The sequence below is a fragment of the Hypanus sabinus genome, unplaced genomic scaffold, assembly GCF_030144855.1.
Source record: "Hypanus sabinus isolate sHypSab1 unplaced genomic scaffold, sHypSab1.hap1 scaffold_898, whole genome shotgun sequence".
NCBI classification, from domain to species: domain Eukaryota; kingdom Metazoa; phylum Chordata; class Chondrichthyes; order Myliobatiformes; family Dasyatidae; genus Hypanus; species Hypanus sabinus.
In genome coordinates, this window is record NW_026781751.1 from 30527 (window position 1) to 102615 (window position 72089).

Consider the following 72089-nt stretch of genomic DNA (forward strand, 5'->3'; position numbering starts at 1 on the left):
GTCTGGTTCACCGTTAGCTTTACGTTTGATCGGTTTGTCGCCATCTGTTGTCAGAATCAGAAAGCAAAATATTGCACCGGGAAAACTGCCGCTGTGGTTCTGACAACAACCGGCGTTCTGCTCTGTTTAAAGGATGTGCCCTACTTCTTTCGATATCGTCCTTTGAAAGTGATCGGCAATATACCCTGGGACTGTATTACAAAGCCGGGCTACTATAAGGACCCCGGGTGGGTGGGATTTAGATGCTTTTCTATCGTTCTGACGCCGTTACTCCCATTCGTGTTAACACTATTGTTCAACGCGCTGACAGTCAGACACATTTTAGTGACCAGTCGCGTCCGTAAGGGGCTGAGGGGTCAGAACAAGGCGGAGAACCGCAGTGACCCGGAGATGGAGAGCAGGAGGAGGTCTGTGATCTTACTTCTCACCATCTCCGGGAGCTTCATCATCCTGTGGTCGGTGAACGTTGCCGAATTCCTTTATTACACCATCGCCGGATTGGATCAGAATAATTACAATGATTCGGAATACATATTTGAACACTCTGGACACATACTGCTGGTGTTCAGTTGCTGCACAAACACTTTTATTTATGGAATAACTCAGAACAAGTTTAGAGAGCAGTTCATCAGCGCTGCGAAACATCCGCTCATGTCAATTATTCAACTAATTAATAAACAAGCTATTTAAGTTCCTCTCAGAGGCAATCACAGTGTTTTCCATCTGCACACTGTAGAACGGGCCGTCACAGGAAAGTGGGGTTGCAGGGAGCATAAAACCGGTTTCGTGCCCGAGAGACACAGCACGGGAAAAGACCCACAGCCAGCGACGCCAACCCCCTACCAGTTATTAAACTCATTAAATTTATTTTCCTCATTTTCCCCATGTTCCCGTTTTCCTTACAGCCATCCTTCTTTTAATAATGTATCCCTCATCACAGCGTAAATACGCAACGCTCATCTGACCTACAAAGCCGTTGCATCTCGGCGACGGAAAGGAAACGATTCTCTGAGCGGAAATACTGCCGTCATCCGGAGATGGGGCGGAATTCACTGAGCGCCCGGAGATCAGATCGGGACCGGCTCGGATTGCGCAGATTGAGCAGGCAGCACCGCAGAGAGAGTTAGCTGATGGTATCCAACATCAGCACGTCTCTCAGTTCTCAGTCAGCTGGCAATATCCACGTCTACCGATATCCTAACTTCAACTGTCGAGTTTACCTGTGTTCAGTGCGATGGTATGAAATTTTAGATGTGTTCTACTCACAATATTCTGCTCAAAGTCGAATTATCATCTGAAGCGAGTCAATTTCTAAAGGTTATTGCCTGAATTTATGAGGAAGGAACCTGTCTTCTTTGTTTCCCTGGGTGTACTTTACTCAATAACAAAGAGGTGTAATGACCGCAATGTAGCAGAAGCCACCGATAGGCAATTTAGTAAGGCTGTGTGTGGCCCGATGGTTGATTCAGACAATCTATTGACTTGGGATAAAACAATTAAACCACAGGATATCGGAATAGAAGTAGGCCATTCGTTCCATCGAATTATTTCACCAATCCTTTAGTGGGTGATCTGTTCCTCAAACCCAATCTCCTTCCTGCCATAAACCGTTAGCACGCTCTCCAATCAAAATATTTAAACCCCTTTCTTCACTGGACTCAGTGACTTGGTCTCCACACATTCCGAGGCAGCAAATTCGAGTCCCCTGGAAATGAGTTCCCGCATTGCATTTGCCTTCATAACTCCGAAATAACCTGCAAGTTAGCCTTCAGGGAATCTAGAACAAAGACCCAAAAATCCTTATGTATTTATCACTCCTGAATTTTCTTCAGTTAGAAACGTTTCGACACATTAACCTTTCATTCCGAAGTGTATCCCTCATACCTCCATACACTGAATTCCACCTGCACTTGGCTCACTGTGTCAAACTCACTGCATGTCAGCGATACTACTTCTCTCTGCAGGTAAATCCTGCCCATCCGAATCCCATCCATTAGCCGACTCTCTACTGCTGTAAAGCTGTCCAACCAGTAGTTCCCTGGCTTGTATCTTGCTTCCCTTATATAAGGACACAACATTAGCTGTCTCCCGCACTTTCAATACATTAGGTTCTAATAAGGATTGGACAAGGATGGACCTCCACGGGAGGATTGTGGGGATAGATGGCAGGAATGTTATACCAGGGCACACAAATCCCTGAAATACCCGGCAAGGAGAATTGATTCCAAACAATTTCTTTATTGTTTATTACAGAATATCAGTCTGGTGCTTCCGCTCCTTCCCCACGCCCATCCGTTTTTTCCCTGTAATCTCCTCTCACCCTGTCCCCCTCCCCACTCTCAGACTACAATTGAAATCAATGTATGAAACAGGTTTATCATCACACACATATGCCATGATTTATTTTCGGCAGCAGTACAGTGCGAATATAAAATTACTACAGTACAGTGCAAACGTCGGTGGCACCCTATGTACATATGCTCAAGAATTTTGTACAGTATTTTAAAGGCAGTATTTCACGTTTCTCTTCTATAATTTTAAAAAAAGAATATTCATGGATCTACTAAAGTGCTGCCATGACCCTTTGACGTCACAAGCACCTGTTTTGATCCAAGCTGTCTGTATCTGGAAATATCTGTTTATTTCTTCCATGACCATTGCCAAATGAACTGCCCTAATTTTGTCATCACTGCCCTTGACTCGAACACGAACATTCTTCCACTGTTTTCCTAAAGGCTGCACACTTTCCCGGTGTCATTTGCGATTTCCTTCCCCATGCCACCTAAACTACGGTCCGCGCATTTAAGGTCTCGGACTTCAATGTCTGCGTATCAGTTCTATCTGTTCTCTCTAAACACCTGTAAACCAGCAGAGTGATGGCCATCGGTCCCAAGCAACTTCCACGCTAACACATCAGCCAATCGAACAAACTCATTCCTTCAACGGTGATCGAATTCAACCATTTGACTTTTAGTATCATTTTTTATTTAACCTCTCAAAGCATTCCTGGGAACAATTAACGCACTTCAGCGAATCGAAGTTGTTGACGCTTGGGCAGTCCCTCGCAGTATTTCGGAGGACAAATTCATCAAGTATTACACCCTATTATTTTTAATGTATCCCTCCCTTACCCTATATACATCTATCTCTACTTCCTGCTAATGATTGGGCGTCCTGTTGCTTTTTTTTTTGTACCTTAGGCCATTACATGTAAAGAAACAGTATGTTCGTAATGTTGAGATTCACAGCAATATTCATGAGGAGACGGTTCTCGGGATCCAGGTTCACACTGCACTGAAAACGACTACACATGTTGGTAGGGTGGTAGAGAAGGCGCTGTGGGATGATTGCATTTATCAGTCGATGAATTGACTATTAGGTAATCGACAAATTTCTGACGATTCTTTATAAAATTATCATTAGGCTGCATGTGGAATTTTGCATTGAGGTCTGGCCTCTGTATTTCAGACAGGATATGGAGAGTCTGATAACGGCGCAGGTGATGTTTTCCAGATGATGCCTGAATTAGAAAACATGCGCTTTCGATGATTTTGGACAAAATTAGGTTTCATTTTTTTGCATAACCGAGTGGATTTATTGATTTATCAGATTCAGAGTCATAGTTAGACCAGAAAGTCAGTATCAGTCTGACAGGTTTGAAATGACTATCACCAGTGTGCATGCATTGAGGGTTGTAGGAGGAAATTTCACAGATAATTTATGTCTCTCAATCCTCGGTGCCCTCGTCTGTTTTTCATGGATGTCTACAAACAGTAAGAATTTCAGATTGTATACTGTATACATTCTCTGATATTTAACCAGAACCCCTTGAAGCATTTTGTTAAACATTCTGGATTGTGTTCTGCATTTATTTATTTATACTTTCCCGACTGGGATTCTCGTTTCCCTTGACGCAATTCCGAGATCAGCGCGCATGAAACTATTGATACAAAACATTGCAGACATTTTAGCCATACCGAGTTCCTGTGCAGGAAGGATAAATGTTAAAATCCATCAGTGGGTCATCAGTGGTTGGGTTAATTGTTAACTGCACTGCAGGAACAACTTTACCAATTGCCAGTTCATTCACTAACAGCAAAGTAACATCTTGCTCTGGTAAACTGGAGCATAACGATCTCAACAGGTCCTGAAACCAACCCTGACAGTAAAGTTACCTTGTGCAATGGCACGGAAACCATGTCGCCCCCAATAACTTTAATAAGATTTACCTCACCAGTGTCAGTCTCATCACCAAACATTAGAGCACTGTCTGATATAAGTGGCTGAGAAGCCCCAGTAACTCGAAGAATTTTCACTGCTACCGGGGTGACCCTTCCTTTACTAATGCAAACCCATCAGACATAAAATGATCGAATCCCTTCATAACACGGTCAGATCTCTCAAACATTAACTGAGCCTGAAACAGAATGTTCAGAACTCTGTGGGTTGATAGCTGCTTCAACATACTGAACACAGACATTTGGGACTGCCTCCTTTTCCTTTTTCTTCTTCAGGATGGAACAATTAGCCACCGTATGACCAGCTTTCTTACAATAGTAACAAGTAAGACCAGAATATTTCTCCTTCATCCTTACACTTGTCACTAGTCCCAGCTTTAATTTCTGGTTTACCCTGGTGATCCCTGCTACTCTTTTGGAAGCTCTTATTCCAGATAATCTTAACCGTATGAGTAAAAACAAACTCATCTACTACTCTATCAGACTCCGGAAAAGTGGCAGCATCCTTTTCATCTAAATAGGTCTTTATGTCATCAGGAAAGCACCTTTTGAATTCTTCAATTAATAGCAAAACTTTCAATCTGTCACAATCATCATTTATATTTTTACATGTGCACTACCGGTCAAAACACACAAATTTCTCATAAGCAAGTTCCATATGACTGTTTCACAGATTTCCTCAAATTTCCAAACTTTTGCCTGTATGATTCTGGGACCAACTCGTAAGCGTTCAGCACAGACTGTTTCACGATGTCATAGTCAGCTGCTTCAACAACTGTCAAAGCAGAATAGTCTTGCTGAGCTTTCCTCTTAATTATACTTCATAAGAGAAAAGGCCAACCCTCTTTCAGCCACTTTAAACTTTCAGGAACATTCTCAAAATGCTGAAAGTATATATCAACCTCGGTCTCGTCAAATGGAGGTACCAATTTAACTTCTTGACTGGCCTTAAACTTTTCACTAGAGTCTAACGCTAGACCCCTTTGCTGCAATATCTCTATCTTTTACAGCTCAAACAGCCTCTGTCTTTCTGCTTCGTCCCTCTGTTTTTCTGCCTCCCTAGCCTCAAACTGCCTCTGCCTTCCGCAGCCTTTATCTTTCATTTTTCTCAGTTGTACTGGAGTACAAGCTCACGAGGTTTACTTTCAGGAAACACCTCCAACTCCTCCACTTTAAACACTCCTTCAGATACATAATGTTCAGCTATTATCCTCTGTATCTGTGCCCTGCTTATTGTCGATTTCCCCTTAGCAAGATTTAACCTTCTAGCAAGACTCAACAACTCAGTCCTTCTGGTGTCCCCTAATATCTCAGAGGTTGGCGCTTCCTGACATCTATCAACATTCTTTGCTGCTGATTTTCCACACACAAATAAATCAAATGGACTTCCTCAATTAAGTCAATAATTAATGTCAATGCTCCGAAAAATGTTAATATCTTGGATACGGGCCCAATTTTGTTATGAATCATAACGCTTTAGAAATGAACCAGCAGCAATAGACTACACCTGGAGTCTTTTTGAAGTTAAAACTACCTTTATTAGAATCTACTTATAATATAGTAACAAGCAAGATAAACAAAAGTTAACATTTTTATGTGTATACATATATGTGTAAATATAACTCCAAAACTATTTAACTTGGGAGAAACAAGGTTTGGAGTCTTGAGATGGCAAAGTATGAAAGTTCAGTTCAACCATGGAATAGGTGATGAGAGAGATATTTGTAATCCAGCGTAAAAGTTCAGAGAAGGCAATTATGTCGAATTCCACAGGTTTCATGGTGGTAAAACCAGACAACAGTTGCTATAGATTTTATCCCTCTTCGTTCCAAATCCACATATGAATTATCACCGAAAGGGACTTGTCACAAAGAGTACTGTCTTCAAGTGAATTACCACACCACACCCAGGGAAGAGTTAACACATCAGTAGTCTTCACAGGTTACCCCAAATCAGTTCCACTCCTACGGATCAAACGAGGTGACATCCAAACATTCGATGTATGCTGAATCGTTAATTAACCCACCCTTATGGGCATAGGAAAGTTGCAATCAGTTACCCTTGGCCACTAGTTCCCTGGTTTCGATCCTTCCATTTTTCCTCCTTCTTCTCCGTCTAACTCTGAGTGTCGGTGTCCTCGGTTAAAACTAAACAAGCTGCAAGTCAGACTGATTAGCCTTCTTAATTTCTCTCTCTTAAAATGACAGTCCACGGCAAACAAAACCTAGGGATTCATAACAACGGCCACTCCCCAATGTGAACTGACTGGTGTGCCAGTACTTGGGGTGACTGAGTGAATCCTTTCCCACATTCTGAGCAGGTGAATGGCCTCTCTCCAGTGTGAACTTGATGATGCCTCTGTAGATGGGATGACTGAGTGAATCTCTTCCCACAGTCTGAGCAAGTGAACGGCCTGTCTCCTGCATGAACTTGCTGATGTACCTTCAGATGCAATGATTTAGTGAATCCCTTCCCACAGACTGAGCAGATAACTGGCCTCTCCCCAGTGTGAACTGATTGGTGTCTCTGTAGGTGGGATGCCAGTGAGAATTCCTTCCCACATTCTGAGCAGGTGAATGGCTTTTCCCCACTGTGAACTTGCTGGTGACTCTGCAGGGTGGATGATTCAGTAAATCCTTTCCCACATTCTGAGCAGGTGAACTGCTTTTCCCCAGTGTGAACTGACTGGTGTGCCAGTAATTGGGATGACCGAGTGAATCCCTTCCCACAGACTGAGCAGGTGAAAGGCTTCTCCCCATTGTAAACTCGCTAGTGTGCCATTAGGTCAGATGACTGAGTGAATCCTTTCCCAGTAATTCAGCAGATGACAGCCTCCGCCCGGTGTGAACTGACTGGTGTGTCCACAGGTGGAAAGACTGACTGAATCCTTTCTCACACACAGAACAGGTGAATGGCCTTGTCCAGTGTGAACTTACCTTCAGTTGAGATGACCGAGTGATTCCATTCCCACTGTCTGAGCAGGTGAATGGCCTTTCTGCTGTGTAAAATGACGTGCGTGCCAGTTGGTCAAATGCCCGAGTGAATCCCTCTCCACAGTCTGAGTAGGAAGGATGGTCGATTGAACCCCTTGCTCCACTTCTTAAACATCTAGACAGAGACAGCAAAACTGGTATGCTGTGTTTGAGATTCCTGGAGACAAATTCCTTCTCATTTGTGACCTGTAAATAGATTTACAAAATACATCAATGGGTGTCGGACAACATTTCAGGTGAGATCACTTGAATTGCCAAGGTTTGATCATCCAATTTGCTATCTCATCGTGAATGCTGAATGACTGAACATTCTTGACGAAACTCCTTGCTAAAGTCCATGTAGAGAACATCCACTGCCTTGACCTCCCCATCTATTTTTATTCCTCATATGGATTACCATTCTGATCTTGCAGAGGATTAATTTTTTCCCATGTAATCTTTTTTACTCTGAACATATCTGCAGATTCCCCGAGAATTCTACTTCAACTTGTCTCCTGGGACAACCTCATGCCTTCATTTATTTCATTCATAAGTGTTCTCTTGAATTTCCTGTAATTCTTAAGTACCCCATTTGTTCCTATCTGCCTGTACCTGGTATGCGTCTCCTTTTTTTTTTGATCTGGGAGGAGAAAGCCAAAGGGGTGATAGAGCGGCATGCTGAGAAGTTGGGGTAACGGGGGGGGGGGGTAAAATGAAAGTTGCAGGGGGAATGGGAGCCTGAATAACTGAACAGAGAGTGGAGTGTTTGTGCAGATAGTTGTTGTTCAGTCCTCAATTGTCAGGAATGAAAAAGTTGAGCATGATGCAGTGAATATGCTGAGCTCTGTATATTTCAATACAAGGAGCATTTTAGGAAAGGCAGATGTGTTCAGGGCATGGGTCAACACCTGGAATTGAGATACTAGGATCTGGCAACTGTGGATTGGGACAGGCTGTTTTATGTCAAAGGTATAGGCAGGCAGAATCTTATGGAGTTTAAGAAATGCAAGAGAACACATAAGAAATGAACCAGGATGGCTAAAAGAAGGCATAAGGTTGCCCTCACAGAAACGACGAAGGATAATTCTCTGAGATTCTAGAGATAGATTAAGAGCAAAAGGATTGCAAGGCACAAAGTTGGTCCTCTGGAAGACCGGAATGGCAATCCACGTGTGGGACCAAAGCAGATGGTGGATATCTTAAATCTTAAATAGTTTTCCAACTCCGGTTACTCAGGAGATGGACAAAGAGTCTATGGGAGTGTGGAAAAGTGGCATTCAAATTGTGGACCCTATACAGATTAAAGAAGAGTAGTTACTTCACTGTTCAAAATAGAAGGTAGCAATCTCCAGCATATTCCAGGCCATTCAGCCTAAAATGTTGTGCCAACCATGTAACCTACTCTAGAAACTGCCTAGAATTTCCCTCGCACACAGCCCTCTGTTTTTCTATGCTCCATGTACCTATCTAAGAGGCTGTTAAAAGACCCTATTGTATGGGCCTGGACCACCACTGCTGACAGTGCATTCCACACACGCACCAATCTCTGTGTAAAAATCTTACCCCTGACATCCCTCAGTATCTATTTCCAAGCACCTTAAAACAATGCCCCCTCGTGTTAACCATTTCAACCCTGGAAAAAAACCTCTGGCTGTCAACACGCTCTATGCCCCTTTTCATTTTATACACCTAACAGAGGCTCTAAACATAAAGAAGGAAATTATACATTAGATTGGGGATTTGTTAGAAGTATAGAAAATTATGAGAGTATAGATAGGTTAAATGCAAGCAGCTTTTTCCACGGAGGTTCGGTGGGACTAAAGCCAGAGTTCATGGGTAAGTGGGGAAGGTGAATATTTAATGGAAACATGTGGAAAAGCTCTTTACTGAAATGGTTGTGAGAGCGTGGAATGAGATGCCAGCACAAGTGGTGAATATGAGCTCGGTTTTACCATATAAAAGAAGTTTGGATGGGACCCTGGATGGTAGGGGTATGAAGGGTGATGGTCCCAGTGCAGGTAGTTGCATTAGACAGTTTAAATGTTTTTTTTCAGCATTGACTAGATGGGCCAAATAGCCCAATTGCATACTGAACTTCTCCATGTTTCTATGACAGAGAAGCTGGCCAAACTTGTTTGGGAGGGAAAGATAGGAATGACAACGGAGCAACAATGGCTGGAGTTTCTGGGAGTAATTCGGGAGCTGAGTGATTCCACAGAAGTGGAAATATTAGAAAGACAGGAGGACACAACCATGGGTAAGGTGAGAAGCCAAAGCCAACATAAAGCCAGAGAGAGGGCACATAATAGAGCAAAAACGTTTAGAAACCAAAAGCAGACAACTAAAAAAAACTCAGATGAGCTCAGTGCGTGGAATCCTGATATTGTTGTCATTAATGGGTCTTGGTAGCTCCCAACAGTCTGAGAGATTTAGAGGAACAAAATATCTGGGGCCTCATTATCTCTTGAAAAACAAGTTTCCCTGCACCAATTATCTCTCAACTTTTATCTTGGCAGTCACATACAGACTCTGCACCCTCAAAATTTCACTTCTGCACAAGTCCCACTTACAAATGCACTGTTGCCAGGAAACAGTCTGTCCCAAACCACACTTGTCAGATGTTTCTGATACCATCAAAATTGACCTTTCTCCAATTTAGACTCTCAACCCGTGGTCCAGACCTCTCTTTTTCCATCATGGCATTATGATCACTAAATTTTGTCTCCAGGCTTGGATCATTTCATAACAGCTTATTGCACACTTCTACGTCGGGAATTTTACGTACTGATTAAGGGCACATTTGACAAACTTTACTCCATCTAGTCCTTTTACAGTGTGGGAGTCCCAGTCAATATGTGTAAAGTTAAAATCACTTACTGAATCAAACTATGTTTATTGACATGGTTTACAATCTCTCAACAGATTTGTTCCTCTCAATCCCTCTGACTGTTTGGTGTAAGGAAGTCCCAATAATGGCTTCAATATCATAATTCTCTGTCGTGAGCTCAGCTGGCTTTCCAACGATGCTTCTTGCATTGTGATATACACAGCTCAGCACACTCATCACACCATGCTCCATGTGATTGCTGACTCTGTCTGAGGTTTGAACAAAATCTGACTGGTGTCAAGATAACAACCTCTTCCTCAATGTCACAAAAACAAAGGAGCCGGTTGTGGATGACAGGAGGAATGGAGACAGGCTAACCTCTATTGACATTAAACAATCTGTGTTTAAGAAGGTGAAGAGCTTTAAGTTCCTTGGCATAAACACCTCCGAGGATATCACATGGTGCCCTGATGAAGGGTCTCGGCCAGAAACGTCGACAGTGCTTCTTCCTATAGATGCTACCTGGCCTGCTGTGTTCACCAGCATTTTATGTGTGTTTCTTTAATTTCCAGCATCTGCAGATTTCCTCGTGTGTACGTACCAGCTGTGTTGTGAAAAAAAAAACACAACAGCACCTCTGTCACCTCAGACGACTGAAGAAGTTTGGGTTGGGGCCCCAAATACCAAGAACGTTCTACAGGAACACAATTGAGAGCTGCATCACTGCCTGGTATGGAAACTGTACTTCCCTTAATTGCAGGAACCTGCAGAGAGTGGTGCGGACAGCCCAGCACATCTGCAGATGTGAACTTCCCACTATTCAATCCATTTACAGAGACAGGTGTGTAAACATGCCCTAAGGATATTGGGGACCCAGTTCACCACAACCACAAACTGTTCCTGGTGCTACCATCCAGGAAACGGTACCACAGCGAAAGGACCAACAGACTCTGGCACGTTTGTTATGTGAAAGCTACTTGTTGCCCAGGACCAAGGTTTCTGATGTCATTATCTTCCCAGAGAGAATGGGTCAAAACATGTCGTCATGGGTAAAAAAGTCGAGAACAAAATGAGGTAGCTCAAGCAACACACACAAAATGCTGGAGGAACTCAGCAGGCCAGGCAGCATCTATGGAAAAGAGAACTAATGCTGAATTCCTCCAGCATTTTGTGTGTGTTGCTTGGATTTCCAGCATCTGCAGAGTTTGTGATTGGAAGTGAAACAAAGGTGATTTTCTCAACTGGTGATGTAAAAGATTTTGTTCCCTTTCTCCGAGCTCCTAATCCTTGCATTTAGATAGCTGGAGCTCAGCTCCGTCTGAGAGATCCATCGGTTCCCATTCCCTCATCAGCCGGAAGCACCTCAGGGCCCGTGCACGGATCGTGGGGCTGAGAGAGAGGGAGGTGAGCAGGGCTGTCCCGGGATTGCGGGGTACGGTGTGGGATGCTCACAGCAGTTGCCCCTCAGTCGGAGTTTAGGATAGTCGCCCGCAGATAACCGCTTACCTGCGTCCGATCCAGCAGCCGTGCTCCCGTGGCCTTTTGAGAACTGCGCGCATGCGTGAAATTTGCCATCGGCACAACCTTCACGCCTGCGCATATGATCAATGCTTCAGCGCAGGCGAAATTTTTAATGCTGAGCATTATGGGTAACCACGGTGCCATTAAAAGTTTCTGCAAGCGCCAATTCCATGTCCAAACCTCAGTTTTTTTTTGGTATATGGAAAACTCAGCAGCTGCTTTAACGGAGAAAGCGGCCCCCATACTCAATATCAAAGGGTATCTAATGCAAATCGTCTTACAAAGGCAGATATAAAACACAAAAGATTCTGCAGTTGATGGAAATACAGAGACGCACACACATAAAATGCTGGAGGAACTCTGCAGTTCAGGCAGCAAATGAGCAGAGGATTAGAAAAACAGCAAAGGGAAAAACAGAGAGCTGAGAATGCTCTACCGCCGACCCAAGGGTGCGACAAATCCCGTCCCTCCTTGGACGGCATCTGACGCCCAGTAGAGTCCGGAGTGTCCTCTGGAATTCTGAATAAAGGACCGGATTCAAAATATCCCTGGTTCCTACGGACCATATCCCTCCTATACTAGTGAAATGATCCCCAGTGGTGAGGGGCGGAAGGAGAGCCATGTGTGGCTTCTGATTCGGGGCCAAGTAGGGACAACGTACAAGTTTAAATCCCGATACATGTAAGGCGGGATGAATTTTTAGAGAACGGGGAAGATGTGATGTGTATGTTGCCGGGGCAGTTTCCCTCACGACTTTAGAGAGACGGATAAAGCGAGGGGTTTGTTTCCGCCATTCCAGTTTGAGTGGACGATCTTTACTTGAACAGAGACCCGCTTGCCAATATTGAAAGAGGGGCCAAGCCGCCTGTGTCTGTTGGCCTTGGCCTGCAGCCCGACTGAATTTCCTTTCCGAGTTTCTGTACTTGAGACACCTTTGAACAAATTACTGGGCGGAGGGAACTCCGACATCTAATTCCTGATCAGGAGACAGAGCGGGCAGAAACTTAATTTGACATGCGAATGGGGTCATACCCAGCGGTGAATGCTGAAGGGTATTGTGGGCGAACTCGGCCCGGAGTAAATGGTCACTCCAAGAGGACAGATTCCCGGACAGAAGGCAGAGAAGGGCTCGTTCCAGGTCCGTGTCCGTCCTCTCAGCCTGCCCATTAGTCTGAGCGTAGAACACCCACTGGCACAAGCTGATGGGGAGGATCAGAGACATTGCTGGGTGTCGGTGGCGAGGAGGAAGATTCAGAAGGAGGGTTCAGTGAGGTGGCGTGTGGTCTTTGGATGTGTGTAAAACGTGTGGGGTGGGTGTCGGTGATTTCAATGTGAAGGGTCTGTGCTGATGGACTGGACTCAGGGGGTTTCCGTGTTGGAGGACTGGGCTGATTCGGACAGGTCATTGGGGAGTCGTGTGTTTATTGGGAGGTGTGTTTAATGAGCGGGCGAGCTGTGGGGGAACGGTCTCTGCTGGAGAGATGTGGGTACAGCCCGCCCGGAAGGCGCTGGATGATTGGAAGAGGTTAGAGGAGGAGTTGTGGTGTCTGTGGGGGCTGAGAGACTCCGAAGGTCCGTATCTGTAGTTACTTGGAGACACGCGTAGTCAGTGTGAGAGGGTCGTGCGAGAGGCGTGTTTTATTATCGAGAGTCACGATCTTCAGTATTTTATTTCACCTGCTATATTTCCCATTAACCTTCCTCTATATCACGGTTATGTTCTCCCAAAGTTTTCCCGCTCTCCATTAGTGATTATAAAAATTTGCAAATGCTACTGACATCTGAGGAAGTCCAGTGTGAATCCTTCACTGTCCGGAAAAGCAGCAACATTTCAGGGCTTGATTCTGCGGAGTAGCGCTCCCCGTTATTGCACGATATCAAATCTCCATGGCAACCCGATTACCCAGCAGCTTTTGGGAGTCAGTAACTGCCCCATTGCATGAGCTTACGCATCCTCTGCTTCACTGAAGGGTTCCCCCGTGTAACTAAGAAGCGATTTTTTAAACAACCTTGTTCTAATATATCGCAATTGTCCCAGTTAATGCAAATTGAGCCCCTTCCCCGCATCCCCATCCTCTGTGTGGAATGTCTTTTGATTCCCGGTTAGATTCTTCGAGACACATTCAGTGTATTCTTCCGGTACCGACCGTCCACAGTCCTTACACCTACTGTGACTCTGCCTTCGCAATTCTTATATCATCCTGGCAGACTCCCCACATCTTCTCTCTTCTAGGCATAATTTAACTACCTTCTCCACATTTTCCATATAACTGAAAGCCAACGTTCTTAGCATTTGACTGTCCTACAAACCGCGATATCATCCTGGCAGATTCCATCACAGTCTCCCATCTTCCAAGGATGATCTAACCCCTCTCTCCAAATCACCCGTATCACTGATAGTGAACGCTTTTAGCAATTATGCTGCAATTTTACCGTTTGAATGTCACGATAAGAAGACAACATAAATAATAAAAATCAATACTGTGATTGATATTTCTGAAGCAAACTTGCCGGGCACACATTAGTCCTACCGAAAATATTAATTCTGAAGTTATACAACTTAACATTATTGAAAGTATAAAACGTAAATTCTTTTAACTTGTTTCTCGCTTTCCTCATGTTCGACATCATTGTTGTAAAGGGCCTGTGCTGCAAACGTGTTATAGCAAGGGTAAGTTGTATTTACTGTATGAAAATACTCTCAGTCCAATAGGAAATGTGTCCCGATATGTTATCAAATTAGAGCGAAGTTGGGCCGGTGAAGAATTACATCTCATCCGGACTGTAGGATTCGACTCTTGCTGAAACTAGAAAGCTTCATCCGGACAGAGAAGATGCAATTATTCTCCCAGCTACATACAGGTATAGCAGACAGACCGGAAGTTTAAATAAAAGGGAGAATTCGGAACAAGAGGGAAGGAGAAGGGACGTCGGGATTGGCAGACACGGCCAGGTCACTAGCAAGATTTTGAAAATGGACACTTCGACAATGGATCTGCGTGTTTTCAATCCCGGATATCAGGGTGATTTAATGTGCAAGGTAAAATACATTTTTCCGAACAGAAACGACAAGCAATCTAATCTGTAACAGAAAAATAAATGATTTTACTTCTGAAATAATGGAAAGGCAGAAATGCTGCGAACAGTAACTTTTTCAGGCAGTTCAATTCATTAATGTACTTGCAGAGCGGTATCTTATTTCGAAATTTGTAAATTATTTGACCCTTTCATCTGAGCGGTACAGACCTAAAATATTTCAAAACTAAAGTAGCCGGCGAGAGCAGAATGATTTTCACCTGCTCTCTGAATCTGGTCTGGGTCACTCCGTAGATAAATGTATTCGTGCAGCTGCTGAAATTCTGAATCACTGAACCCCAAACTGTGCCTGAAAAAGCCGAATAGACGTTTCCCGGTCTGTGTAGAGGCATCGCATGAGAATGAAGACCAGAGTGGTTGTCGCCCAACATAGAAGGAAACTCGCCGACAGACTGAAGAGCAGAATGATGGATTGTCTCGGACTCTCCATCTCCGGATCTCGCTGTTTCCCACAATTTCCCCGTCCCTTCAGTCCCCTGCGGACTCAGTTCGCCGCCAGTATCTGTCTGACGGTCAGAGCATTGAGGGTCAAAATGAGGAAGAAAGGAAGTAGCGGATTCAACAGACGGTCCGTTTGCTTGACCCATCTGGTAGAACGGGACTTCTATAATCACCATCATTAGATCCGCCGCAGCCATCGCCACCAGGTACCGCGTGACGGATGTGGAGAGACCGCAGTTTCCTCGGCTGAGAATGATGATCGCCACAAGGTTAACTGCAGTGAAAAAATAGACCAAAAATAAGAATAAAGAAATGCAAACGCATTTTTGGCAGAAATGCAGCCGTCAATTGTTCTCTTGAAATTAAACCTCTGCTGGACATTATCAGTGGAAGTAAAAAGATATTTTGTTTGTTTGAACACGTGACCGCAGCATAAAGCGTTTTACAGTAGCGCATGCTCACATTAATCGCTTCACGTTCACGGATGCAACAGCGATGAGCAGAGTCCAGGAATGATGGAGCACAGAAACGGGTCCTTCGGCCCAATATCTCCATGCCGACCGACATGGCCACCTGATACAGTTGTTCGTGATTGGGTCACATTCGTCAAACTGTCCATGTGTACTTCAAATATTGTTAACGACTCTGTACGCCCATTTCCTTTTTCAGGCTGTTCAATACACAGAGCAACTTCTATGTGAGGAAACGTCGCTCGTGATCCAGCTACATTTCTGCCCTCAATAAAATGCCACTCGGCCGAACCTCTCCCTGTAACTCAATCCAGCGAGTCCCTGCAAATCTTTGTAAATACTGACTGCACTCTTTTCAGCGGACTTCTGCCTTTCCTATAACAGGGCGTCCAAGACTGTTCACAGAACTCCAAGCGCGGTATCTCCAAGGAGAGGAGTAGTGTAATTGACTTCTTTCCGAAAGTCTGAGTTACTATTCGATTGCAAGGTCAGATTCTGAAAACAAGATATTGCACCGCAGTAACCTTCCCTCTGTTTTATTTTACTGCTTCGGAGACAAACCATTGCTCAGAGCAGAAGATTGTTACCCGGACTTAAAAGTGCTCGGCACTTGTAATGTTGTTTAAATCTGTAATATGCAATTCAAACGATGACAAAACATAACACACAAGACACGTAGACACTGTCAGGCAGTCACAATTGACAGGGAGGATGCAACAGTGAAATTTTCTGACGGGACGACGTTGGTGGTTTCTTAACAGTAAGACTTCTATTCTGTCTTTATTGTGACCATTTGTGACAGTGTTGTAACTTGAAAACAATGACAATGCACATACGTTGAAGCTGAAATTTTTCATTGTAAATGTGATACGTTTAGTGTTTAACACATTTATGGATTATATTCATTAATGCACTTAAATTCAGAGTATTTCATTATAATATTACTAAAGATGTCGAAAGATTTTAGCATAATTTTAAAATGATGTTAACATGGCATAAAGGAAATTTCAGCTGCTTGTCCACAAATGCCACGTTCGCGGGGGAATTTCAATCATGGCGAGGCTGTGGTATGGAATTGATGATGGGCGCTGTAAAAGTCCTGATCCTTCGAGCCGGAATCGAACCAGCGACCTAAGGATGACTCCATTTCCTCTACAGTCCTCCGCTCTACCAACTGAGCTATCGAAGGAAAAGCGACACCAAGTTTCTCCACGTTGGCTCCTACCGACAATCATTATGCAGATTTCAGCCCGGCATCTGTCGACCGATGGCAAAAGCCTGCCTGTGGCAACTATGTCGTCCTTCCAGCACTGGGAGCCACAGGCCACGGGATGACGCCGATCACCGCGCTTCTGACAATTCTAGGGACACTACGATTCCAACACAGCTCTTTGATCGCCCTCGCCCGTTCAAATCAAAGGTTACTCAGCTTTCACTTTTCACCCAGTAACCAGGGCAATGTCCTTCTAACCACTCACCTGATTTATGCCTGAATCGTCGCCTGCAGCTCATGCATTACTGAAACACCAGCTGCCAGCCGGCTTTTCCTCCTATCTGCTTTCAACGCAGCAAACCTACGACGTTTTCTCCCGACCCTTTGACAGAGACACGTTCCGCACAACCACATCTTTTGTGCATTCCAAGTTCAGGGATTTGATGCGACGAATCCTCTGAATACAAAATGTCGATGGAGAATGCGAGCATCGATCTCGCTACCTCTCGCATGCTAAGCGAGCGCTCTACCATTTGAGCTAATTCCCCAGCACGTCACGCTAACCTCCTATAATTTGCTCCTTTGGACAAACATCATTGCATGCCTGCCACTGTTCACAGATGCACAATCAGCAGCTCACAGACAGGCACACACACTCACTCACTCATCAGTAGCTGAGCGCGGCGTGAGGTCTCTGCTTCCGTATAAGTAATCGAAAGGTACTTACCCGGGATACCGACAATTACAATGAAGGTGTAACAAATCTCCCTGCCTGGAAACATTGTTGATCCAAGGCTGTTCTGTTTGGAATGTTGTCAATTTCTAAACATCATAAAAGTTGAAAATAGCCAGTAAATGAACTCAAACAGTTATAACAAAGCCCAGAGAGCAAATTTCATTCGCGCCTGCAGGGTAAAACTCTTCACCGATTACACGTTGTTGAGAGTCTACCGCGTCTGGATGTTTCCGTCCTCAATGTAACTGAAGCTCAAAATGTCGTATTTTATGGGAAAATCGGTCACCAATAATGAAAACAACTTGTACAGTGACTGGTGCTAATTACCGCTAATTAGCAAAAGTATCTGTGCTCTAACGAACCGTAATGCCAGTGGGGAAATAATACGCCTTATTTCATTGAACTGAACGCAACACCTGTCATGAAGCCTCAAGAGACGGCCGATGCTGGGATCGCAACACTTGATGCGAGGTTTTCAAACTACTCCGTGTAATTATCTGCGCATCGCTGGTGACGACAGTAGTCTGTAATCCTGTGGGTGAGTCCACCTCATCAGCGCTGATTCCACTCTCACATTGCGAGTGGAGTCTCTGTCTCGTTAATTCCCCGTGATGACGCACCTTTCATGTGATTCACTGTCACTTTGCTTGCGGTGATTTATTCTTTACTGGACATTAACATGAATGATTTCTGGCGCAAACCCTCACAGTTTGCACTGTTAGCGGAGTCAGTCGCAAACACAGAGGTTGGCAAGTATGCAGCGCGAAATGCAAACCAATGACCCCAGCATTACAGACATTGTCAACTGCTGTAGCAGACAGAGAAAACAGAATATATTGTATCAAAACCGGTTTTAATGCAAATAAATAGCAGTAATGATATTAAATATGTTACAGAGTCACGAGATGATTTTCGAAGTTGAACTTGAGAAAGAAATTGATTCGGGGAAAAAGTGCGGATTAAAAGCTAAACAGAGATGAACTGCGTAATGGGGCATAAATACACGGACACAGCAAAGCATCGGCATAATTAAACCGAGCTATTCCTGAAGCACGCTGTTCTCGCGTTTAGATAGAGAAACATGGAGAATCAGGAGGCCGGGGTTCCTTGGCATTTCATGAAATATGATTTACAACGGGCCAATTGCGTCACTTCCGCTACAGCACATCAGGAACGGAGTGACGGTCCAAGGAGAGACGCATTGGAAAGAACGCAGCATTATGAACCAGCATCAAGAACTGAGCTTCCGGGCGTGCACTGGCTTCAGATTAGAGCCGCGCAACTATCTGAGTGCCGGGGAAAGCGGATTGATGGTAAATCAGGAAGGATTTTGGCACTAATTGTCGAACCCTTTTCTATGTGCATGAGAATAAAATGGCTAATTGTGCGCAGCGATCCCCTCCCCGAAGATCTGTATGCCATGGATTTTGTGAAGAGTCGAGATAAAGTGTCCGGACCCGAAAAGGCAACTGTCCTTATTCCTCTCCTGATGCTGCCTACATGATAAGTTCTTTCACCATCGCGCCGGTCGCTCAGTGATTCAGTCACCAGAGTTTCTGAGCTTACTCAAGGCCAAATCAAGAGTCGCCAAATTCAGAGGATAAATCCAAGATGCTTTGTGGAATATTATATGTTGTTTTGCCAAATCACTGCTTAACTCAGTGAGTAGAATTGCTCAAAAATGCGGTAATTATTTCTGGCTACAACAGACTCTGAGAGAAATGGTCAGCGGTCCCATATTGATGCCCCGCCACACCCAGCCTGACGGGAGTACCCTTACCCCGCTGGGGAACATCCCGCAGTGGCATTTGGTCACAGAGTCATCGAGCAGTACGGCACTGAAACAGGCTCTTCTGTTCATCCTGCAGCGCCGAACTGATCCTCTCCCTAGTCCCGTGGACACTGCACCTGGACCATGTCGTCCACAACCCTCCCATTCATGTCGGATAAAATCTCCTCTTCAATGTTGAAATCGTTCACGCATCCGCCATTTCCTTTGGAAGCCCGTTCCACACTTTCGCTGCCTCAACAAGATGTCCCACCGAATATTAACCATATAACTATATAAACATTATAACACGGAAACAGACCATCTCGGCCCTTCTAGTTTGTGCCAGACGCATACTCTAACCTAGTCCCACTGACCTGCAGTCAGACTATAACCTTCCATCCCTTTTCTGTCCATGTACCTATCCAATTTTATCTTAATTGACATTACCGAACCTGCCTCTACCACTTCTACTGGAAGCTCGTTCTACACAGCTACCATTCCCTGATTAATGATATTCCCCCTCGTGTTACCATTAAACGTTTGCCCCCTAACTCTCAACTCATGTCCTCTTGTTTGAATCTCCCCTACCCTAAATGGAAAAAAGCCTATCCACGTCAACTCTGTCTATCCCCCTCATAATTTTAAATATCTCTATCAAGTCCCCCCTCAGCCTTCTGCACTCCAAAGCATAAAGACCTAACTTGTTCAACCTTTCCCTGTAACTTAGTTGCTGAGACCCAGGTAACATTCTAGTATCTTCTCTGGATTCTCTCTATTTCGTTGATATCTTTCCTATAATTCGGTGACCAGAACTGCACACAATACTCCAAATTCGGCCTTACCAGTGCCATGTACAGTTTTAACATTATAACCCAACTCCTATACTCAATACTCTGATTTATAAAGGCCAGCATACCAAAAGATTTCTTCACCACCCTATCCACATGAGATTCCGCCTTTAGTGAACTATGCACCATTATCCCTAGATCACTGTTCTACTGCATTCTTCAATGCCCTACCATTTACCATGCATTTCCTATTTGGATTATTCCTACCAAAATGTAGCACCTCACACTTATCAGCATTAATCTCCATCTGCCATCGTTCAACCCACTCTTCTAACTGGCCTAAATAACTCTGCAAGCGTTGCAAAAAAATACTTACGTAAGAAATCAGGAGGGCTGAAAGAAGACATGAGGTAACGTTGGCATTCAAGGTGATGGATAGTAAAAGCATCCACAGGTATATTAATAGCAAAAGGATAGTTAAGGGATAAAATTGGTCCTCTTGAAGATCAGAGTGGTCGACTATGCATGGAACCAAAAGAAATTGGGGAGATGTTAAATGTTTTTTTTGTGTCTGAATTTACTAAGAAAAATGGCTTGGAATCAATGGAAATAAGGCAAACAAGTATTGAGGTCATGGAACCTATACAGATAGAAGAGGAGGAGGTGCTTGCTACCTTGAGGCGAGTAGATAAATCTCCAGGACCTGACAGGGTATTCCCTCGGACCCTGAAGGAGACTAATGTTGAAATTGCAGGGACCCTAACAGATATATTTAAATGTCATGTTGTTCTGTTGTTTAAAGCATGCTCTAAAAGTAAACTGGGAAATTATAGGCTGGTAAGTTTGATGTCAGTCATGGGTAAATTATTGGAAGGAGTGCTAAGAGATAGGATCGACAATTATTTACATAGACAGGGACGTATTAGAGAGAGTCAACACGGCTTTGTGCATGGTAGGTCTACTTTAACAAATATATTAGAGGTTTTCGAGGCGGTTACAAGGAAAGTGGATGAAGGGAAGGCAGTGGATGTTGTCTTCATGGACCTCAGTAAGGCCTTTGACAAGGTCCCGCATGGGAGGTTAGTTAGGAAGATTCAGCCACGAGATATACATGGTGAGGTAGTAAATTTGAATGGGAATTGAGAATGGGAGAAGTCAGAGAGTGGTAGTAGAGGATTGCTACTCTGAGTGGAGGCCTGTGACTGATGATGTGCCACAGGGATCAGTGCTGGGTCCATTGTTATTTGTCATCTGTATCAATGATCTGGATAATAATTTGGTAAATTGGATCAGCAAATTTGTTGATGATACAAAGTTTGGAGGTGTAGTGCACAGTGAGGAATGTTTTCAAAGCATGCAGAGGGATCTGAACCAGCTGGAAAAATGGTAGATGGAGTTTAATACAGACAAGTGTGAGGTATTGCACTTCGGAAGGTCAAACCAAGGCAGAACATACAAGATAAATGGTAGGGCACTGAGGAGTGCACTAGAACAGAGGGATCTAGGAATACTGATACAAAATTCCCTAAAAGTGGCATCACATGTAGATAGGGTAGTAAAGAGAACTTTTGGTATATTAGCCTTTATAAATCAAAGTACTGAGTATATGAGTTGGGCTGTAATAGTGATGTTGTATATTGCATTAGTGAGGGGGAATTTGGAGTATTGTGTGTAGTTTTGGTCACCGAATTACAGGAATAATATTAATAAGGTCGAAAGAGTGCAGAGAAGGTTTACAAGGATGTTGCCGGGACTTGGGAAACTGAGATACAGAGAAAGGTTGAATAGTTTAGGACTTTATACCCTGCAGCGTAGGGGAATGAGGGGTGATTTGATAAAGGTGTATAAAATTATGATGGATATAGATAGAGTGAATGTAAGCAGGCTTTTTCCACTGAGGCTAGGGGAGAAAAAAACCCAGACGACATGGGTTAAGGATGAAGGGAGAAAAGTTTAAAGGGAATATTGGGGGGGGGGGCCTTCTTCACAACTGGGTCTGACTGGTACTGGCATAACTGGTTCTTCTGGGCACATTCTGTCTCACTCCCAACTATTTAAATTTCAGTGAGTTTTGTTCCTAGTAACATTAAGCAGATATGTTTGGTCCTCCTTTTCATTGTTAACGTGCTTCATTATCTTTCATGTTAAAGTTAGACCTGCAGTGAGAGATTTATTGGAAACAAACCACGACTGAAGACGAGGGAACAGCAACAAGTGAACCAGCCCGGGGACTGAGAGCACCGACTGGAGAGAACCCATCTGACTCGGAGATTCCAGTGATTCAGTCAAGAGAAAGTTGGTGAGTCTCATTTACTCAAACACTGGTCCTTGTAATGCCATTGTAATGTCATTAACAATATATAAAATGCATTGTGTCATGATCAATATTAAAATGTGCTTTTCGTGTCAATAACAGACTTGGAAATGTTGAATGTGCTCCCTATCTCCATTCCTCCTGTAATTCACAACCAGCTCCTTTGTTTTTGTCACAATGATGTAGAAGTTGTTTTCTTGACACCACTGTGTCGGGGTGATGACTTCTTCTCTGTTGGCTGCCTCGTTATTATTTGAGATTAGGCCAGTCAGTGTAGTGTCGTCAGCAAATTTAATTAGCAGACTGGAGCTGTGGGTGGCAACAAAAGTCATGGGTGCACAGAAAGTAAATGCCAGGGCCAAAGAGACAACCCTGTGGGGTATGTGTGCTGAGGGTCAGCGAGACAGAGGAGATGGAGCCCACTCTTATCACCAGGATCCAGCTACACAAGGCAGGGTGAAGGCCGAGGTCTCTGAGCTTCTTGTCGATACCTCACGCCTTTGTATGGCTACTGCTCTGCCCATGACTGCAAGGAACTGCAGAGAACTTTGGAGAGCAGAGAACATCAGAGAAACAAGCCTCCACTCCATGGACTCTTCCTACACTTCCACTCCCTCGGAAAAGCAGGCCATGTACACAAAAACCTCATAACCTGGACATTCTTGCTGCAAGCCCGCTCTCCCATCGGGGAAGAGATACAAAAGCCTTAAAGCGAACCACCCGGCTCAAGGACGGCTTCCTGTCTGTGTTTATAAACCAAATGAATGATAAAATGGACTCGGCCTCACAATGTAACTCGACGTGACCCTGCACCATATGTATATCTGCACTGCGCTTTCTCTGCAGCCGCAATGCTTTGTTACAGTGATTGTTTTATCATTTTCATTTTTCATTTTTAGAATCGTTCTTATTGGTACATAATCTTCTACAGCTATAAAATGAGACAAAACCTATGGATTAATATGTATACAATTAATAAAGCTGAAAAAACTGATCGTAAAATATAAAAATGGAACAAAAAAGGAAAAGAAGAACCCCATCTAATTAGGAAAAAACCCCACTAACTACAACAAAAGGGGAAAAACCATTAGGAATCAACAACCCGGAAGGAACCAATATAGCATAATACAAATTAAATGAAAATATTTGGTAAAAGAACCCCATCTTCTTTCAAAATTGAATCGAGGATCAAAAAGTTCTACGTCCATTTTGTTTTCCAAACTAAGTCATAACATCACTTGAGATAAACATTCAGTTAATGTAGGGGAAGAAATATCATTCCATTTTAAGAAAACAACCTTGTCAGTAGTGTAACAAATGCAATTACATGTTGATCTGAAGATGAAATACTCTGACTATGATGTGGAACTATTCCAAATAGAACAGTCAATCTATTAGGTTGTAAATTAATTTTCAGAGCTTTAGGAATTGCAGAAAATAAAGATTTCCAAAACGATTTTAATGAAAAATATGAACAGAACATATGCGACAAAGTAGCTACTTCAGTTTTAAATCTAAGACAGCATTTGTCTATACTAGGAAATATTCTAGATAGTCTCTCCTTTGTTAAATAATAACGGTGAACGACTTTAAATTGAAATAAACAATGGTTGGCACATACAGAAGAAGAATTTACGTTTTTTTCGAAACTCGAAGCCAAACTTCATTAACAAAGGTCATATTACGTTTTCTCTCCCAATCTTGTTTAATCTTTAGTGATAGGTTCTTTTTGTGTAACAAAAATAAATTATAAAATCTGCTAATGGAAACTTACACGACGAGATTCAATTTCAAAATGGTTTACCACAAATCAGATTCTTGTAAATATGGAATCTTAGGTAAACATTGTTGTAAAAAATATTTCACCTGAACATATTGCAAAAAATGTGTATGAGCCAGAGAAAATTTGTTAATTAACTCTTCAAAGGTCATCAATAGACCATTACAAAATAAATCTGTAAAAGAATGGATCCCTTTATTTTTCCATGGGAGAAAATAGAGTCAGTTGTTGAAGGTTTAAATGAAAAGTTTCGATGAAAAAAACTAGACAACTTAAATTGCTTAAAATTTTAAAAATTTACGGATCTGAACCCAAATCCGTAGGAATTGTTTAATAACCGGGTAAAGATTTAAATTTGGAATTTTAGAGAGCTGTTAAGGTAATGGAGCTCCTAAAATTGAATTTAAATAAAATTGTTTAACAGCTTTTAATTCCAAATCAACCCATAATGATTTTTGGTTCTTATCAAGCCAATACAACCAAAAACATAATTGTCTAATTTTCACCACCCAATAATACAGTCTTAAATTAGGAAGTGCAAGTCCACCATCTTTTTTGGATTTTTCTAAGTGATACTTATTAAATCTTATTGTTCCAAATAAAAGAAGAAATAACAGGACGAACATAACCTATTTAATGTACTATTGAAATATATCGATCGGTGTGGATGGTACGGCAGGCAAGATTTACACTGTAGCTCAGTATGTTATGAGAATAAACAAATTTCCCATTTTAATTACGTGGAAATATTAGACAGACTGAGCTTCTGCTCTGGAACCTCAGAAGGAAACTCAACTGTTGTCATTTCTGTGGAAAGCAAATATATGGAAAAGGATTCAATCTCACATTACGATCTGCGGTAACTGGAATCAGGTGACTGGTGGTGGGTCTCCCATATCAATATCAGAATCAGGTTTAATAGCACCGGCATATGTCATGAAATTCGTTGTCTCTGCGGCAGCAGTAGAACCTAATTCATAAGAACAGGTTTTCACAATTGTGATTTAAAATAAGAATATAAATATTACATTGTTAAATTATATAAATAGGACAAAAATTAAAAAAATTAAGAAATGTAATAAGCTATTTTAATTGTGTGGAACGATTTGACTGACCGGGTTGTTGCTTTGGAAGTAGTGGAGTGAAGCTTAACTGAACTGTACACATTTATGAGAAACTCAGATAAATAGAACAGGCTAAATTCTCACATAAACGGGTCAGACACCCAAAAACATTGGCTGCACTTCAGCAGATAAAAACAGTGGAATGAAACATGCTGAAAATATTGCAGAAAAAAAAATATTCTGTCCACCCACAATGAGAGGACGTGACAGATGCGGATCTCACTGACTTGTCTGAACGGGGAAAGATGACGCTACACGTACACGTAGAGCAGTGTCCAGCAGATGCTACAGATCTGCAGAAAAACGTGAACAGGAGACGGGATCACGTGACGGTGGAGGGTCTCCCACCCCAGACAGTGACCCTAGCTGCCCACCACTCTGTGGAAACAAAAAAAAAACTTGCCGCTCACAGCTGCTTCCAACTTAAATGTGTTGGACATTTCAACTCCCAGGAAAAATATATCGTCTGTCCACTCTATCTATTCCTCTCGTAATCTTATAAACGGCCATCCAATCTCACCCCAGCTTGCTCCGCTGTGGAGAAAACAATACAAGTTTGTCCAGCCTCTCGTTATAGTTCATGCCGTCTAATCCAGGCAGTGTCCTGGTAAACCTCTTCTGCGCCCTGTCCAAAGCCCCGACATCTTTCCGAGAATGGGGGCGACAGAACTGTATGAAACACTCCAGATGTGGTCTAACTAGTTTTATAATCTGTGTTACGAACTGTAACGTTTCAGAAACGAACCAGCAGGAATAGACTTCACACTGGAGTCTGGTTTTGATGTTAAAACCACTCTCCTTATTCGTGTCTACTTATAATATAGTAACTTAATGAAATAAAGGAAAGTTAGCAGTGTTATGTGTAAATATAATTCCCAGACTATCAAGCCTGAGGGAACAAAAAAGTAGGTAAGTTCAGTAACCTAGTAAATGATGGGAGAGAGATATTTGTGATCCAGGGTGAAACGTAGAGAAACGGCCGTTACTTCAAAATAATCGTCGTCGAAGTTCTTATCCGTTGAATCCTTCTACATACGAGTTATCAGCGAAAGTGACCTGTCACAGGAATACCGTTTTCCAGGGGTTACCACACAACATACCCAGGCAAGGGTTAACACAAGATATTTCACAATCCACTCCTATGGATTATACGAAGTGACAGCCACACACGTTCGTTGTGGTTCCTTGTACCGATGATCAACCCACTCTTGTGGGCATAGGAGAGTTCCAAGCCTCAGCTGCAACTAACTGAAGCGATCAGCTTTTCCAGTCCCCCTCTCTCTCTCTCTCTCTCTTTAGACTAGCCGACTGCCTGTCTGCAGATCGCTCTCTCTCTCTCTTTCTTATGGTTCAGTCCACAGTCAGCGCTGTCAGCCTGTGACTGACGTCATAGCCCCGCCTCCTCACGCCGGCGCTCTTAAAGAAACAGTCACAGTAACATCCGCAACACAACTTCCCGACTTTTGAACTCAATGCTTCAACTGATAAAGACAACCATGCCATTTGCCTTCTTAACCACACGGTCAATCTATGCAGTCTCTTTCAGGGAGCGATGAACTTGGAGTCTAAGATCCCTCTGATCATCAACACTGTTCAGGGTTTTGCATTTAACAGTGTACTGTCGCATACATTCGACCTACCGAGCTGCCAAGATGATCATCACTAATCAAATCTCCCTGAGATTTCTCAGGTCCTGTTGAATTTATTGCCAAGTGCACAAGTACGGGAAGGTACAGGGTCAGAGAAACACTGACTTGTGGCAGCATCACAGGCAAGTACATTCAGATAACACTGGGAACACAAGTTATCCGATTCTCTGTCAGTAACAATCTATAAAAAAATTGTTTTATGTCATTATCGATATATAAAATACATTGTGTCATGATCAATATTAAAATGTGCATTTTGTGTCAATAACAGACTTGGAAATGTTGAATTTGTTCCCTGTCTCCATTCCTCCTGTGATCCACAACCAGCTCCTTTGTTTTTGTCACAATGAGGGAGAGGTTGTTTTCTTGACACAACTGTGTCGGGGTGATGACTTCTTCTTTGTAGGCTGCCTCGTTATTATTTGGGATTCGGCCGATCAATGAAGTGTTGTCAACATTGATTAATTAGCAGATTGGAACCAGCCACTGCAGCCCCACAGTGCACTATGTACTGATTGCAAAGCTACGAAATTGCATGTGAATAGCCTCCCCTCCCCCAACTCCACTCTTTCTGCGTCACCAGCAGACTGGGACATCTCACATCTCGCTCCCTCCGCCAGGACATTAAACTGTGAACAACTGTGGCCAGGGACTGATCTCTGGGGTACTCCAAACGCTACCTCCTTCCAGTCTGAAAACGACCCACTCATCCAGCCACACACTACCGGCAGTTTGTCGATCTCCAACGAAAAAGCCTAATCACCTACTCCCGATGTTCAATACCATTGCTGACTCTGAGTTTACCACCGTCAAATGCCGGGAGGGTCATAATAATCAGAAAGTCTCTAGTCACAGCCGTATAAATAAAATGTGATCGCAGTGGGTGTGTGGCGCATGCTCAGAATGCGAAGGAGACAGACAAACTGAGCCAAGTCACAGACCGATGAAGGGGAGGAATGATCCATTTTGATACAGAGAGGGAAGTGGCGAGTTTGATGTTATGCCTGATGTCGGAACTGTGGCCAGTTAGAAGATGAAGTTTTGTTACTCCAATTTGTATTGAGCTGTGACAGTGCTTTTATCAGTAGGCACCATGGAGACTGAAATAATTGCAGTTGAAGTGTTGTCCTTCACCCACTGACGTGCTTTATAAACCTTTAACAGTGTACAAAAGTCAAAGGATTTGTGTATGGGAATCACAAACACAACAGCACGTTTGATCCGCTGTATCTGTCAGTTCACCAGAGCTTGAACGCAAAGTACACTGCAGATGCTGTGGGCAAAGCAACAGGTACAAAATGCTGAAGGAACTCAGCAGGCTGGACAGCGTCCGTGGGAACGAACAGTGAACATTTCGGGCCGAGACCGAAGACCGTGACCTACAACTTCGCACTGGGAAACGGCCGTTCACCTGCTCCGTGTGTGCGAAGAGACTCATTCAGTTAACCCACCTTGTGATGTTCCGGTGAGTTCACAATAAATAGAGGCCACATTTCTGTCCGGAGTGAGCAAAGAGTTTTACTCAATCATCCCAGCTGCTGCAACACCAGCAACTTCACATCAGGGAGGAAGTTCAAATCAGCTCCGTGTTAAATGTTTAGCCATCACGGTGACTGAAGGCAGCTGCAGGGTCATGAGGGACTGTTACTGTCAGATCCTGCAGTTCTTGCGGCTGCTCATCGCACCCAAGACTGAACCCTGGTCACTGAGCATTGGAGGAGTCTGTTCTGCTGATGTTAGCCTTAAACTGGGCTGCTGTTTAATATTGTGGATCTGTGAAACATAAATCAATTCTGTATCAAATCCCATGTCGCAGGTACTTACTGTCACTGCCAAACTCACAATGTACACTAGAGAGTCCACTCGGTCTATCTGCTCCATGCCCAGGTTTCTGTTCCATATCAGTATTTTAAAATTTACATCTCACACTCCCTGTTGCAACTTGTCACCGCTCCGTGGGAGAAGAGATTTCCCTTGAATTTCTTAGAATCAGAGAAATCTACAGCAAATTACAGGCCCTTCGGCCCACAATGTTGTTCCGACCACGTAACCTACTCTAGAAAATTCCTGGAATTACCCTACCACAGAACCCTCTATTTTCCTAAGCTCCATGTACCTGTCTAAGATTATCTTAAAAGACTCTATTGTACCCGTCTATACCACCGTCGCTGGCAGTGCAGTCCACACACCCACCATTATCTGTATAAAATATATATCTCTGACATCTGCCTTGAACTACTTCCAAGCACCTTATCTATGCCCCCCACGTGTTCGCCATCTCAGCCCCGGGGAAAAAAAGCCTCTGACTTTTCACACGATCAATGCCTCTCATCATCTTATAGACCTGCATGAATTTCCTGCATGATTTTCCCCAGGCTAATTAACAGGATGATCTCGCTGAGTATTTGACCTTCCCCAGGGCTCTGGACTAAGGTGGTTAAACTTTTTCCCTGCTCTTTTCAAATTTTGTGTCATTTTCACTAATTTCAAAGGACTGTGCCTCAGACAGCCGGGTTGTTGCAATGCGCCTCTAAAGCCTGACAGCAGACGAGCGAGTGAATCTTCGATGGAGCAGAGTAAGAGGCCAAAGAGTTGCCAGCCTAAGTCAGGGCTTTGGGGCCCTGGAAAGAGATGGGTTCTGGAGGTTACGAACAGGAGGAGGAAGAGGAACCAGACCAGCGGGATGTGGCTATGAAGGAAACATGAGAAACTTTTGGAAACTGGTTAATCGAAAAACAAAATGGTTAATCTCTACAAAACATTGCAGGTAATCAGCAGATCAGGCAGCAAATGTGGAGAGGAATAAATGGGCAGCATTTAAGCCGATCCCCTTGAGCATGTCTAGACTGTGTACTCCTCTGCTTAGTTGCTGCCTGAACTGCAGAGCCTCTTCAGCATTTTGTGTGTGTGCATGTTTGTATTTCCAGCAAATGCAGAATCTCTTTTGTTTCAGATCTGTTTCAGAACACGAAATGCTTGTTGATATTGAGTGTATCGTTTATGGGAGCCGCTTTCTGCGTTAAGAAAGCTGCTGAGTTTTCTACACAGAAAAAAAACTGAGATATGGACGTGGAACCGGTCCCTGCAGAATCTTTTAATGGCACCATACTTACCCATAAATCACCGCGTTTAAAATTTCCCTGTCGTTTGCAGCACCGATCAAATGCGCAGGCGTCAGGATCGCAGCCGTCTCCGATAAATACGCATGCGCGCAGTATACAAAATGTCGGGAGGATCGGAAAGGTAAGGGTTTTTCTGACTCTAATTGGGTGACAATTGCTGTGAGAACCGGAGGCTGTCGCCCGCAAACTCAGCACAGGCCAGATTTTTTCTTCTCTCTCAGCCCCACGATCCGTACACGGGCCCCGGGGAGCTTCCGGCTAATCAGGGAACGGGACCAGATAGATCTCACAGACGGAGCTGAGCTCCAGGTATCTGAATGCAAGGATTAGGAACTCGGAAAAAGAGAACAAAATCTTTCTATCAGCTGTTGAGAAAATCAATTTTGTTCTATCTCCAACCGCAGCAAGTGAAAATCTGCAGAAGCTGGACTCTTTTAATGCTGGAACAGCATTAGTACTCTTTTCCATAGATTCAGCCCGGCCTGCTGAGTTCCTCCAGCATTTTGTGTGTGTTGCTTGTTCTACCTCCTCTTGTTCTGGACTTTTCTACACCTGAGGACATGTTTTGACCCGTTCTGTCTTGGTACATAATGATATCAAACACCTTTGTCCTGGGCAACAAGTAGCCTTCAAATCACAAATGTGCCAGACTCTAGTGAGTCAAACTGCTGCCCTTCCCTTCATATTCATTGGCATTGCCATAACCGAGTTCATCACCGTCCATCACTTGAGGGAGGGTTCAGTGGAAATATTTATGTAAAATACAGGAACTGGTTGTACCTGTTTGCATTTTGGTGATGCAAAATTTGCTGGAGAATTTGCAAGTGGGAAGAAGGGGAGTGATATTTGGAAGTCTGACTTTTTAAAGCATCATTTAGTAAGAAAATTGCACACAGTGACATACAAAAGTCTGGGCACCCCTGCTCAAAATTCCTGTTCCTGAGAACAGCTAAGCGAGTAAAACAATGACCTGATTTCCAAAAGGCATAAAGTTAAAGATGACACATTGTTTAATATTTTAAGCAAGATTACTCTTTTGCATCCATCATTTACAGTTTCAAAATAATAAAAAAGGAAAAGGGCCTGAGTTTGGACACCCTCCATAGTCAGTGTTTAATAACAACCCGGTTGGCAAGTATCACAGCTTCTAAATACTTTCTGTCGCCAGCCAAGAGTCTTTCAATTCTTGTTTGGGGATTTTTGTCCATTCTTCCTTGCAAAAGGCTTCTAGTTCTGTGAGATTCTTGGGCCGTCTTGCATGCACTGCTCTTTTGAGGTCTATCCACAGATTTTCGATGATGCTTAGGTCAGGGGCCTGTGAGGGCCATGGCAAAACCTTCAGCTTGTGCCTCCTGAGGTAGTCCATTGTGGATCTTGAGGTGTGTTTAGGATCATTATCCTGTTGTCGAAGCCATTCTCTTTTCATCTTCAGCTTTTTTACAGACGGTGTGATGTTTGCTTCCAGAATTTGCTGGTATTTAATTGGATTCAATTTCCATATACCAGTGAAATATTCCCATGCAGCTGGCTGTAACACAAGCCCAAAGCATGATCAATCCACCCCCTTGCTTAACAGTTGAAGAGGTGTTCTGTTCATGAAATGCTGCACCCTTTTTTTCTCCAAACATACCATTGCTCATCGTGGCCAATAAGTTCTTTTGTAACATCATCAGTCCACAGGATTTGTTTCCAAAATGCATAAGGCTTGTTCCTTTGCAAACTTCTGATGCTGAGTTTTGTGGTGAGGATGCAGGAAATTTTTCTTTGGATGACTCTTCCATGAAGGTCATATTTGTGCAGGTATCGCTGCACAGTAGAACAGTGCACCACCACTTCAGAGTCTGCTAAATATTCCTGAAGGTCTTTTGCAGTCAAATGGATGTTTTGATTTTCCTTTCTAGCAATCCTACGAGCAGTTTTCTCGGAAGGACTTCTTGGTCTTCTAGACCTCAAAATGACCTCCACCATTCCTGTTACCTGACATTTCTTAAGTACATTACGAACTAAGGAAATGGCTAACTGAAAACTCTTTGCTGTCTTCTCTTGCTTTGTGGGCATTATGTATTTTAATTTTCAGAGTGCTAGGCAGGGACTTAGCGGAGCCCATGGCTGCTGATTGTTGGGCCAAGGTTTGTGGAGTCGGTATTTATAAGGCTTTGAAATTTGTAACACCTGGCTTTTCCACAATAACGGGTGGGACACTTTAGAAACTGTTGTAGGAGGAATTATCTGGCAGAGCTAAGTCAAAGATGTGATAGGGATTCGATAGTTAGGGGAACATAACTAGAAGAGGATTAACGTCCTAGTAGTAAGGCTTGCAAGTGCTAGTGGGAGAGTCAAACTAAAGTTGCAGGCAGGGAGGGAGCCAGAATGACAGAACAAATAATGGAGGGGGTTAATTGAATTGAATTGGCTTTATTACTTATATCCTTCATATACATGAGGAGAAGAAACATTTACATTACGTCTCTGACTAAATGTGCAATGTGCAATTTATAGTCATAATAAATAGTGTGTACAACAGGCAGTCAACATAACATAGAGATACAGGATGAATCAGGATGAATTAGTCAGTCTGATGGCTTAGTGGAAGAAGCTGTCCCAGAGCTTGCTGGTCCTGGCTTTGGGATGTCTGCACCACTCTCTGCAGAGTCCTGCGAATGAGGGAAGTACAGTCCCCGTACCAGGCAGTGACACAGCCAGTTACAATACTCTCAATTGTAACCCTGTAGAAAGTTCTTAGGATTTAGGTCCCTATTTCAAACTTTTCAGTGCTCTGAAGTGAAAGAGCACTGTTGTGTATTTGTCACCAGACAACCAGTGTGTATGGAACATATATTATTATATTGTAGCCATTACAGGAACTTGGCTCCAGCCAACAGTCTGAGGAATTTAGAGCGACAAATTTTTCTCTAGTGATCGCAGACTATGCCAAGAAACAAAGCTTGATATATTAAGTGATTTTAATTTTCCATATATTGACTGAGACTCCTATACCGTAAAAGGGTTAGTTGGGGGTAGAGTTTGTCAAATGTGCCCATAATCGGAATGTAGAATTCCCAATGTAGAAATGTGCAATAGGCTGTTAGGAAATGATCTAGGGCTGGTGACACAGAATATTGCTCATAATGCCATGAGATTCCAAGTAATTATGGAAAAAGAGAGGTCTGGACCACAGGTTGAGATTCTAAATTGGAGAGAGGTCAATTTTGTTGGCGACAGAAAGGATCTGACAAGTGTGGATTGGGACAGGCTGTTTTCTGGCAAATGTGTACTTGGTGAGTGGGAGTTCTTCAGAAGTGAAATTTTGCAGGTGTAGAGTTTGTATGTGCCTGCAAAACTAAAAGTTGAAAGGTAACTGGTGCAGGGAACCTTGGTTTTCAAGAGATATTGAGGCCCCAGATATTTTGTTCCTCTAAATACCTCAGACTGTTGGGTGCTACCAAGACTCATTAATGACTGCAATATCATAATTCCACACCGTGAGCTCATCCGACAGTTTTTTCAGTTGTCTTCTCTTGGTTTTTAAAAGCTTCCCAATAGTTTCTGCTCTTTTGTTTGCCATCTCTTTGGCTTTTATGTTGGCTTTGGCTTCTCATTTCAGCCAAGGTTCTGTCCTCCTGCCTTTCCAATGCTTCCACTTCTTTGGGATGTGTCTATCACTCAGCTCCCGAGTTGCTCCCAGAAACTCCAGCCATTGCTGCTCCATCATCACTCCTACCAGATTCCCCTTCCAGTCAGGTTTGGCCAGCTTCTCTGTCATAGAAACATGGAGAAGGTCAGAACAGAAACATGCCCACTCTGGACGATCAGAATGGTAATCTATACGGGAGACAAAATAGATGGGGGAGGTTTTAAATAGCAGTTTTGCATCCGTATTGACTCAGGAGATGGACACAGAGTCGATAGAGGTGAGGCAAAGCAGCATCAACTTCAGAGACCATGGACAGATTACAGAGGTGGAGGTTTTTGCTGTCTCAGGCAAATTAGTGTGGATAAATTCCCAGGGCTTGAAATGTAGATCCCTCGCACCCTGTGGAAGACAAGTGCAGAAATTGTCGGGGTCCAAGCACAGATATTTAAATCATCGTTAGTGACAGGTGAGGTACTGGAGGAGTGGAGGACAGACAATGTTGTTCCACTGTTCAAGAAAAGCTCTAAAATTAAGCTAGGAAGTGATATGTTGGTGAATTTCACAGCAGTAGTGAGAAAGTCATTGGGACATATGTGCAGGAACCGGATATATAAGTATTTGGATAGATGTGGACTGATTAAGGATAGACAGCATGGCTTTATGCATGGTAGGTCATGTCTAACCAGTCTCATGGAGCTACTTGAGGAAGTTATCAGGAAAGTGGACGAAGACAAGGCAGTGGATGTTGTTTACATCGACGAGGAAGGCACTTGACAAAGTCTCATTGGGAGGCTGGTCAAGAAGGTTCAGTCATTCAACATTCAAGATGAGACAGTAAAGTGGATGAGACACGGTGTTTGTGAGAAGCCACAGTGTGGTAGCAGATGATTGCCTCTCTGACCGGAGGCCTGTGTCTAGTGGTTGCCACAGGGATCAGTGCTGGATCTGTTGTTGTTTGTCATCTATATCAGTAATCTGGATGATAGTGTGGTTAACTGGATCAGCAAATTTGTGGATGACAACAAGACCGGTGGTGTAGTGGACAGTGAGGAAGACTATCATGGCTTGCGGTGTGATCTGGACCAGCTGGGAAAATGGTTTGAGAAATGGAAAATGGAATTTAATGCAGACAAGTATGAGGTGTTGCACTTTGGTATGACCTACCAAGGGAGGTCTTTCAGAGTGACTGGTTGGGCATGGATGAGTGTTGGAAAAGAAAGCGACCTGGGAATACAAGTCCTTAATTCACTGAAAGTGATGTCACAGTTAGATTGTGATGGAAAGCAAGATTTCAGCCCAATGGGCTTCAGGAACGAAAGTACTGACAACAATAACTGGATGTTATGTTGACTTGCAGCAGACATTGGTGAGCCCAAATTTGGAGTATTTTGTGCAGTTTCGGTCACCAAGCTGCAGGAAAAATGTAAAAGAGTTGAAAGAGTTCAGAGAAAATTCACAAAGATGTTGCCAGGTCTAGAGGACTTGGGTTATAAGTAGAGATTGAACAGGTCAGGACTTTATTCCTTGGAAAATTAGAGATTTAGCAGAGACTTGATTGTGATGGAGGTAACTGCAAGCTGGATTTCTCCACTGAGATGGTGTGTGACTGCAAGCAGAAGCCATGGGTTAAGGGTGAAAGGTGAAACATTAAGGGGAACATGAGGGGAAACTTCATCACACAGACAGTCATCTGGGAGTGGAATGAGCAGCCATTACGAGTGGTGCATGCAAGCTCAATTTCAATATTTAAGAGGTTTGTGTAGGTGCCTGGATGGTAGGGGTATGGGAGTGGGCAGATTAAATAGTTCAGCACAAACCAGATGGCTGAAAGAGCTTGTTTCAGTGTTGTACTGTGACCAAAACCTGAAATAATACAAAAATTCACTCCAAATCCTTTTTAACAGCTGTACGGACCAACCATTCATCTCAGCAGGAATTTTTTATATGTCGTTAAAACTGTGGCACTTTAAGTTAATAATACATAAAAGAAAATCCCAGCTGCATGTCAAGAAACACTATTTGTGTGAGACTGTTTCAGTTACTGTGGGGCCAGGCACCCATGCAGCTCAGCAGGAGCAGGGAATAATACCAATGGAGAGAGTCAAAGTGAGCTAATGCTCAAATTGGAGATGGCAGAAATGCCCCATTCTGATAGAGACAGGAAGAGTATCAGGGAATTGATGGTCATTCCAGATACCAGCACTCTGCCCAGTCAGGAGATGATTTCTCTGTCCAACTTGGGTTCAATCTCACTGTAACAGTGTGATACCAGATCAAACCTTGGCAACTCATGTAATCTCATCTGAAATGTTGTCCTAAACCCATTGATGGATTTTGTAAATCTTTCCACAGGTTAAAAACGAGAAGGAATTTGTCTACAGAAAGCTCAGTCATGGCATATCAGTTTTGCTGTCTCTGTCCGGATATTTAAGAAGCAGAGCAAGGGATTCAATCGAATATCCTTCCTGCTCAGACAGTGGGAATGGATTCACTTGGTCATCTCAACTGAAGGTACATCAGCGAGTTCACACTGGGCAAGGACATTCATCTATTCTGTGTGTGAGAAAGGATTCAGTCGGTCTGCCCACCTGTGGACACACCAATCAATTAACACCGGGCAGAGGCTAGTCATCTGCTGAAGTTCTGGGAAAGGATTCACTCCATCATCTGACCTCATAGCACACCAGCGAGTTCACACCAGAGAGAGGCAGTTCACCTGCTCGGACTGGGAAGGGGTTCACTTGGTCGTCTGAACTACTGAGACACCAACGAGTTCACACTGGGGAGAAGCCGTTCACCTGCTCCGTCTGTGGGATGAGATTCACTGATTCATACACACTACAAAGTCACCAGCGAGTTCACACTGGGGAGAGGCCGTTCACCTGCTCCGTCTGTGGGATGAGATTCACTGATTCATACATACTACAAAGTCACCAGTGAGTTCACACTGGGGAGAGGCCGTTCACCTGCTCAGACTGTGGGAAGGGATTCACACAGTCATCCAACCTGCAGAGTCACCAGCGAGTTCACACTGGGGAAAAGCCTTTCACCTGCTCAGTCTGTGGGAAGAGATTCACTCGGTCATCTGACCTAATGGCTCACCAGCGAGTACACACCGGAGAGCGGCCGTTCACCTGCTCGGACTGTGGGAAGGGATTCTCTTTATCTTCTCGCTTACTGACACATCAGCGAGTTCACACTGGGGTGAAGCCGTTCATCTGCTCAGTCTGTGAGAAGAGATTCACTCACTCTTCCACGCTACAGAGACACAAGCTTGTTCACACTGGGGAGAAGCCGTTCACCTGCTCAGTCTGTGGGAAGGGATTCACTCAGTCATCCAGTCTGCAGAATCATCAGCGAGTTCACACTGGGGAGAAGCCGTTCACCTGCTCAGAATGTGGGAAGGGATTCACTGAGTCATCACACCTACAGAGACACCAGCGAGTTCACACTGGGGAGAAGCCATTCACCTGCTCAGTCTGTGAGAAGAAGTTCACTAACTCTTCCACCCTACAGAGTCATCAGCGAGTTCACACTGGGGAGAAGCCATTCACATGCTCAGTCTGTGAGAAGGGATTCACTCATTCTTCCACCCTACGGAGACACCATCGAGTTCACACTAGGGAGAAGCCATTTACCTGCTCAGTCTGTGGGATGAGATTCACTGATTCATCCTACCTGCAGAGTCACCAGCGAGTTCACACTGGGGAGAAGCCATTCACCTGCTCAGTCTGTGGGAAAGGATTCACTCTGTTATCCAACCTGCAGTGTCATCAGCGAGTTCACACTGGGGAGAAGCCATTCACCTGCTCAGACTGTGGGAAGGGATTCACTGTTTCAGCTAGCCTAATGGCACACCAGCGAGTTCACACCGGGCAGCGGCCGTTCACCTGCTCAGACTGTGGGAAGGGATTCACTTTGTCATCTAAACTACTGAAACACCAGCGAGTTCACACTGGGGAGAAGCCGTTCACCTGCTCAGTCTGTGAGAAGAGATTCAGTGACTCTTCCGCCCTACAGAGACACCAGCGAGTTCACACTGGGGAGAAGCCATTCACCTGCACAATCTGTGGGAAGGCATTCACTCAGTCATCCCACCTACAGAGTCATCAGCGAGTTCACACTGGGGAGAAGCCATTCACCTGCTGAGAATGTGGGAAAGGATTCGCTCAGTCATCCCAACTACTGGCACACCAGTAAGCTCACAATGGGGAGTGGCCGTTGTTATGATTCCCCAGGTTTCGTTTACTGTGGACTGTCATTTTGAGAGAAAGAGAGAGAGATAAAGAAGGTGAATCAGTCTGACTTGCAGCTTGTTTACATCGCTCGCAGCTTGTTTAATTTTAACCAAGGACACGGACACTCAGAGTGAGACGGAGATGAAGGATGAAAAATGGAAGGTTCAAAACAAGGGAAATAGTGGCCAAAGCTCATGGTTTAGAATGTCCCTACGCCCACAAGTGTGGGTTAATTATCATTTCAGCATACATCGAATGTGTGGTTGTCACCTCTTTTGATCCATGGGAGTGGATCGGATTTGGGGTATCCTGTGAAGACCACTTATGTGTTAACCCTTGCCTAGTTGTGGTGTGGTAATTCACTCGAAGACAATACCACTTTTGACATGTCACTTTCGGTGGTAATTCGTATGTGGATTTGGAACACGACCGATAAAATCTACAGTGACTGTTCTCTCATTTTACCACCATGGAACCTGTGGAATTTGACATAATTGCCTTCTCTTAACATTTACCCAGGATTACAAATATCTCCCTCTCATCACCTATTCTGTGGTTGAATTGAACTTTCGTACTTTACCATCTCAAGACCAAGCCTTGTTTCCCCTGAGCTCAATAGTTTTGGAGTTACATTTACACACATATATATACATAACAATGTTCACTTTTGTTTATCTTGCTTAAGTTACTATATTAAAAGTAGATTCTAATAACGATAGTTTTAACATCAAAAACAGACTCCACGTATATCTATTGCTGCTAGTTCGTTTCTAAAGCGTAACGATTCATAACAAAATTGGGGCCTGCGTCCAGGATATGAACAGGTTTGGGGCGTATTGATTAATTATCGATTTCATTGGGGAAATCCCTTTTGATTTATTTGTGTGTGGAAAATCAGCAGCAGATGCTGATAGGTTTGTGGAAGCGCCAACCTCTGAGGCATTAGAGGACGCCAGAAAGGTTGAGTTGTTGAGTATTGCTCGGAGGTTAAAACTTGCTATGTTGAAATTAACAATGAGGAGGGCACAGGTGCAGAGGATAATAGCTGAACATTATGTATCTGAGGGATTGTTTAAAGTGGAGGAGTTGTAGGTGTATCCTAAAAGTAAACCTAGTGAGCTTGAACTCCTGTACGTGAGAAAAATTAAAGATGGAGGCTGCGGAAAGGCAAAGGCAGTTTGAGGTGAGAGACGCAGAAAAACAGAGAGAAGAAGCAGAAAAACACAAGGAGGAAGCAGAAAGACAGAGGCTGTTCGAGCTGGAAAAGATAGAGAGATTTCAGCAAAGGGGTCCAGCGTTAGACTCTGGTGATAAGTTTGAGGCCAGTTGTGAAGTTAAACTGGTACCTCCATTTGACATGGCGGTGGTTGATAAATACTTCCAGCATTTTGAGAAGGTTGCCCAATAGAAGGTTGGTCCTCTTACAAAGTGTAATTAAGGGGGAGGCTCAGCCTATTATGCTTTGACAATCGATGAAGCAGCTGAGTATGACATAGTGAAACCGGCTGTGTTCAAAGCTTATGAGTTGGTCCCAGAATCCTACAGGCAGAAGTTTATAAATTTGTGGAAATCTGTGAACCACACTTATATGGAATTTGCTTATGAGAAGTTTGTGTGTTTTAATGACTGGTTCACATATAAAAATAGAAGTGATAATTTTAACAGCTTGAAAGTGTTGCTTTTAATTGAAGAATTCAAAAGGTGCGTCCCTGATAACATAAAGACGTATTTAGATGAAAAGGATGCTGCCACTTTGCTAGATTAGCAGATGTTTGCTTTAACTCATAAGGTTAAGTTTACCGAGACTAAGAACTTCCAAAACAGTCCCAGGGATAACGAGGGTAAACCAGTAATTAAAGCTGGGACTAGTGACAAGAGTAAGGATGAAGTGAAGCAGTTGAAGGAGAAATATTCTGGTCTTACTTGTTACTATTGTAAGAAAGCTGGTCATATGATGGCTAATTGTTCCATCCCGAAGAAGAAAAAGGAAATGGAGGCAGTCCCAATTGCCTGCGTTCAATACGTTGAAGCACCTGTAAAGCCACAGGGTTCTGAACATTCTGTTGAGGCTCAGTTAAGGTCTGAGAGGTCTGAACGAGTTAAGAAGGCTTTCGATCATTTTCGGTCAAATGGGTTTGTATTGGTAAAGGAAGGGTCAACCCCGGTAACAGTGAAAATTCTTCGAGTTACTGGGGCTTCTCAGTCACTTATATTAGTGTTCTGAAGTTTGGTGATGAGACTAACACTGGTGAGGTAAATCTTATTAAAGACATTGGGAATGGTGTGGTTTCTGTTCCTTGTACAACGTAACTTTACAGTCAGTGTCAGTTTCGGGACCTGTTGAGATCGGAGTATGCTCCAGCTGACCGGTGGAAGATGTTAGTTTGCTGTTAGGGAATGACCTGGCAGATGGTAAAGTTGTTCCTTTAGTGCTGTTGACAACTAAACCAACCACTGACGACCCACAGATGGATTTTAACATTTATCCCTCCTGCGCAGTAACAGGAAGCATGGCTAAAAAGTCTGCCGACACAGACGGTTCTGTGCAGCATGATTCTGATTCCCATGATAGCCAAAATCGGGATTCCGGTTATGATGACTTGTCAGGGGCTTTTCTGCCTTCATTGTTTCAACAGGATTCAGGTAGTAAGTCTGATGAGAAAGATTGATCCCTGTCCAGGAATGAGTTTATAGCAGAACAGAACCGAGACCCTGAGATTGAAGCTTTATAAAAACAGCTCTCTCAGATGATGAGATTAAGAAAGTGCCGGTAGGGTATTATCTCAAGGATGGAGTGATAATGAGGAAGTGGAGGCCACCTGCTATACCAGTGAGTGAGGAATGGGCAATTGTTCACCAGGTTGTAGTTCCTGAAGTTTATCGGGCTTTAATTTTAACTTTGGCCCACAGTATGCCCTTAGACATTTTGTAGTGAATATAACTGTAAACAGGTTTATGAAATAATTTTACTGGCTTAATTTGAAGAAAGAGGTGACACGTCCATTTGTGGGTAAACCCCACCGGCTCACCCCAGTGGCCCCACTGTAGTCTATACCTGCATTCAGTGAACCCTTTTTTAAAGTATAGAGCATTGTGTTGCCCCATTGCCAAAGCCTAAAGCTGGCCATCAGTAACTACAAAGTATTATGTGTACTGCATCCAGATTCCCAGAGGCAATACCTCTCAGAAATATTAAAGCTAAAACTGAAGGGAAAGTTCTTACCAAGTTGTTTTTTTTTTACACTTTTTCTGGATTGCCTAAAGAAATCCAGCCTGATCAAGAAAATAATTTTACACCTGGACTATTCCAGCAGGTAGTTTATGAACTAGGAGCTGAACAAATAACATCATCTGCGTACCATCTGGAATCACAAGGGCTGTAGAATTTTTTCATTCTGCACTGAAAACAATGATTAAGACGTACTGTGTTGAAATTGGGAAGACTGAGATGAAGGAATATATTTGCTTTTGTTCTCAGTAATAGAGTCAGTACAGGATCATTGGGCTTTAGTCCATTTGAACTTGTATTTGGTTGAAGACTGAGGAGATCTTTGAGCTTGTTAAAGGAACAGTGGATTGATGGGGATGTACATGTTAACTGGTGAGACTATGTTTTGAAGTTCAGAAATAAACTACACCAATCGTGTAGTCTGGTGAAACAAAACTTAAAGATTTCTCAAAACAAACTGAAGCGTTGCTTTGATAAGCGGGCTTGCGAAAGAAAATACCAGGTGGGGGAATAAGATGCTTGCCTTATCTCCAATGTTGATGAATCCACTCCAGGTGAAATTCAATGGACCGTATGAAATAGGCTTTCAAATTACTAATGTGAATGACGTTATCAAAACACCCGACCGATGTAAACTAGAACAGGTTGTACACATAAATATGATAAAGCCTTATTTCGACAAACAGCCACCATCTGTGAGTGTTGTTGTCAAAACATATGAATCTGGCAACCCTGAGAATGAATCAATTGACTCGTCTGAGACTTTTCACAAGCCAAACATTGTCCCAGTTAGGCTAGTGAACTCGGTTGTTCGAGAAAACATTGATAACAAGTTTGCTCATCTGCAGCCAAAGCAACAACAAAAGCTGAAGGAATTAATTCTGAAGTTTAAAGATTTATTTCCTGATGTTCCCAAGGAAACCACGTCGTAGATATTGGTCAAGCCAAACCTATTAAACAACACCCATATCATATGAAGTAGAAAAGTGTAAATTGGCTGAGCAAGAAATTGAAAATATGCTGGAAAATGGTATTATTAGTCCTTCAGTATCAGATTGGAGTCACCCTGCATTATTGTGCCCAAACCTGATGGCAGGGTTAGATTTTGCACTGGTTATAGGAAGCTAAATGCAGTAACAAAAACAGATGCCTAACTTATCCCTAGGGTGGATGATCGCATCGATAAAGTTGGAAAAGCTAATTTCTTACAATGATTGATCTGTTGAAAGGGTATTGGTCTGTTCCATTGACGGACAGAGGTAGAGAAATTTCTACGTTTGTGACACCTTCTGACTTGTATGAATACAATGTTTTGCCGTTTGGAATGAAAAATATAGTCCAGGATCATTCCAGAGAACGTTTGATTCTGTAATTCGAGGGTTAGATCACACAGATGCCTATACTGATGGCTTAGTCACAGGGAGTGACACTTGGGAAGAGCATATCTCTGCAGTAGAGAAGCTGTTTGACAGGCTTTCCCAGGCCAGCCTTACATTTAGCTAAGAGTGAATTTTGCCATTCCACTGTGAGTTACCTTGGCGATGTTGTAGGTCAAAGCAAGTTGGCTCCTGTTCAGGCAAAAGTCCAGGCAATTTCTCAAGTTCCTATTCTGACTGGTAAGAAGGCTGTTAGAACGTTCCTGCGAATGGTTGGATAAAGTTCAGCAAGAACTTTACTGATATCGCTCTTCCTCTGACTAATCTCCTGAAGAAAGGTGAAAAGTTTGTTTGGACCGAGCCTTGTCAGGAGACATTTGATCGATTGAAAGCCATTTTTATGTCATTAGCCTGTGCTCAGGGCACCTGACTTTACAAAGCCATTTTCTGTAGCTGTGGATGCCAGTGATGAAGCTGCCGGGACAGTGTTATTACAGAAAGATGATGATGATGTTGAACATCCTGTAGCTTACTTTTCGAGAAAATTTAATGTGCATGAATGGAATTATTCCACTTTAGCGGGCTCACTTTTGACATTTAAGAAAATCTTGGACAGATATCTGGATGTGAGGGGCTTGGAGGGATATGGCCCAGGTGCAGGTGAGTGGGACTATGCAGAAAAATGGTTTGACACAGCCAGGAAGGGCCAAACGGCCTGTTTCTGTGCGGTGATGTTGTATGGTTCTTAGAGAAAGAGTTGTTGTCACTGATCTTGGCTTTGCGGCATTTCGATGTCGATGTTTGTCCTGAGAAGAAACCTCTTGTAGTTTGTACTGATCATAATCTGCTGGTGTTTTGATTCAGGTAAAGGGCAAAACCAGATGATTGTTAAACTAGAGTCTGATTTTGCAGGAATATGTTATTCTGATAGTGCATATGAAAAGCACCGACAATATCATTGCTGATTGTCTTTCCAGATGCTGAACCTACAGTTTTAATAGTGAAGCAGAATCTGGTATTTGTATACGATTCTGCAATGTGTTACATGATAACCATACGTGCATTATTTTACACACTGTAGCTTGCAGTTAAAAATTTTCTCTTTTAGAGCAAGAAGAATTTTTTGGGGGGGAGCGCAAGTGATATGAATCCCTAGGTTTCATTTGCTGTGGACTGTACCTGAGTGAGGTGGGTCTAACAATGACGTCAGCCGCTGACATTCTCAGCTCATTTTTTATTTTTACAGTGTGAGAGAGCTCAAGGAGGAGGGACTGTCTGACTTGCAACTTGTTTACATTACTCCCAGTTTGTTTAGTTTTAAACGAGGACACAGACACTCACAGTCAGAAGGACACAAAGAAAGAGAACAAAAAGATTTAGACAAGGAAACTAGTGGCCAAGGGTCATTGTTTGGAACTCTCCTGTGCCCACAAGGGTGTTTTGATTATCGATCCAGTGCACATCGTATGTGTACCTGTCACCCCGAATAATCCACAGGAGTGGATTTTGTTAGGGGATCATGTGGAGACCACTTATGTGTTCAACCTTGCCTGGGTATGTGTTGTGGTGATTCACTTGAGGACGATATCCCTGTGACAAACACGAGGAAATCTGAAATTCAAACACACACAAAGTGCTGGTGGAACACAGCAGGCCTGGCAGCATGTATAGGGAGAAGCGCTGTCAGCGTTTCGGGCCGAGACCCTTCGTCAGGACTAACTGAAAGGTAAGATAGTAAGAGATTTGAACGTAGAGGGGGGAGCAAAATGCTAGGAGAAGACCGGAGGGGGTGGGATGAAGCTAAGAGCTGGAGAGGTGATTGGCGAAAGTGATACCGAGCTGGAGAAGGGAAAGGATCATGGGACGGGAGGATTCGGGAGAAAGAAAGTGGGGGTGGGGGGAGATGCAGAACAGGTAAACAACTAAACATGTCAGAGATGGGGTAAGAAGGGGAGGAGGGACATTAACAGAAATTAGACATTTTAATTACACGTCCCATTCCCATTCTGATATGTCTATCTATGGCCTCCTCTATTGTCAAAATGAATCCACACTCAGGTTGGAGGAAGAACACCTTATAATCGGCTAGATAGCCTCCAACCTGATGGCATGAACATTGACTTCTCTAGCTTCCGTTAATGTCCCTCTTTCCCTTCCTACCCCATCCCAGACATATTTTGTTTTTTTGCCTGTTCTCCATCTCCCTTTGGTGTTCCCCCCGCCCCCTTTCTTACTCCCGAGGCCTCCCGTCTCATGATCCTTTCCCTTTTCCAGCTCCATATCACTTTCGCCAATCACCTTTCCAGCTCTTAGATTCATCCCACCTCCTCCAGTCTTCTCCTATCATTTATCATTTCCCCCTCCCCCCACGACTATCAAATCTCTTACTATTTTCTCTTTAGGTTAGTCCTAACGAAGGGTCTCGGCCCGAAACTTCGACAGAGCTTCCCCCTATAGATGCTGCCTGTCCTGTTCGGTTCCACCAGCATTTGGTGTGTGTTGTTGATCCCTGTGACAAGTCACCTCCGATGAAAATTCGTCAGTTTATTTGGAATGGTGACGGATAAAATCTACGGCGTCTGTTATCTCATTTTACCACCGTGGAAGCTATGAAATTCAACGTAATTGCCTTCTTTCTGTATTTGCCCTGGATTACAAATATCTCTTTCCCATCCCTTATTCCGTGAATGAACTACATTTTCATACTTTACCATCTCAAGACTTTAAGCCTTGTCCCCACCCACCACCAAGCTCAATAGTTTGGGAATAATATTTACATATACATATACACATAAATCTTGCTTAAGTTACTATATTGTAAGTAGATACTGATGAAGATAGTGGTTTTAAAATCAAAAACGTGCTAATCAGAGCAGAAATAGGAGGATATTTCAGATGAATACGTGGCAGGAAAAATGGTGCAAGGGGGAGGGATTCAAATTTCTGGGGCATTGAAACCAATTCTGGGGGAGGTGGGACCGGTATAAACAGGATGGGCCGGACTTGGGCTGGTCTGGGACCAATTTCCTAAGGGGAGCGTTTGCTACTGCTGTTCAGGAGGATTTAAACTAATGTGGCAGGGGGATGGGAACAAGTGCAGAGAGACAGAGGGGTGTAAAATGAGGGTAGAAGCAAAAAGTAGTAATGTGAAAAGTAAAAATGGCAGACAGGAAAATCTAGGGCAAAAAGCAAGAAGATCCACTTTTCAACATAATTGTATAAGGGCTAGGAGTGTTGTGAAAACGAGCCTGAAGGCTTTGTATGTCAGTGTGAGGAGCATTCGTAACAAGGTGGATGAATTGAATGCGCAGATAGTTGTTAATGAATACGATATAGTTGGGATCACAGAGACATGGCTCCAGGGTGACCAAGGATGGGAGGTCAACATCCAGGGATATTCAATATTCAGGAGGGAGAGACAGGAAAGAAAAGGAGGTGGGATAGCATTGCTGGTTAGAGAGGAGATTAACGCAATAGAAAAGTAGGACATTAGTCTGGAGGATATGGAATCGATATGGATAGAGCTGCATAACACCAAAAAGCGCTGGTGGGAGTTGTGTACAGGCCACCTAACAGTAGTAGTGAGGTTGGGGATGGCATTAAACATGAAATTAGAAATGCGTGCAATAATGGAACAGTAGTTATAATGGGTGACTTCAATCTACATATAGATTGGGTGAACCAAATTGGTAAGGGTGCTGAGGAAGAGGATTTCTTGGAATGAATGAGGGATGGTTTTCTGAACTAACATGTCGAGGAACCAACAAGAGAGCAGGCCATTCTAGATTGGGTATTGAGCAATGAGGAAGGCTTAGTTAGCAATTTTGTCATGCGAGGCCCCTTGGGTAAGAGTGACCATAATATGGTGGAATTCTTCATTAAGCTGGAGATTGACATAGTTAATTCAGAAACAAAAAAATCTGAACTTAAAGAAGGGTAACTTTGTAGGTATGAGACGTGAATTAGCTAAGATAGACTGGCAAATGATACTTAAAGGGTTGACGGTGGATATGCAATGGCAAGCATTTAAAGATCGCAAGGATGTACAACAACAATTGTTCTTCCCAATTTGGCAAAAGAATAAACCAGGGAAGGTAGTGCACCCGTGGCTGACAAGGGAAATTGGGGATAGTATCAAGTCCAAAGCAGAAACATATAAATTAGCAAAAAAAAAAAAGCGGCGCACCTGAGGACTGGGTGAAATTCAGAGACCAGCAGAGGAGGGATTAATTAGGAAAGGGAAAAAAGATTATGAGAGAAAGCTGGCAGGGAACATAAAAACTGACTGTAAAAGCTTTTATAGATATCTGAAAAGAAAAAGATTGGTCAAGACAAATGTAGGTCCTTTACAGTCAGAAACAGGTGAATTGATCATAGGGAACAAAGACATGGCAGAAAAATTGAATAACTACTTTTGTTCTGTCTTCACTAAGGTGGACATAAATAATCTTCCGGAAATAGTAGGGGACCGAGGTTCTAGTGAGACGGAGGAACTGAGAGAAATACATGTTAGTAGGGAACTGGTGTTAGGTAAATTGAAGGGATTAAATGCAGATAAATCCCCAGGGCCAGATGGTCTGCATCCCAGAGTGCTTAAGGAAATAGCCCAAGAAACAGTGAATGCAGTAGTGATAATTTTACAAAACTTCTTAGTTTCTGGATTAGTTCCTGAAGATTGGAGGGTAGCTAATGTAACGCCACTTTTTAAAAAAGGAGGGAGAGAAAAACCGGGGAATTATAGACAGGTTAGTCTGACGTCAGTAGTGGGGAAAATGCTAGAGTCGGGTTTCATAGATGTGGTAACAGCACATTTGGAGAGACGTGAAATCATCAGACAAAGTCAGCATGGATTTGGGAAAGGAAAAACATGTCTGACGAACCTTATAAAATTTTTTGAAGATTTAACTAGTCGAGTGGATTGGAGAGAGCCAGATGATGTGGGATATGTAGATTTTCAAAAGGCTTTTGACAAGGTCTCACAAGGAGATTAGTGTACAAACTTAAAGCACACGGTATTGGGGGTATGGTATTGATGTGGATGGAGAACTGGTTGGCAGACAGGAAGCAAAGAGAGGGAGTAAATGAGACCTTTTCAGAATGGCAGGCAGGGACAAGTGGGGTACCGCAATGCTCAATACTGGGACCCCAGTTGTTTACCATATATATTAATGATTTAGACGAGGAAATTAAATGCAGCAACTCCAGGTTTGCAGATGACACGAAGCTGGGCGGCGGATGCAGGGTGACTTGGATAGGTTAGGTGAGTGGGCAAATTCATGGCAGATGCAATTGAATGTGGATAAATGTGAGATTATCCACTTTGGTTGCAAGAATAGGAAAACAGATTATTATCTGAACGGTGGCCGATTAGGAAAAGGGGATGTGCTACGAGACCTGGGTGTCATTCTACACCAGCCATTGAAGGTGGGCATGCAGGTACAGCAGGCAGTGACAAAGGCAAATGGTATGTTGGCGTTCAAAGCAAAAGGATTTGAGTACAGGAGCAGGGAGGTTCTACTGCTGTTGTACAAGGCCTTGGTGAGACCGCACCTAGAATATTGTGTGCAGCTTTGGTCCCCTAATCTGAGGAAAGACATTCTTGCCATAGAGGGAGTACAGAGAAGGTTCACCAGCTTGATTACTGGGATGGCAGGACTTTCATATAAAGAAAGACTGGATCGACTAGGCTTATACTCACTGGAATTTAGTAGAATGAGGGGGAATCTTATTGAAACATATAAAATTCTAAAGGAATTATACGAAAGATATCAATAAATTAGAGAGAGTGCGGAGACGATTTACTAGGATGTTACCTGGGTTTCAGCACTTAAGTTACAGAGAAAGGTTAAACAAGTTAGGTCTCTATTCATTGGAGCGTAGAAGGTTGAGTGGGGATTTGATCGAGGTATTTAAAATTTTGAGAGGGATAGATAGAGCTGACGTGAATAGGCTGTTTCCATTGAGCGTAGGGGAGATTCAAACGAGAGGACATGATTTGAGAGTTAGGGGACAGAAGTTTAAGGGAAACACGAGGGGCTATTTCTTTACTCAGAGAGTGATAGCTGAGTGGAATGAGCTTCCTGTAGAGGTAGTAGAGGCCTGTTCAGTTGTGCCATTTAAGGTAAAATTGGATAGGTATATGGACAGGAAAGGAGTGGAGGGTTATGGGCTGAGTGCGGGTAGGTGGGACTAGGTGAGATTAAGAGTTCGGCACGGATTAGGAGGGCCGAGATGGCCTGTTTCCGTGCTGTGATTGTTATATGCTTATATGGTAATATGGAATGGACAGGCTAAATGCAGGAAGATTGTTTCCAATGATGGGGAAGTCCAGAATGAGGGGTCACATTTTAAGGGTAAAGGGGAAGCCTTTTAGGACCGAGATGAGGAAAAACTTCTTCACACAGAGAGTGGTGAATCTGTGGAATTCTCTTCGACAGGAAACAGTTGAGGCCGATTCATTGGCTATATTTGAAGATGTTAGATATGGCCCTTGTGGGTAAAGGGATCGGGGTATGGAGAGAAAGCAGGTACAGGATTCTGAGTTGGATGATCAACCATGATCGTACTGAATGGTGGAGCAGGCTCGAAGGGCCGAATGGTCTACTCCTACACCTATTTTCCATGTTTCTAAAACCAGACTCCAGGTGCAGTCTGTTCCTGCTGGTTCGTTTCTAAAGTGTTACTGTTCGTAACAAAATGCTAGAATCTATCCTGCCATACCCTATGATCGTAGCTTATAACTCTTACCCCACCAGGTGCTGCATTCAATTAAACCTCTTGTCGTTCTAGCGAACAGAAACTGATTCTTGGAAAACTCAGTGAGATAGAAGGTGCAAGATAATACTCTACAATGAAGTCAAATGTTACAGGAAACTTTACTGAGATACTGTACATCTTTGCCTCAGTCAAAGTCAGAGTGATAAAGCTCAATTGTTTAATCACATATTGCGTACCGTTTGTTATTTCGGGGTACAGTACTGATTTGTAACAGGGAACACATCACGCAGCATCCACCCAAATGAGATTTCTTAATTTTGACCGGGTGGGGAGGAGGGATGGAGAGCTTTCGCCTCTTATTTTAAGCTGCTAGCCGAAGCGAGAGTTACATAAGGTTAGATGAATAAGCGAATCGCTTCCCACATTCACAGTAGGTGAACATCCTCTCCCCAGTGTAAAGTCAGTGATGCACATCTGGTTGATTTGGCTGAGAGAACCTCTTCCCAAAGTCCGAGCAGGTGATCAGACTCTACCCAGTGTGAATTCGCTGGTGTCTCCGTATTTGAGATGACCAAGTGAATCCCTTCCCACAATCTGAGCAGGTGAACGGCTTCTCCCCAGTGTGAAATCTCTGATGTACATTCAGTTGAGATGACTGAGTGAATCCCTTCCTGCACACGGAGCAGGAGAACGGCCTCTCCCTGGTGTGAATTGACTTGTGTATCAGTAGGTGGGATGACCGAGTGAACCCCTTTCCACAGTCTGAGCAGGTGAACGGCTTTTCCCCAGTGTGAACTCTCTGATGTTCCTTCAGTTGAGATGACCAAGTGAATTCCTTCCCGCACACGGAGCAGGAGAACGGCCTCTCCCTGGTGTGAACTGACTTGTGTACCAGAGGGAGTTGGAGTACATGCAAACAACTAAATATGTCATGGAAGGGGTAAGAAGGGGAGGAGGGGCATTAACGGAAGTTAGAGAAGTCAAAGTTCATGACATCAGGTTGGAGGCTACCCAGCCGGTATATAATGTGTTCTTCCTTCAACCTGAGTTTGGATTCATTTTGACAATAGAGGAGGTCATAGATAGACATATCAGAATGGGAATGGGACGTGTAATTAAAATGTCTAACTACCGTTAATGCTCCTACTCCCCTTCTTACCCCAATCGCTGACATATTTAGTTGATTACCTGTTCTCCATCTGCCCCGCCATCTTGCTTTCTTACGAAACCGCCCGTCCCATGATCCCTTCCCTTCTCCAGCTCTGTATCACTTTCACCAATCACCTTTCCAGCTTTTAGCTTCATCCCACCACCTCCGGTCTTCTCCTATCATTTCGCATTTCTCCCTCCCCTCAGTACTTTCAAATCTCTTAGTATCTTTCCTTTCGGTTAGTCCTGACAAAGGGTCTCGGCCCGAAACGTCGACAGCGCTTCTCCCTATAGATGCTGCCTGGCCTGCTGTGTTCCACCAGCATTTTGTGTGTGTGGCTGTTTGAATTTCAGAGGTCCTCGTGTTTGTCACAGGGATATCGTCTTCAAGTGAATCGCCACACCACATATCCAGGCAAGGGTTAACACATAAGTGATCTCCACAGGATTCCCCAAACAAAATCAACTCCTGTGGATTATTCGGGGTGACAGGCACACATTCGGTGTGCACTGGATCGATAATCAAACCACCCTTGTGGGCACAGGAGAGTTCGAAAGCAGTGACCCTTGGCCACTAGCTTCCTTGTCTAAATCCTTTTGTTCTCTTTCTTTGTCTCCTTCTGAATGTGTCTGTGTCCTCGCTTAAAACTAAACAAACTGGGACTAATGTAAACAAGCTGCAAGTCAGACTGTCCCGCCTCCTTGAATTCTCTCTCTGTAAAAATCAAAAGTCAGCGGAGAAAGTCAGCGGCTGACGTCATTGTTAGTCCCCAACTCACTCAGGCACTCTCTTAAAGTGACAGTCCACAGCAAACGAAACTTCGGGATTCATAACACTTCCCCTCCCCTCAAATAATTTCTTTTTGCTCTAAAAGAGAAAAAAATTAATTGCAATCTATAGTATGTAAAATAATGCACGTATGGTTATCATGTAACACATTGCAAAATCGTATACAAATAGCAGATTCTGCTTCACTATTAAAATTGTAAGCTCAGCATCTGGAAAGACAATCGGCAATGATATTGTCCGTGCTTTTCATATGCATTATCACAATACCATATTCTTGCAAAATCAGACTCTAGTTTAACAATCATCTGGTTTTGCCCTTCACCTGAATCAAAAACACCAACAGATTATGATCAGTACAAACTACCAGAGGTTTCTTCTCAGGACAAACATCGACATCAAAATGCCGCAAAGCCAAGATGAGTGACAACAACTCTTTCACTAAGAACCATAGAACATTACAGCACAGAAACAGGCCTTTTGGCCCTTCCTGGCTGTGCAGACCCATTTCTCTGCCTAGTCCCACTCAACTGCACATGGGCCATATCCCTCCAAGACCGTCTCATCCATATATCTGTCCAAGTTTTTCTGAAATGTCAAAAGTGAGCCCGCTAAGGTGGAATAATTTATTTGCTGCTCATTGGATTTTCTCTAAAAGTAAACTACAGGATGTTCAACATCATCATCATCTTTCTGTAATAACACTGCCCCGGCAGCTTCATCACTGGCATCCACAGCTATAGAAAACGGCTTTGTAAAGTCAGGTCCCCTGAGCACAGGCTAATGACATAAAAATGGCTTTCAATCGATCAAATGCCTCCTGACAAGACTCGGTACAAACAAACTTTTGACCCTTCTTCAGGAGATTAGTCAGAGGAAGAGCGATATCAGTAAAGTTCTTGCTGAACTTTATCCAACCATTCCCAGAAACCTTCTAAGAGCCTTTTTACCAGTCAGAATAGGAACTTGAGAAATTGCCTGGACTTTTGCCTGAACAGGAGCCAACTTGGTTTGACCTACAACATAGCCAAGATAAGTCTCAGTGGCATTGCAAAATTCACTCTTAGCTAAATGAAAGGCTGGCCTGGGAAAGCCTGTCAAACAGCTCCTCTAATGCAGAGATATGCTCTTCCCAAGTGTCACTCCCTGTGACTAAGTCATCAATATAGGCAGCTGCGTGATCTAACCATCGAATTACAGAATCAAACGTTCTCTGGAATGTTCCTGGACCATTTTTTACATTCCAAACGGCAAAACGTTGTATTCATACAACCCAGAAGGTGTCACAAACGCAGAAATTCCTCCACCTCTCTCCAGCACTGGAACACACCAATACCCTTTCAACAGATCAATCTTCGTCGGAAATTTAGCTTTTCCAACTTTATCGATGCAATCATCCACCCTAGGGATAGGATAGGCATCTGCTTTTGTTACTGCATTAACCTTCAAATAACCAGAGCAAAATCTAACACTACCATCAGGTTTGGGCACTATATAGCAGGGTGAGCTCCAATCTGATGCTGAAGGACTAATAATACCATTTGCCAGCTTATTTTCAATTTCTTGCTCAGCCAATTCACACTTTTCTACGTTCATGCGATATGGGTGTTTAATCGGTTTGGCTTGACCAATATCTACGTCATGTACTACGACCATGGTTTGCTTGGGAACATTAGGAAATAAATCTTTAAACTTCAGAATTAATCCCTTCACCTGTTGTTGTTGCTTTGGCTGCAGATGAGCCAACCTGTGATAAATATTTTCTGGAACAACCGAGTTCATTAGCCTAACTGGGACCATGTTTGGCTTGTGAAAAGTCTCAGACGAGTCAATTGTTTCATTATCAGGGTTACCAGATTCATATGTTTTGACAACAACAATCACAGATGGTGCCTGTTTGTCAAAATATGGCTTTACCATATTTATGTGTACAATCTGTGTTAGTTTACGTCAGTCGGGTGTTTTACTAACCTAATTCACATCATTAATTTGAGAGCCTATTTCATACGGTCTATTGAATTTCACCTGGAGTGGATTCGTCAACAATGGAGATAAAATAAGATAAGATAAGATACCCCGCACCTGGTATTTCCTTTCGGAAGCCCGCTTATCAAACCAACTCTTCATTTTGTTTTGAGAAATATTTAAGTTTTGTCTCACTAGACTACACGCTTGGTGTAGCTTATTTTTGAACTTCAAAACATAGTCTAACAAGTTAACATGTACATCCCCATCAATCCACTGTTCCTTTAACAAGATCAAACGTCCCCTCAGTCTACAACCAAATACAAATTAAAATGGAGTAAAGTCCAATGATCCTGTACTGTACACTCAGTAAGTGTTCTCTTACAGAGAACAAAAGCAAATATATTCCTTCATCCCAGTCTTTCCATTTTCTACAGTATGTCTTGTGTGTAGAATGAAAACGTTCTACAGCCCTTGTGATTCCAGATGGTACGCAGATGATGTTATTTGTTCAGCTCCTAGTTCATAAACTACCTGCTCGAATAGTCCAGGTGTAAAATTACTTTCTTGATCAGACTAGATTTCTTTAGGCAATCCAGAAAAAGTAAAAAAAAAACTTGGCAAGAGCCTTCGCCACAGTTTTAGCTTTAATATTTCTGAGAGGTATTGCCTCTGGGAATCTGGATGCAGTACACATAATAGTTAGCAGATACTGATGGCCAGCTTTAGGCTTTAGCAATGGGTCAACACAATCCACTATAACTTTAGAAAAAGGATCACTGAATGCAGATAAAGACCACAGTGGTGATACTCGGGTGACCTGGTGGGGTTTACCCACATCTGGACAAGTGTGACAGGTTTGCAAAATATTACATATTTCCTCAAATTAGGCCAGTACAATTATTTCATAAACCTGGTCACAGTTATATTCACTCCAAAATGGTCGCCTAAGGGCATACTGTGGGCCAAAGTTAAAATTTCAGCCCTTTAAACTTTAGGAAATTCAACTTGGTGAGCAATTACCTATTGCTCACTCGCTGGTATAGCAGGTGGACTCCACTTCCTCATTAACACTCCCTCCTTGGGATAATACCCAACTGGCACTTTCTTAATCTCATCATCTGAGACAGCTGTTTCTTTTAAAGCTTCAATCTCAGGGTCTCCGTTCTGTTCTGCTATAAACACCTTCCTAGACAGGGATGAATCTTTCTCATCAGACTTACTACCTGAATCCTGTTGAAACAAGGAAGGCAGAAAAGTCCCTGACAAGTCATCATAACCTGAATCCCGATTTTGGCTATCATGGGTATCAGAATCATGCTGCACAGAACCGTCTGCGTCGGCAGACATTTTAGCCATACTTCGAGTTACTACGCAGGAAGGATAAACGTTAAAATCCATCTGTGGGTCGTCAGTGTTTGGCGTAGTTGTTAACAGCACTGCAGGAACAACTTTACCAATTGCCAGGTCATTTCCTAACAGCAAAGTGACATCTCCCACCAGTAAACTGCACTATAATCCGATCTCAACAGGTCCCAAACCAACCCTGACTGTAAAGTTACCTTTCACAACGGGACAGAAACCACACCGCCCCTAATGCCTTTAATAAGATTTACCTCACCTGTATCAGTCTCATCACCAAACTTTGGAATGCTGTCTCATATAAGTGACTGAGAAGCCCCTGTACCTGAAACAATTTTCAGTGGTACTGGGGTTGGCCCTTCCTTTAATAATACAATCCCAGCTGACATAAAATGCTCGAATCTCTTCTTAACTGGGTCAGACCTCTCAAATCCTTACCTGAGCCTCAAGAGAATGTTCAGGACCCTATGGGTTTACTGGTGCTTCAACCGACTAATCACAGGCATTCGGGACTGCCTCCTTTTGATTTTTCCTTATGTGAGCCTCAAACAGAATGTTCAGAACCCTGTGGGTTTATAGGTGCTTCAACATACTGAACACAGGCATTTGGGACTGCCTCCTTTTCATTTTTCCTTATGTGAGCCTCAAACAGAATGTTCAGAACCCTGTGGGTTTATAGGTGCTTCACCATACTGAACACAGGCATTTGGGACTGCTTCCTTTTCCTTTTTCTTCCCCAGGAGGCAACAATAAGCCATCATATGACCAATAGTAACAAGTAACATGAGAATATTTTTCATTCAACTGCTTCCCTTCATCCTTACTCTTGTCACTCGTCCCAGCTTTAATTTCTGGATTACACCGTTGAGCTCCGCTACTCTTTTGGAAGCTCTTATTCGGGATAAACGTAACCTTATGAGTTAAAGCAAACTCATCTGCTCATCCAGCAGACTCCTGTAAAGTGGCAGCATCCTTTTCATCTAAATATCTCTGTATGTCATCAGGCACGCACCCTCTGAATTCTTCAATTAAAACCAACTCTTGCAAGCTGCTAAAATCATCATTTATATTTTTATATGTGCACCAGCGGTCAAAACACACAAACTTCTCTTAAGCAAGTTCCATATAAGTTTGTTTCACAGACTTCCTGAAATCTCTGAACTTTTGCCTGTATGATTCTGTGTAAAACTGGTAGGCTTTGAGCACAGTCTGTTTCACAATGTCATAATCAGCTGCTTCATCAACCGTAAAAGCAGAATAGGCTTGCTGAGCCTCCCCTTAATTACACTTTGTAAGAGAATAGGCCAACCCTCTTTTAGCCACTTTAAACTCTGAGCAACCTTCTCAAAATGATGAAAGTATTTATCAACCTCTGCTTCGTCAAATGGAGGTACCAATTTAACTTCCCGACTGGCCTTAAACTTATCACCAGAGTCTAACACTCGACCCCTTTGCTGCAATCAATCTATCTTTTCCATCTCGAACAGCCTCTGCATTTATGCTTCCTCCCTCTGCTTTTCTGCCTCCTCTCTGTTTTTTCTGCCTCTTGCCTTTCCGCAGCCTCCACAATTAATTTTTTCACTTGCTCTGGAGCTCAAGCTCACTAGGTTTACTTTCAGGAAACACTTCCAACTCCTCCACTTTAAACACACCCTCAGATACATAATGTTCAGCTATTACACTCTGCATCTGTGCCCTCCTCATTGTCGATTTCCCCTAAGCAAGTTTTAACCTTTTAGCAATACATAACAACTCAATCCTTCTGGCGTCCTCCAATGCCTGGCACTTCGACACATCTATCAACATCCATTGCTATTGATTTTTCACACACAAATAAATCAAAAGGAATTTCCCCAATGAAATCGAAAATTAATGACTACGCCCCCAAATCTGTTCATATCCCAGACGCAGGCCCAAATTTTGTTAGGAATTATAACGCTTTAGAAACGAACACCAGCAATAGACGACACCTGGAGTCTGTTTATAATGTTAAAACCATCTTTATTAGAATCTACTTATAATATAACTTAAACAAGATAAACAAATGTGTTATGTGTATATATGTGTGCAAATATAACTCCCAGACTATTGATTTCGGGAGAAACAAGGCTTGGCGTCTTGAGATGGCAAAGTATGGAAGTTCAGTTCAACCATGGAATAGGTGATGAGAGAGATATTTGTAATTCCGCGTAAATGTTAAGAGAAGGCAATTATGTCGAATTGCACAGGTATCATGGTGGTAAAACGAGACAACAGTTGCTGTAGATTTTACCCGTCATCTTTCCAAATCCACGAGCGAATTACCACGGAAAGTGACTTGTCACAAGGGGTATCGTCTTCAAGTGAATTACCCCACCACATCCAGGCAATGGTTAACACATCAGTGGTCATCACAGGTTACCCCAAATCAGATCCACTCCTACGGATCAAACGAGGTGACAACCACACATTTGAGTACGCTGAATCGATAATTAACCCACCCTCGTGGGCAAAGGAAAGTTGCAATCAGTGACCCTTGGCCACTGGTTCCCTTGTTTTGATCTTTCCATTTTTCCTCCTTGGTTTCCGTCTGACTCTGAGTGTCTGTGTCCTCGGTTAAAACTGAACAAGCTGCACGCGATGAAAACAAACTGCAAGTCATACTGATTTAACTTTTTATTTTCTCGCTCTTAAAATGGCAGTCTACAGCAAACGAAATCTAGGGATTAATAACAACGGCAACTCCCCATTGTGAACTGACTGATGTACCAGTACTTGGGATGACTGAGTGAATCCCTTCCCACATTCTGAGCAGGTGAACGGTCTCTCTCCAGTGTGAACTCGCAAGTGACTCTGTAGGTTGGGTGACCGAGTGAATCGCTTCCCACATTCTGAACAAATGAAGGGCTTCTCCCGGGTGTGAACCCGCTGATGTGCCATTACGTCAGGTGATTGAGTGAATCCTTTCCCACAATTTCGGCAGATCTCCTGCCTCTGCCCGGTGTGAACTGACGGTGTGTCCGCAGGTGGAAAGACCAATTGAATACTTTCTCACAAACAGAACAGGTGAATGGCCTTGTCCAGTGTGAACGTACTGATGTACCTTCAGTTGAGATGACCGAGTGAATCTATTCCCACTGTATGAGCAGGTGAACGGCCTTTCTCCTGTGTAAAATGACGGACATGCCAGTTGGTCAGATGACCGAATAAATCCCTCCCCACAGTCTGAGTAGGAAGGATGGTCGATTGAATCCCTCGCTCCACTTCTTAAATATCTGGACAGAGACAGCAAAACTGGCGTGTTGTGTTTGAGATTCCTGCAGACAAATCCGTTCTTGTTTTAACCTCAGAAATGATTTACAAAGTCCAACAATGGCTGTAGGACAATATTTCAGATGAGATTGCTTGAGTCGCCAAGTTTTGATCTGGCTGTTCCTCGCTGTTGCAATGAGGTTGAACCCAAGTTGGACAGAGAAATCATCTCCTGACTGGGCAGAGAGCTGGTATCTGGAATGACCATTTATTCCCCGATGCTCTTCCTATTTCTAACAGAATGGGGCATTTCTGCCATCTGCAATTTGTACCCTGGCTCAGTTTGACTCTCTCCATTGGTATTATTCCCTCTTCCTGCTGAGCTGCATGGGTTCCTGGCCCCACAGTATCTGAAACACTCTCATGCAAATTGTCTTTCTCGACGTGCATCTGAGATTTTCTTTTATTATTAACTTAAAGTTCCACAATTTTAACGCCATATAAAAAGTCCCTACTGAGGTGAATGGTTGATCTGCACAGCTTTTAAAAGGACTTAGAGTGAATGTTAGTGTTACTTCAGGTTCTTGTGGAAAATTACAATACAGAACAAGGCCATTTGGGCCATCTGGTTTGTGCTGAACTAATTAAACTGCCCTTTCCCACACCCCTGCCGTCCAGATACCTACACGAACTTCTTAAATGTTAAAAACATGCCCGCATGCACCACTTGTGCTGGTTGCTCATTCCACACCCGTATGATCGTCTGTGTGAAGTAGTTTCCCCTCATGTTCCCCTTAACGTTTCACCTTTCACCCTTAACCCATGGCTTCTGGTTGTAGTCCCACCCAATCTCAGTGCTGAAAGCAAGCTAAGGGGACCGTGGATGACAAGGAAAGTCATGGACTGTATAAAAATGAAAGAGAAGGTGTATAACATAGCAAAGATGAGAGGGAAGCGAGAGGATTGGGATACTTTTAAAGAGCAACAGAAGATAACTAAAAAAGCAATACGGGGAGAAAATACTAAATTCTAAATTCTCCTGCTAAATTCCTGTGTATACAAGCCTGGCTTTCCCGGCTCCTGTTTGATTCTTACTGAGGGAGAGAGAGAGAGGGGCGGAACAATTTGACCATGTTGTTGCATCTTGGGTCTACATAGCTCGTAGATTGTTTTATTTAAGCAAGGACAGTCACAAACACAGTCAGCCAGAGAGAAAGAAAGAAGATGGAAAGCTCGAAACAAAGGGCCTAGTGGCCAAAGGCCACTTTTTGGACTCTCCTATGCCCACAAGGCGGGTTGATTATTGATCCAGCGTATACCGAATGCGTGATTGTCACTTGGTTTGATCCATTGGAGTGGATCTGTTGGTTTGGGAGTATCCTGTGAGGACCACTTGTGCTAACCCTTGCCTGGGGGTGGTAATTCACTTGAAGAGGTACCCCTGTGACAAATCACTGCTGGTGATAATTCGTATAATCCAAATGGGGATCTGTTGCAGTATCTCGTGGCTACCAGTTTTGTTAACCCTTAACAGGATTCGGGTGTGTTATGTGGTAAATGCTTGTGAGAAGGGATATTCTGTTGAAATCACTGTCGGTAATACTTTGTGTGTTGGATCTGGATTGGGATTACCTTGCGGAATCTACCTGTGTGTTAACCCTTGCCTGAGTGGTAGTTCCTTCTGAAGACAGTACTCCTGTGATAAGCTGCTTCTGGTGATAATTCGTATGTGGATTCAGAACAACGACGGATAAGACCTACAGCAACTGTTATCCTGTTTTACAACTGTGTAATTTGTGGAAATCAACGTAATTGCCTTCTCTCGACATTCACCTTGGATTACAAATATCTCTCTCTCGTCATTGATTCCGTTGATGAACTGAACTTTCATACTTTACCATCTCAAGACTTTAAGCTTGGTATTCCCTGAGCTCAGTGGTTTGGGAGTTATATGTACACATATGTGTACTCATAACACTTTTAGCTGTTGATTATTTTGCTTAATTTGTTATATTATAAGTAGATACTAATAAAGTCCGTGGTTTTAACATCAAAACCACAATGCAGGTGTGGTCTATTGCTGCTGGCTCATTTAAACCGTTACAGGAATGTAACAGAGGTGTTCGTGTTTATGTCTTTCTCGGGGCCCCCATGTTAACACCTTTCTGTCTCTCTGTCAACCTTGACAAACAGGTAGAACCAGGTGCCCGCTGGGTAAAACTATGATTCCAATGTCTGTAATCCTGTTCAACCAGAGTTAGGATGAACAATTTGGCTACAAGCACTTGAGAAGCTGGCCACAATACTCCAGGGGCCCTGACAGAAACACAGGCCCAAATAACAGAAATATCCACTGAAATGATTGCAGTTCGTCAAACAGTCCTACAGAATCATATGGCTTTAGATTTTATCCCAGCTGAGAAAGGGGGAACCTGTGCTATTATTGACACAGAATGCTGCACCTATATCCCCGATGAGTCTACATCCCTCTCTAAGCACACTGCCAGGGAGACTGACAGCATCAGGAGAGTAGGGCAGGATTTACACGGGTTCACCGAAGGGTCGAAATGGTGATCTTCGAAGACCTGTCGGTAATATGTGGGGCAAGATATTGAATTATGTCCAAAAGGTTGTACATATCTTTGTTATAAATACTGATGTATGCCGTTTTTACCCACTGAGCAGTCAATGCTGTACTAGGTTGCTTTCTCTGTAAAACGTTACTGCTTTGTTGATCATGCAATGATGTAAAGGATGGAATGATAAAGTATGTAAAAGGGTTAACACTTCGTTAAACAATAGCGACCTGTTTTTCCGAAAGAAACTGCTGATGATCAACCAATGTGTTAAGCCGTCCTGAGCCATATTTCTGCTTGAGGGTAGCTAGCTAGGGTTTCAGGATGCTTATCTTCTTGTGCACTCATGTGTAGAGATAGGACAGCCGCAGTCTGTTCAAAGGCATTATGACTATTTTGTAATTTGTCTTTAGGGTCTGTCATGTTGTAAATATTTTTGGCTCCAGCCTGTCTTGAGTGGGGAATATCTGGACAGATATATCTGTGGTGTAAGGGGAATTAGTGAATTGGATGGGAGTATTCACAGACTGTTCCTGTCTGAGTGACTAAGTAAGTAAGTCCCGCTCGGAGCGAATAGTTCAAAGGTTAATTTATAATCAAACCAGGTATTCATAAATAACGCTAAGATTTTTTCTTCTGCAGAGAACCACGAAACAAAGAAAACATGAAGGTCGTTCAGAAAGAAAAAACAAATGAAACTCCCTCCACACCACTCGTATCGAAAAGGACGGCATCCCGATTATCAACCCCCAAAACCCACCCCTCCCGAACAAAAGGTAAGAAAAATATCGACACCCGTTAAAAAACACTCGTACCCCGCACAACTGCGGAGGAGCCGGTGTCATCAGTGTGGAGGCGGCCGCACCGGGACCTGCGAACACAATGGGCGACGCCTGAAGATTCACAGGTGAATTGTCGCCTCACCTGGAAGGATGTTTGGACAACGGAGAGAGTTCGGCCGTCCGGCCCTTTCACTGTGACACCCGGAACTCCACATCAAATCCGTCCAAACGAATCTGGCCGAACTTTAATGACCAATAAATATAATTCCTCTCAGCGATCAGCTGTCTGAGTGATTCCCTGACTCTGAGAGGAAGGGGTATCTATGGTCCACACTGTCAGGGTGTTGAGTTTACCAGGAGACAAAGACTGCAGGGACGAGAGGTTTTCTGTTCACTAATACACTGTGTGTGGACCACGCTGGCAATTCTGGTGTTGTGACCCGAATCGAGACAAGCACCACGCTGCCCACTCCACCAACAACACGGCACAGCCGGACACATAACAGGGGACTTCACATCCCACAACACTGGATTCAGTGATGAAACCCCTGATTAATGTTGTTGTCTCACCGAGAAGTCTATTACCCCTAACCCTGGAATATGGTGTAAAATCCCGCTCCCCATACTAACACGGGTTATACAGACCAAAGAACAAACTGCCGGAGGAACTCAGTGGGTCGGGCAGCATCTGTCGAGGGAAATGGACCGTCAACATTTCGGGCCGAGACTCTCCCTCTAGACTGAGTGTGGACGGGAAATATTCAGAGAAAAGCGGTGAGGGGTGGGGATGGAGCAAGAGCTGGGGAGTGAGAGGTGTATCAAGCTGACAGGGGAGGTGGAAGGGGAAAATAGTGATAAGGATGGAAAGTGAGTAGTTGGGGCAAAACGGGGCTGCAGAAGAAGGAAATTAATTCCATAGAGGATGAACAAAGTTGTTAGAGAGTATTTGTACAGAGAGTGCAATGAAGATACACCTGACTGATCCCTGGAGTGGTGGGGTCATAACTTCAAGAAAGATCAAATGTGATAACTCTGAATGTCATTTTGGAGAATCGAGGACTGAGAGGTGAACACATTGAAATGCACAACATCATTACCGGTTGAACCAGGGATCTGTCTCTGAAAAAGGGGTTGGACTGTCCGGGAATGTGATGAGGGGAAAATTCTCCATTCTGAGAGTGGTGAATATCTGTAAATCCCCTCCACAGAGGACGGTGAACACTCAGTGATCGTCCTCACGTAGAAAAGAGGCCGGCAGAAGTGTGGAGACCGAAGGGATCTGTGAAATGAGGATCGGACAGAAACGTGGCTGAGATGGGAGAGCAGCCGCCATCTTGTTGATGGTTAGATGGGCCGAATGGCAACCTCCTGCTGTTTCTCATTTGATGTTTCAGTGTTCCTGTCCACTGAGGCCGGAGGAATGTGATTAGAAATTAGTGTTTATAAACACAGAACTGATTTAAATGAAACGTGAACACTTCCTGTTTGGGCTTGAATTACGTTTCGGACCGGGATGGGAATCGAGCCCGTGACTCTGACCTGGGGGTGGAGGGAAAGGGATCGGGGTAGATATGGTGTGGAAGAGTAGGCATGTACCTGGTGTAAATATGGAATAATGTGGGGAATGCGGCGGGTGGGTCAGGCAGCGTGTGAGGGGCGAGGAGCAGAGCCACCGGTTCAGGAGGGAGTCCCTCCACCCGTGACCTGATCCCGTTTCCTGTTCACATTTTTCTGCAGATCTGTAGCATCTGCGGGTCACTGCTCTACGTGTCCGTGTAGCTTCATCTTTCCCCGTTCAGACAAGTCAGTGAGATCCGGATCTGTCACGTCTTCTTATTGTGGGTAGACAATGTTTTTTTTCTGTAATATTTTCTGCATGTTTCATTCACTTTTTCGACGTGCTGAGGTGCTGCCAATGTTTCTGGGTGTCTGACCCATTTATGTGAGAATTTAGCCATTTGTATTTATCTGAGCTTCTCATAAATGTGAAAAGTTCAGTTAAGCTTCACTTCCGAATTTCCAAAGCAACAACCCAGTCAGTCAAATAGTTCCAATTAAAATAGTTTATTACATTTTTATTTTTTCTATTTTTGTACTATATATATATATATATATATATATATATTCTTATTTTAAATCACAATTGTTAAAATCTTTTGTTTAGAATTAACAATTAACAACGAATTTCATGGCATATTCCGGTGCTATCAAACCTGATTCTGATATTGATATGGGAGGCCCATCACCGGTCACCTGATCCCAGTTACTGCAGATCGTAATGTGAGATTGAAGCATTTTCCACATATTTGCTTTCCACAGAAATGACAACAGTTCAGTTTCCTTTTGCGGTTCCAGAGCAGAAGCTCAGTCTGTCTAATATTTCCAGACAATTAAAGTGGGGAATTTGTTTATTATCATCACGTACTGAGCTACAGTGAAAATCCTGCCCGACGTACCATCCAAACAGATCGATACATTACGACGGCACATCGAGCAGATATACAACAAAACAATAACAGTAACAAAGTTACACTCACTGTAACAAAGCATTGTGGCTACAGAGAAAGTGCAGTGCAGATAGACATATGGGGCAAGGTCACGTCGAGTTACATTGTGAGGCCGAGTCCATTTTATCATTCATTTGGCTTATAAGTGCAGACGGGAAACCGTCCTTCAGCCTGGTGTTATGCACTTTAAAGCTTTTGTACCTCTCCGCCAATGTGGGAGCGGGTTTGCAGCAACAATATCCAGGCTATGAGCTTCTTTGTGTACATGGCCTGCTTTTCCGAGGGAGGGGAAGTGTAGGGAGAGTCCATGGAGTGGGGGCTGATGTTCTCTGCTCTGATGTTCTCTGCTGTCCAGAGTTCTCTGCAGTTCCTTGCAGTCATGGGCAGAGCAGTAGCCATACAAAGGCGTGAAGTATCAGCAAGGAGCTCAGAGACCTCGGCCTTCACCCTGTCTTATGTAGCTGGATCCTGGACTTCCTGTCAGATCGCCGGCAGGTGGTAAGAGTGGGCTCCATCTCCTCTGACCCTCAGGACACATAACCCACAGGGTTGTCTCTTTGTCCCTCTCCTTTACTTTCTGTGCACCCATGACTTGTGTTGCCACCCACAGCTCCAATCTGCTAATTAAATTTGCCGACAGCACTACATTGATTGGCCTAATCTCACATAATAACTTAAAATCGACCAAATGCCTCCTGACAAGGCTCGGTTCAAACAAACTTTTCACCCTTCTTCAGGTCAGTCAGAGGAAGAGCGATAGCAGCAGTTTTTACAGAACTTACGGTAATATCCATCCATTCCCAGAAACCTCCTAAGAGCCTTCTTAGTAGTCAGAATAGGTTCTTGAGAAATTGCCTGGACTTCTGCCCGAACAGGAGCAAACTTGCATTGAATACATCATCGCCAAGACAGGTCAGAATGGCATGGCCAAACTCACTCTTAGCTAAGTTAACTGTCAGGCTGGCCTGGAAAAACCTGTCAAACAGTTTTTCTACTGCAGGGATATGCTCTTCCCAAGTGTCACTCCCTGTGCCTAAGTCATCAATAAAGGCATCTGTGTGTTCCAACCCACGAATTACAGAGTCATTTATTTTCCGGAATGTTCCTGGACCAGTTTTCACTCCAAACAGCAAGACATTATATTCATACAACCCAGATGGTATCACAAATGCAGATTTTTTCTACCTCTGTCCGTCAATGCAACACACCAATAATTTGTCAACAGATCAATCTTTGTAAGAAATTCAGCTTTTCCAAACTTATTGATGCAATCATCCACCCTACGGATAGGATGGGCATCTGTTTTTGTTACTGCATTTGCCTTCCTATAATCAGTGCAAAATCTAACACTATCATCAGGTTTGGGCACTATAATGCAGGGTGAGCTCCAATATGATGCTGAAGCACCGATAATGCCATTTTCCAGCATATAGTCAATTTTTTGCTCAGCCTATTTACACTTTTCTACGTTCATGCGATATGTGTGTTGTTTAATCGGTTTAACCAATATCTACATCATTTATTGCGACCGTGGTTTGCCTGGGAACATCGGGAAATAAATCTTTAAACTGCAGAATTAATTCCTTCAGCTTTTGTTGTTGCTTTGGCTGCAGGTGAGCCAACCTGTTATCAATGCTTTCTAGAACAACTGAATTCATTAGCCTAACTAGGACAATGTTTTGCTTGTGAAAAGTCTCAGACAAGTCAATTGTTTCATTCTCAGGGTTGCCAGATTCATATGTTTTGACAACAACACTCACAGATGGTGCCTGCTTGTCAAAATCAGGCTTTATTATATTTGTCTGTACCACCTGTGTTAGATTACATCGGTCGGGTGTTTTGATAACATAATTCACATTATTAATTTGAGAGACTATTTCATACGGTCCATTGAGTTTTGCCTGAAGTGGATTTGTCAACATTGGAGATAAGGTAAGCACCTTATCCCCCACCTGGTAATTTCTTTCGCAAGCCCACTTATCAAACCAACATTTCATTTTGTTTTGAGAAATCATTAAGTTTTGTCTCGCTAGACTACAAGCCTGGAGTAGTTCATTGTTGAACTTCAAAACTTAGTCTAACAAGTTAACATGCACATCCCCATCAAATCACTGTACCTTTAACCAGGTCAAAGTTCCCCTCACTCTATGATCAAATACAAATTCAAATGGACTAAAGCCCAGTGATTACTGTACCAACTTTCTTACTGCGAACAAAAGCAAATTCATCTCACTCTTTTCCATTTTCAACACAGTATGTCTTTTTTTGGCGTGTGCGTGCGTGCATCCGATTATGTATTTTTCAGGCCTTTACAAGGCACGGAGTGAGAAAGAGAGACAGTGTTGAACACATTATGTCTTAATCATTGTTTTGAGGGTAGAATGAAATCTTTCCAGAACCCATCGTAATTCTGGAATTACGCAGAAGATATAATTTGTATAGCTCCCAGTACATACACTACCTGCTGGAATAATCCAGATGTAAAATTGCTTCCTTGATCAGACTGGATTTCTTTAGGCAAATCAAATAAAGTAAAACAAAACTTGGTAAGAGCCTTCGCCACAGTTTTAGCTTTAATATTTCTGAGAGGTATTGCCTCTGGGAATCTGGATGCAGTACACATAATAGTTAGCAGATACTGATGGCCAGCTTTAGTCTTTGGCAATGGGCCAACACAATCCACTATAACTTTGGAAAAGGGTTCACCGAATGCAGTTATATATAGACTGCAGTGGGGCACTGTGGAGATCTGATTAGGTTTACCCACAACTTGACCAATGTGACAGATTCTGCAAAAGGTCACAACATCTTTCCTCAGATTAGGCCAGTAGAATTATTTCATAACCCTGTTTACAGTTTTATTCACTCCAAATGGCCACCGGAGGGCAGACAGTGGGCCAAAGTTAAAATTTCAGTCCTATAAACTTTAGGAACTACACCTTGGTGAACAATTGCCCATTCCTCACTCGCTGGTATAGCAGGTGGCCTCCATGACCTCATTATCATTCCATCCTTGTGATAATACCGTACTGGCACTTTCTTAATTTCGTCATCTGAGAAAGCTGTTTCTTTTAAAGCTACAATCTAGAGGACTCAGTTCTGTTCTGCGATAAACTCGTCTGCGTTGGCAGACATTTCAGCCATACCGAGTTCCTGTGCAGGAAGGATAAATGTTAAAATCCATCAGTGGGTCATCAGTGGTTGGGTTAATTGTTAACTGCACTGCAGGAACAACTTTACCATTTGCCAGTTCATTCACTAACAGCAAAGTAACATCTTGCTCTGGTAAACTGGAGCATAATCCGATCTCAACAGGTCCTGAAACCAACCCTGACAGTAAAGTTACCTTGTGCAATGGCACGGAAACCATGTCGCCCCCAATAACTTTAATAAGATTTACCTCACCAGTGTCAGTCTCATCACCAAACATTAGAGCACTGTCTGATATAAGTGGCTGAGAAGCCCCAGTAACTCGAAGAATTTTCACTGCTACCGGGGTGACCCTTCCTTTACTAATGCAAACCCATCTGACATAAAATGATCGAATCCCTTCATAACACGGTCAGATCTCTGAAACATTAACTGAGCCTGAAACAGAATGTTCAGAACTCTGTGGGTTGATAGCTGCTTCAACATACTGAACACAGACATTTGGGACTGCTTCCTTTTCCTTTTTCTTCTTCAGGATGGAACAATTAGCCACCGTATGACCAGCTTTCTTACAATAGTAACAAGTAAGACCAGAATATTTCTCCTTCATCCTTACACTTGTCACTAGTCCCAGCTTTAATTTCTGGTTTACCCTGGTGATCCCTGCTACTCTTTTGGAAGCTCTTATTCCAGATAATCTTAACCGTATGAGTAAAAACAAACTCATCTGCTGCTCTATCAGACTCCGGCAAAGTGGCAGCATCCTTTTCATCTAAATAGCTCTTTATGTCATCAGGAAAGCACCTTTTGAATTCTTCAATTAATAGCAAAACTTTCAATCTGTCACAATCATCATTTATATTTTTACATGTGCACTACCGGTCAAAACACACAAATTTCTCATAAGCAAGTTCCATATGTCTGTTTCACAGATTTCCTCAAATTTCCAAACTTTTGCCTGTATGATTCTGGGACCAACTCGTAAGCGTTCAGCACAGACTGTTTCACGATGTCATAGTCAGCTGCTTCAACAACTGTCAAAGCAGAATAGTCTTGCTGAGCTTTCCTCTTAATTATACTTCGTAAGAGAAAAGGCAAACCCTCTTTCAGCCACTTTAAACTTTCAGGAACATTCTCAAAATGCTGAAAGTATATATCAACCTCGGCCTCGTCAAATGGAGGTACCAATTTAACTTCTTGACTGGCCTTAAACTTTTCACTAGAGTCTAACGCTAGACCCCTTTGCTGCAATCTCTCTATCTTTTACAGCTCAAACAGCCTCTGTCTTTTTGCTTCGTCCCTCTGTTTTTCTGCCTCCCTATCCTCAAACTGCCTCTGCCTTCCGCAGCCTTTATCTTTCATTTCTCTCACTTGTACTGGAGTACAAGATCACGAGGTTTACTTTCAGGAAACACCTCCAACTCCTCCACTTTAAACACACCAACAAATTCATAATGTTCAGCTATTATCCTCTGCATCTGTGCCCTGCTTATTGTCGATTTCCCCTTAGCAAGATTTAACCTTCTAGCAAGACTCAACAGTCCTTCTGGTGTCCCCTAATATCTCAGAGGTTGGCGCTTCCTGACATCTATCAACATTCTTTGCTGCTGATTTTCCACACACAAATAAATCAAATGGACTTCCTCAATTAAGTCAATAATTAATGTCAATGCTCCGAAAAATGTTAATATCTTGGATACGGGCCCAATTTTGTTATGAATCATAACGCTTGAGAAATGAACCAGAAGCAATAAACTACACCTGGAGTCTTTTTGAAGTTAAAACTACCTTTATTAGAATCTACTTATAATATAGTAACAAGCAAGATAAACAAAAGTTAACATTTTTATGTGTATAAATATATGTGTAAATATAACTCCAAAACTATTGAACTTGGGAGAAACAAGGTTTGGAGTCTTGAGATGGCAAAGTATGAAAGTTCAGTTCAACCATGGAATAGGTGATGAGAGAGATATTTGTAATCCAGGGTAAATGTTGAGAGAAGGCAATTATGTCGAATTCCACAGGTTTCATGGTGGTAAAACCAGACAACAGTTGCTGTAGATTTTGTCCCTCTTCGTTCCAAATCGACATATGAATTATCACCGAAAGGGACTTGTCACAAAGAGTACTGTCTTCAAGTGAATTACCACACCACACCCAGGGAAGAGTTAACACATCAGTGGTCTTCACAGGTTACCCCAAATCAGATCCACTCCTACGGATCGAACGAGGTGACATCCACACATTCGATGTATGCTGAATCATTAATTAACCCACCCTTATGGGCAAAGGAAAGTTCCAATCAGTGACCCTTGGCCACCAGTTCCCTGGTTTCAATCCTTCCATTTTTTCTCCTTCTTCTCCGTCTGACTCTGAGTGTCTGTGTCCTCGGTTAAAACTAAACAAGCTGCGAGCGATGCAAACAAGCTGCAAGTCAGACTGATTAGCCTTCTTAATTTCTCTCTCTTAAAATGACAGTCCATGGCAAACAAAACCTAGGGATTCATAACAACGGCCATTCCCCAATGTGAACTGACTGGTGTGCCAGTACTTGGGGTGACTGAGTGAATCCTTTCCCACATTCTGAGCAGGTGAATGGCCTCTCTCCAGTGTGAATTTGCTGATGCCTCTGTAGATGGGATGACTGAGTGAATGTCTTCCCACAGTCTGAGCAAGTGAACGGCCTGTCTCCTGGATGAACTTGCTGATGTACCTTCAGATGCAATGATTTAGTGAATCCCTTCCCACAGACTGAGCAGATGAATGGCCTCTCCCCAGTGTGAACTGATTGGTGTCTCTGTAGGTGGGATGCCAGTGAGAATCCCTTCCCACATTCTGAGCAGGTGAATGGCTTCTCCCCAGTGTGAACTTGCTGGTGACTCCGCAGGGTGGATGATTCAGTAAATCCTTTCCCACATTCTGAGCAGGTGAACTGCTTTTCCCCAGTGTGAACTGACTGGTGTGCCAGTAATTGGGATGACTGAGTGAATCCCTTCCCACAAACTGAGCAGGTGAATGTCCTCTCTCCAGTTTGAATTCGCTGATGACTCAGCAGATTGGATGACTGAGTGAATTCCTTCCCACAGACTGAGCAGGTGAAAGGCTTCTCCCCATTGTAAACTCGCTAGTGTGCCATTAGGTCAGATGACTGAGTGAATCCTTTCCCAGTAATTCAGCAGATGACAGCCTCTGCCCGGTGTGAACTGACTGGTGTGTCCACAGGTGGAAAGACTGACTGAATCCTTTCTCACACACAGAACAGGTGAATGGCCTTGTCCAGTGTGAACTTACCTTCAGTTGAGATGACCGAGTGAATCCATTCCCACTGTCTGAGCAGGTGAACGGCCTTTCTGCTGTGTAAAATGACGTGCGTGCCAGTTGGTCAAATGCCCGAGTGAATCCGTCCCCACTGTCTGAGCAGGTGAACGGCCTTTCTGCTGTGTAAAATGACGTGCATGCCAGTTGGTCAAATGCCCGAGTGAATCCCTTCCCACAGTCTGAGCAGGAAGGATGATCGAGTGAATCCCTCCCCACAGTCTGAGCAGGAAGGATGATCGAGAGAATCCCTCCCCACAGTATGAGCAGGAAGGATGATCGAGAGAATCCCTCCCCACAGTCTGAGCAGGAAGGATGGTCGAGAGAATCCCTTCCCACAGTCTGAGCAGGAAGGATGATCGAGTGAATCCCTTGCTCCACTTCTTGAACATCTAGACAGAGACAGCAAAACTGGCATGCTGTGTTTGAGATTCCTGGAGACAAATTCCTTCTCATTTGTGACCTGTAAATAGATTTACAAAATACATCAATGGGAGTCGGACAACATTTCTGGTGAGATCACTTGAATTGCCAAGGTTTGATCATCCAATTTGCTATCTCATCTTGAATGCTGAATGACTGAACATTCTTGAGCAAACTCCTTGCTAAAGTCCATGCAGAGAACATCCACTGCCTTGACCTCCCCATCTATTTTGCTTCCTCATATGGATTACCATTCTGATCTTGCAGAGGATTAATTTTTTCCCATGTAATCTTTTTTACTCTGAACATATCTGCAGATTCCCCGAGAATTCTACTTCAACTTGTCTCCTGGGGCAACCTCATGCCTTCATTTATTTCATTCATAAGTGTTCTCTTGAATTTCCTTGTAATTCTTAAGTACCCCATTTGTTCCTATCTGCCTGTACCTGGTATGCGTCTCCTTTTTTTTTTGATCTGGGAGGAGAAAGCCAAAGGGGTGATAGAGCGGCATGCTGAGAAGTTGGGGTAACGGGGGGGGGGGGTAAAATGAAAGTTGCAGGGGGAATGGGAGCCTGAATAACTGAACAGAGAGTGGAGTGTTTGTGCAGATAGTTGTTGTTCAGTCCTCAATTGTCAGGAATGAAAAAGTTGAGCATGATGCAGTGAATATGCTGAGCTCTGTATATTTCAATACAAGGAGCATTTTAGGAAATGCAGATGTGTTCAGGACATGGATCAACACCTGGAATTGAGATACTAGGATCTGGCAACTGTGGATTGGGACAGGCTGCTTTATGGCAAGGTATAGGCAGGCAGAATCTTATGGTGTATAAGAAATGCAAGAGAACACATAAGAAATAAACCAGTATGGCTAAAAGAAGGCATAAGGTTGCCCTCACAGAAAAGATGAAGGATAATTCTCTGAGATTCTAGAGATAGATTAAGAGCAAAAGGATTGCAAGGCACAAAGTTGGTCCTCTGGAAGACCGGAATGGCAATCCACATGTGGAACCAAAGCAGATGGTGGATATCTTAAATCTTCAATATTTTTCCATCTCTGTTTACTCAGGAGATGGACAAAGAGTCTATGGGAGTGTGGAAAAGTGCCATTCAAATCGTGGACCCTATACAGATTAAAGAAAAGTAGTTACTTCACTATTCAAAATAGAAGATAGAAATCTACAGCATATTCCAGGCCATTCAGCCTAAAATGTGATGCCAACCATGTAACCTACTCTAGAAACTGCCTAGAATTTCCCTCGCACACAGCCCTCTGTTTTTCTAAGCTCCATGTACCTATCTAAGAGGCTGTTAAAAGACCCCATTGTATCTGCCTGGAAAACCGCTGCTGACAGTGCATTCCACGCACGCACCAATCCCCGTGTAAAACTTTTACCCCTGATATCCCTCATTATCTATTTCCAAGCACCTTAAAACTATGCCCCCTCGAGTTAACCATTTCAACCCTGGGAAAAAACCTCTGGCTACCCACACGCTCAATGCCCCTCTTCATTTTATACACCTAACAGAGGCTCTAAACATAAAGAAGGAAATTGTACATTAGATTGGGGATTTGTTAGAAG

The 72089-nt window shown here is 43.3% G+C and overlaps 1 protein-coding gene and 2 non-coding genes across 3 annotated transcripts; 1 reads left to right on the plus strand and 2 right to left on the minus strand.

The window, feature by feature from the left end:
• Positions 1-16668: 16668 nt before the first annotated feature.
• On the minus strand, positions 16669-16754 carry trnay-gua (transfer RNA tyrosine (anticodon GUA)). The gene is given in 2 exon segments: positions 16669-16704; positions 16718-16754. It is a non-coding gene; the product is annotated as a tRNA-Tyr (tRNA).
• Positions 16755-17253: 499 nt separating this feature from the next.
• On the minus strand, positions 17254-17326 carry trnaa-agc (transfer RNA alanine (anticodon AGC)). Its single transcript has one exon. It is a non-coding gene; the product is annotated as a tRNA-Ala (tRNA).
• Positions 17327-30123: 12797 nt separating this feature from the next.
• On the plus strand, positions 30124-38668 carry LOC132390441 (oocyte zinc finger protein XlCOF6-like). Its single transcript, XM_059963052.1, has 2 exons — positions 30124-30183; positions 36049-38668. Exon 2 carries the CDS (start codon positions 36790-36792, stop codon positions 37843-37845), a length of 1056 nt encoding a protein of 351 aa, XP_059819035.1. The 5' UTR covers positions 30124-30183; positions 36049-36789; the 3' UTR covers positions 37846-38668.
• Positions 38669-72089: the final 33421 nt, after the last annotated feature.

Bases quoted from the DNA above. Each gene is read 5' to 3' on its own strand.
- LOC132390441 (XM_059963052.1), top strand. From the start codon at position 36,790: ATGGCTCACCAGCGAGTACACACCGGAGAGCGGCCGTTCACCTGCTCG.